The sequence below is a fragment of the Panicum virgatum genome, chromosome 1K (genome assembly GCF_016808335.1).
Source record: "Panicum virgatum strain AP13 chromosome 1K, P.virgatum_v5, whole genome shotgun sequence".
Taxonomy (NCBI): domain Eukaryota; kingdom Viridiplantae; phylum Streptophyta; class Magnoliopsida; order Poales; family Poaceae; genus Panicum; species Panicum virgatum.
The window spans coordinates 22,358,211-22,419,158 of NC_053136.1; the positions used below are offsets into that span (position 1 = coordinate 22,358,211).

The following is a 60,948-nucleotide window of genomic DNA, read 5'->3' on the forward strand; positions in this document are numbered from 1 at the left end:
GAGAGGCGGACTTGTTGCCAGGTGTGTCCCCATCGGCGTTCCAGGCAGAGAGCATTTCCTCGCTCGCGTCGAGGACCTCGCAGACGAACTCCGTGTCACATATTTGCGCCAGATTCCCCAATCTCCACGCTGTCCTACCCTTCTTGGCCCCTGGACGTTGAGGGACTGCGCCCGCTGCCGTCTTCGTGGGGCCTTAACTTGGCCACCCAGCATTCCCAGTTGACTCTCAATCGCTTGAGGATGGCTTGATTGGCTTCTCGGGCTTGTTGCGCCAGTCGCCAACACTGCGTGGTTGTGCAGGGGCGAGGAGGAAGAGCAGCTTGGGGCGAGGAGGCGGCGCCGTGGCGACGACCCAGCGATGGGATGCCGCGAGGCGGAGCACGCGTAGGCAGCAGTTAGGTCGCGAGGCCTCGGCCGGCCATGTTGGACTGGCCGGCGAGGTGGAAGAGCAGCTTGGGGCGAGGAGGCGGCGGCGCCGGATGACCCAGCGGCGGGATGCCACATGCAGGTGCGGCCGAAGAGGGGCGGACGGGTATGATCGCATCGGGTAAGAAAATAAATTGGTTTTTTTTGGCAGAAACATCTCTAAGAGCATCTCCAGCAGTTTGGCAAATCGAGGTGCCATTTTTGATTTTTGGCAAAAACGTTAAAAATATTCCTCCAACAGTTTGACAAAAGACTTGGCAATTTTTGGCAACTTGGGAAAAACCAGCCTCCAGCGCGTAAATATACGTGCGCGGCGCGCGGTTGGCATCGTGGTTTCTAGTCAGGTGGGAGGGTGAAAAAAGAAATAAATAACAGAGAAGGGGTCCTGATTTAAGTTTTCAAGAGGTGGAAGGGCATAAATATAATTTTGTTTCTCTCTCAGGGTTCCTGATGTATGTTAGATCTGGATTTGACAAATGAATTATGCCAAACTGTTGGAGATAATTTTTTTTTACTTGGCATATCTTTTTATAAGTTGACAAAACACAAGATATGCCAAGTAAAATATGGCAAACTCTTGGAGATGCTCTAACACGATGTTTATATAGGTCTTCCCTCCCTCCCCTCTCCATCAATCCCGACAGGCGGGTCCGGCGTGAGGGGTACGGTGGGACCAATATGAGTAAGAAAAGTTTTTAATTGTTTTCGATCTTTATATTATAGAATTGTTAAGTAAAAAAAGGAAGAAAAATATTGTTGCGGATGCTTTATCTAGACGGCATGCTTTGCTGTCCCAACTTAATGCTAAAATTCTTGGTTTGGAGAACATCAAAGATTTGTATGCTACTGATTCTTTCCTTGCTGAACCATTTGATAAATGTTGTGCTGGCAAGGGCGGGGAAAAGTTCCATTTGTATGATGGATTTTTGTTTCGAGCTAACAAACTTTGCATTCCAGATTGCTTTATTCGTCTAATGCTTTTGTAGGAAGGTCATGCCGGAGGACTTATGGGTCACTTTGGTGCCAAGAAAATGGAGTGCTGGTTGATCACTTTTTTTGGCCAAAGATGCAGCGAGATGTGGAGCGACATGTTCTTCGCTATGTAACCTGCCACAAAACTAAGTCACGCTTGAACCCTCATAGTTTATACACCTCTATACACATTCCTAATGTTCCTTGGAAAAACATATCTATGGACTTTGTTCTTGGATTACCTCGAACCAAGAGGGGGAGGGATTCAATTTTTGTTGTGGTTGATCATTTCAGCAAAATGGCACACTTTATTCCCTGTCATAAGAGCGACGATACTTCACACATTCTGAATTATTTTTCAAGGAAATTGTGCGTCTACATGGAGTATCACGTACCACTATGTCGGATCGTGACACCAAGTTCTTGAGTTATTTCTGGAAGACCTTGTGGGGTAAACATGGGATGAAACTTCTATTCTCCACAACGTGTCATCTTTAAACTGATGGGCAAACTGAAGTTGTAAACCACACACTGTCAACATTATTGCGAGCTGTCCTCAAGAAGAATCTAAAATTGTGGGAAGAAAGCTTGCCTCATGTGGAATTTGCATACAACAGGGCCGTACACTCAACCACAAAATTTTGTTCATTTGAGATTGTATATGGTTTCAAACCTACTGCCCCCATCGATCTTTTGACTTTGGTTATGCAGGAACGTGTGAACTTTGATGCAAGCAAGCGAGCTGAATTTGTCAAGAACCTTCATGGTCGCGCTAGAGCAAACATTAAAAAGATGACCAAGCTGTATGAGAAGCGGGCCAACAAGGGTCGCAAGAAGATGCTATTTGAACCAGGAGACTTGGTTTGGGTGCACTTACGCAAGAATCACTTTCCTGAACAACACAAGAGCAAGTTGCAGCCCCGAGCCGATGGTCCTTTCAAAGTACTTCGAAAGATCAATGACAATGCATATGAGATTGATCTTCCAAGTACATATGGTGTTAGTATGAGTTTCAATGTCACTGATCTTTCTCAATTCTTTGGATCAGAAGAGTTGAGGACGACTCCTTTTCAAGAGGGGAAGGATGATGAGGACATATCAATGGTTACTCAAGTTACACATAAGCAAGTGCATGAAGTACCAATTACGCGTAGCCGAGCTAAGAAACTACAACAAGAGGTGAACACTCTACTTTGTGAAATTCATTTTAATATCAATGATAATTATATACTGCCTAAGTTCTGCACGTTGCTGTTACTCAAGTTCACCAAGGACAAAAGGAGAAGACTATAGAGAAGGACCACACTCAAACCCGACCAGTCCTGCAGAACAGTCTGAAAGAAGCAGTCATTACTTTTGTTTTCCAAAAACTATAAAGGTCAATGAGGACATTTTGGAAAGCGTATCAAGTCTACTTTCCAATTAAATTTATGCTAAATACTTTGGATTATCCACTAATGAGATCCGAGTACTTTAGTGAAGACTGGTCAGAAGGTCAACAGTCTGCCGGATGTTCAGCTTCCCTTGCAAAACTGTACCAACACTACTACCAAAATCATTAACCGAGGTGTCGGTGTTTTACTGTCTGGTTCTCCGAGGGGTATCCTGAGGAGAGTGCTTATGAGTAGGGACTCGCCGAGATCAGAACGCGATGGTATAAGGAACACAAGGATTTAGACAGGTTCGGGCCGCCGGAGCGTAATACCCTACGTCCTGTGTGGTGGTTTGTATTTCCTCATGTATTGTTCGATGTTTTGGAGGGGTCCCTGCTCGCCCTTATAAGGTCTAGGGGAACAGGGTTACATGGAAATCCTAGTCGAGTTCTGTTAGGATCCTAGTCCGAGAGGTTCGGCTAGTTCCCGAAACCGTCGACTAGTTCTACTCCTATTCGAGTAGATACAAAAGAGGTAGGGCATTGCTATGTACTGTTCCCTACTCTAGGATATTCCATCTTAGTGAGCAGTCCTGCTGCCCTAGGTCTGACAAGCCCCTGAGCTCTTCGTAGTCGAGTCCTGCAGGCATCGAGCGCTTCTGAAGACGTCCATCGGGTACTTCCAGAGCTCCTGGACTTTTGTCTGCATAATCGAGCAAGTTTTCCATCTTCAGAGCCCATCGATCATTTCGAGTAGTCTTCCGGGTGCTTCTTCAGCTGCATCGAGGCTATAAGGTGCTCAAGCCCCGAATCTCTATATAAGGTGCGCGATGTACTCGCGCTTCATATGGAGTAGCCCCCGAGCCTTAGTTTGATTTGATGAATCAGGCTGAGGATCAACTCAGTCTTCTGCGTTCTTTTGATCTTCCGTCTGAAATTTGGAACTTTTTTTGAAAAAGTTGCCATTTATGACACATATCCCGTAGCCCCCGAGCCTTGAGTTCGAATCCGTGATTTGGGGTTAAGGGTCTAGGAGATAATATTGTGTCCTCTGCAATCTTTCTGAGCTCATCAGTGCTGCAGCGAATCTTCTGAAAAGGTGGCAGTGCGGTGTACTATTTGTCCATGGGTTCACGTGGAGAGTACTGCTATGGAATCTTTTCTGTTTCGCCCGTGAGCCTCCCTGCTTCTTGGGTGACATGGGCTGAGTCGTGGCTCCGCTGCTTCCTCTATTTAAATCGGGTCTGCTAAGTTTGGATCCTCATTCTTGCAGATGTAGCCATGGGTTCCAAGTGGAGTTTTTCGTTGGAGAGTACTCGACCGCCCGATGAGAGTCCTCGATTCGTCCTTGTAGGTGCTAGAAGAGTGTTTGCGAGCAGCATAAACACTTGTTATCTCTCAGGCCGCCACCTTTACTCTTCACATCGCAGCCATCGTGGTTGTCTTGATAGAGAGCTGGTGGAAGCCGTGTCAGAAGCTTTTTCGGGTGGGAACTGTGGTTGTCTCCCCCACGATGGCTTCTGGAGAGATGGCATTATTTTTGTTGCAAAACCTATCAGGGAGAAGAGCAGATGCAAGAAAAGGATTTGCGATGTTCCTAACTACGTATATCTTCTTACAACAAGCCTTTTCCTCCCTGAATGTATCTGGATTACTCCCCTCTAGGAGTAACAAGATTTGCATCTTTGTATCAGCCCTTGGGCTGTCCCTTTTGTAGTTGAGATCGAGTGGTTTCGAGTGGTCGAACTCTTGAGATCTTTATATTCTCCTTTATTGGAATGTAATCCCTGAATGGAAATTTCTGTTTTTGCGCTGGTTCCGCCTTTTCCGTGGAGAAAACCAGGATTTCTTGGTTGGAATAACTCTGAAACCGGTGCGCGACCTTCGGGTTTCTTGTTATTTTACTGTTCTACCACTGGCTCTGCTTATTTAACTGCTCGAGTAAAACTAGGTTTAGCACGTTTCCTTATCCCTCTTCCGCCGCCGCTAACTCATCTACTCTTGCTTTCGAGTGCCGCGAGAAACTAGCCACCGCTAGCCCCCGAGTGTGAAGCAAGAGAGAATCGTTCTCATGGCGCCGAAGAGATCTGCTTCGAAGAGGAAGGTGGACGATGCTGCCGTTGGCGAGGCGGAGGTCCATGGGTGGAAGTCGAGTAAGTGTGTCGACTCCCATCTTCTGGATCTTGTGGGAAAACATCTTCTTCAGCCCCGGAGCATGATTCATTGGCGTGGATCCGAGGGGGAATCTTTTCCTCATGAGGGTGGAAACGAATCTTTTGTTTTCCTTCCTTATGTTGTTTGGGGCCTTGGTTTTCCCGTTTCTGATTTCTTCCGGGGCCTCCTTCACCATTGGGGGGTTCAAGTGCACATTTGACCCCTAACTCCATTCTCCACATTTCTATCTTCGTTCATCTTTGCGAAGCTTTCTTGGGGATTGAGCCCCATTTCGATCTGTTCCAATATTTCTTCCATCTGAAACCCCATCCCAACGAATCTAATGTAGATGTAGTTGGGGGGGGCGGATTGCAGCTGCGTCAGGGGAGGAAGACTAAATATGTCCCCTACGAATTGAGTGACAAGGTCATCGACTGGAAGTCGATGTGGTTTTATATTAGGAACCTTTCTTCTTCCCTTCCCCTTCGCACTCCTGGCCCCCCTGTGAAGAAGTCGAGTTGGAACTCCAAGGGAAGCGGGGGGGGTTAGGTTAACTTTCTCCTTGGGGAGATCGAGAGGCTCAAGGCGGATCACCAGATTTGCGGTGCTTCTGTGATTGCGCATTGGTCGATGCGGAGGATCCAGCCGTTGCAGCAGCGGGTCCATTTGGGCTTTCAGTATACGGGAGGGGCGGATCCTTCCCGTTATAGCCGATCCAAGATTATTGAGGATGATCTGAAGGATCGGGTGTTGGGATTGTTGAAGAACGTGGCTGGGACGGCCAATATTGCTGGGACTTTCAGGGCTGGCAGGCGTCCACGGGAGGTATTGTTTCGAGTAGTCGACTGAAATGTAGTTCGAGTACTTTTTTGTCGTGTAGTCGAGTTGATCAGGTATCTTTCATGCAGATTAATCCCGAAAACTATCAGAGTAGGCCTATTGGGTATTTTAGCGTCATGAATAAATCCGCAAGCGCACGGATACCGTTGTAGCTTTCACCTCAGAGTATTCCAAGGGTTATCGAATCCACAGGGAACGCGTGTGCACTCTAATCAGTCCAAGGACACACCAAGATAGGTAAAAGGATATAGATGATTCCTAAGATAGTGCTACTGCTGAGTTAAAGATCGATCTCTCGGGTACAATACTCGCTTCGGGCACCGGCTTACAACTGGTCTGCCAGTCGACTCCGGCCAATAGCTCTACGCTATATCCGAATGTGGAGGATTGCGAAGGACCAATAGGGCTGTCACCACCTACGGCCTATCTCTAACAAACCGTGGGATATAAGGCAAACGAAGGATAACCCTTAGCCCAGACACCACGCTTACGCTACTGATTACTACAGTAGTCTAACTACGTATGGATCCCCATTGCAAACTACAGCACTCTGTACGAATACGGAGCGACGAACCCGCGAGTAAGAGAGCTGATCTCACTCAACAACAAGCACTACTAGCATCTACTATACCAAGTAAAATACTAGAGATACGAACCACGAATACTTACTAAATACCGAAGAATGTAGCAGCATCCGTAGAGGTACAAGCTGGGAGCAGAATGTCGAAACCCCGGCACTTCTCCCGAACCACTCCCTCACTCTCGTAGAGGTACAAAATGGAGAAGAGCGCCGAAGACTGGCGCCCCTCCTGAGTACCTCTACCCTCTCCCTAAGCTAACACAACTCTAAACACAAGAGGAGGCTTGAAGTTGAGCACTTGATGGATGTTGTAGGGTCGAGATGGCGGACTAAGGGGGGGTGAATAGTTCTTTCTAAAATCAATTACGGCGGCTAACCGAAACTTATGCGGAATTAAAACTATTCGCTTAGCCAAGACTTTACCCCTCTAACTATGAATCTAAGGCACCTCCAAAAAGATCCTACACAAAGCAAATGGAGTGCCAAGCTAGTAAGAGCTCTCCTAACAATTCTAATGCCAAGTCACACAAGCCTAAGCACTAGTACTTCACAAACCGGGGGAGCTCCTACACAATTCTAATGAGCAAAAGCACAAAACCAAACCTAAGCTCACTAGATGCTCAAGGACAAGTATACACAATCCAAATCCAAGAGCTCAACTTGCTTAGCTACACAATCTAAGTACGAGCAACTAATTAAGCTACGCAAGTTAACTAGTTACACTAGGATCTCTACTTCTAGCTACACAAGTAAGAAGATGATTAGCAAGCTACACAAGCTAACTAATCACTAGAGAGCAACTACACAAGCACAAGATATAGATGCATATAAATACAAGGCTTATGATTTGGAGGATGCAAACCACCGAGAAGAGTAGACAAAATTGACACGGTGATTTTTATCCCGAGGTTCACTTGGTTGCCACCAAGCTAATCCCCGTTGAGACAAGCTCCAAGGTTGCCGCCGATCCTCTTGCTAGTGGTGACTCTCAAGTCACACTCTCCCACGTGGAGTGCTCACACCGAGCTCTAGCACATGATCCGGCCGGACCACTTGTTGCTCTTCACATCTCGCTCAACTAGAGTTGCTCTTCGCGGCTCCCGCGGGGTGAGCACAATACCCCTCACAATCTCTTCTCCGGAGCACCGCACAATCTTCTTGCGGGCTTCAACGAAGACTCTTGCCACCAAGCCGTCTAGGAGGTGGCAACCTCCAAGAGTAACAAGCACACCGGCTTGCAACACGATCACCTAGTGCCACTCGATGCAATCTCTCAAAGCATTCGCACTAGAATCGCTCTCTCACTCGATTGGATGATTAGTATCAAGTTAGAGTAAGTAGAGGGCTCTCAAGCACTCTCACACATGGACACCAAGTCCCCAAGGTGCTCAGCCACCTCAAATGGCCGGCCACACCCTCTATTTATAGAGGGAGGCCCCAAACTAGCCGTTACACTCAAATCCCGTGAAAACAGAGTTTTCGCGGATTGTCCGCCTCACAGAGACCGGACCGTCAGCCATTCAAAACCAACGGCGAGAACTGCAATGGTTATGTGTCAGAGTCGACCGTTAAAGCCCCGGGCGGACCGTCCGTGGTTCAAAACTTCGAACCAACGGATTTGCAAACGTCTATGACTAATTCTGGAAGTGACCTGCGGACTGTCCGCTCCCTAGGGGCGGACCGTCCGCCGCTCAAAAAGTGAGCACACACACAAACCGTAGTGTTTCTGTCCCAGAATTTTCAGTAGGAGGCGGACCGTCCGCAGTACAATTTGGACACCCAAGACAGAACTACCAAGTTTCTGTGCCCGTTTCAGCTTTTAAAGGCGGACCGTCCGCCCCCATGGACCGGACGGTCCGCAGTTCAATTTGGACCACCAACAGAGACAAAAACAGTTCTGTTCGAGCTCATCCGAGATAACTGCGGACCGTCCGCCCCCCAGGAGCGGACCGTCCGCAGGTCTATTTCTAGCAGAAATGTACCTCGTTAAAACGACCATAACTCTTAGCTCCGATGTCCAAATTTGGTGATCTTGGACTCTATAGAAATCTTATTCATAGGGCTACACAACCCAACTGAATATTTGATCCAAAACACAATGGTTCAAAGCAGTATTTCACTCCAAGAGCCAACCTAATCTCCGAAGAACACCGAAAAGCCTTTCTTGTTTCCCCAAGTTGATAAACATCAACTCCAACTCTTTCTCCTTTGCAAATGTGCCAACAACACCACGTGAATAACACCATGTGCATGTGTGTTAGCATTTCACAAACATTTTCAAAGGATTTTCAATTGATCTCACCACGCCACTCGATCCTAGCAACATCGCAATGTTAGATCGCTCAAGTGGCACTAGATGACCGATATGCAAACAAGTTTGCTCCTCTTGATAGTACGGCCATCTATCCTAAATCCGGTCATGCACTTCTCTACACAACTTTTGACCGGTGAAATGAAATGCCCTACAAGTCATACATTTGCCTTGCGCATTCCATTTCATCTTCCCAAATATTGATGCCACACAAGCACCAAACTCCATCAAGCCTTTTGATCATCATCATGAGTCAACACTTGGCTTGATCTTTCTTGAATGATATGATCCACTCCATATCATCACATGACCTCTTTGGTCCATCGATCTTGACCTTGCTCGCTCTTCACCGTTGCCTCGGTCCATCGGCGCCAAATCTTGCCCAAGCTTCACCGTCTCGCGGTCCCTCGCTTCAAAGCCTTGACTTTCCCTTCTCCATTGCAACCGGTCCATCAAGACAAGTCTTATCTTGATCTTCTTCCACTTTGGTCACATAAATCCATGTCATATCTCATATGCAATGAGCTCCTCGATCACACTATATGAGCATAGCATCTACCCTTAGCCATTTCTCCTCCATGGCACATGTTGCTCATACTAGTGTCTTTGTGTGGACTAATCTCCTGTGTATCTCAACATAAACACTTATTAGTCCACCTAAGTTATCACTCAATTACCAAAACCAAACAAGGGCCTTTCAATCTCCCCCTTTTTGGTAATTGATGACAACTCTACAAAGATATGGAAATTAAGCATATTCCAAGCTAGTACTTCCCACACGTGTAAATAGCTAACTTGGTTTGGATTTTACGTTTCGTATCCACCATTAAGACCACTTGTAAAAGATTGGATATGCACCATAAAAATCCGACTTGGTAGTGATAACTCCCCCTACATGTGTGCTCAAGAGATTTGGTTTTAAACTCACACACATGCATAAATATGAAATTTGTGGGATTGTTATCACTACTAAGTGATGCTAAGGTATATAGGATAAACCTTTGAAGTGTGATACCAATTTGAGTTGCATCCTTGAAGTTCATTCCTTAGCATCATTGAGTAACTAGACATTCATCAAAAACTCAAGATACCTCATGAGATCAACAATATTAGCAAGGCTCTTGATTTACTTGTAAAAAAATGTCTAGCTACAATCTATGCATGCTAGTTATCAAATCATCAATCAAGTTCTATGACTAGCATACATCACACACAAGCAATGCATATATAAATTTTAAAACTTATGCAAATGCAAGCAAGCACATGAATATGCACATATCAAATGCAAACAACCAAGTTCATGAGTTTGCTCCCCCTACTTGTGTGCTCCTCTTGTCCAAGAATATTGATCCTTCTCAATATTGCTCCTCTTAATCCATGTCTATGCTCGCACTCTCATCTCATCTCCCCCTTTGTCATCCAAGGATAATTCATATCTTTGTTCATTCCTCTCGCCCTTTGTCATCAATGACCATAAAAAGGGCCGAAACCACATGAAATTTGCCATGTTAAGATCAATGGCTACCACTAGAAGTTGTACCTCTTGTACTTGTAGGGTTACCACTTGAATACCCCTTGTAGGCAATCATATGAAGCGCTTGTGGTTTGATACAAAGAGTTGGACTTGGGTAGATGGTTGAGTCTTGAATCTTCATTTTTGATGGACACTTTCAATTTGATTGGAATTGACACCACTTGTAACAACATGTGGAAGCATGAAGACCACCTTAAATGCCACATGTAGGACACTAGTAGGATCCTTGACCTCGATACCTTGTAGTCGGGCTCCTCCCCCTATGTCAAAGTGTTTGTCAATCTACTTGAATCTTGAGCTCTTCTTGATGAGGGTAGCTTTCTTGATTTGAATTGATCACTTAAAGTTGAGGATCACTTGTGGAACCACCATTGTTGTACTAGATCTACTTGAATGAATACCACTTGTATGACCATGTATATCACTTGTAGAGATACAATGATATACCTTTTGTTGAATCTAGTATCACTTGTAAAATCATGATGGACCACTTTGTTGAATTTGACATTGATAATCAATTCTTGAAGTAGATTGTTTCCATGAGCTTCTTTCTCTTTGACTTGATCTAGACTACTTGCTCAAATAATTTAACTCAGTTTGAACCAATGACAAGCATCTTCACACCTCATTCTAAGGGTTATCTTGACAATATTGAGTTAAACACTTGAAAGCTCATTTTCTAGATCAACTGCTTGGGTTTACTAGCTTATGAACATATCATATGTTACCACTAGATCATATCAAGCATAGAAGCAATAGTGGCATCATAAAATATTTCAAATTATTTTATTTTTCATGAATGATCACTATATATGACTATATGCACTAATCATGTCCTTAGCATAGTATGAATGCATATGTCAAGCAATTTCACCTTGCCATGTTGGAGTAGAGGATAGTCATTAGATTCCAATTTAGCTCTCCAAATAGCATCATGAAGTCCAATTATAATAGCTTGGTGAAGACAATGAATACCAATATGAAAACCATTCTTCACCCATATGAATTGAGAATTATTTATAATCAAGTGCACTATTTTGTTGGGGTTTGGCTTGCTTCTTCTTTTTTATCTTTGCTTGCTTGAGAGAATACCACTTGAATATACTTGAACTATCATGAATCTCTCTTATGTTAGGTGTTGCTTGCTTTTCTTGATCAACCCATTTGATAGCTTCAATTAAGCATATCCAATGACTCTAGATTACCACTTCCATGTCGGCCTTCCAAGCACCTTGCTTGTCCATCCCACTCTTGGACGGCCCGGCCCCTCTCCAGGGAGAAGTGATCTCTCCAAGAACCATTCTTGACACTCACTTGAATGACTTTGATTGATTGATCAAACTATGGACTTGTCATGATGAAAAATCTTCACATCTTTCTTTAAGTCATTTTCTTTCTTCTTGAGCTTGGTCTTGATCATTCAATTGAGTGCCAAATGTGTGCCAAGTACACACCACAATCACATGGCCTTGTACCTAATAGTAGTTATGCTTATAGCTCCTATCAAAACCAAACCTAGGTTCCTCAACCACTTGTAAAGATGATTCCAACTTGAGGACCTTTCAATTTAAGTGACTCAAGATCAATCCAATATTTGTCCCTTTTCTGGCAGATTTTGTACCTCTCAAAGAATATATCATATCTCTTAGAGTACAAGTTGAATTGCCATAAAATTTTGTGGAGATGTGTGACACTAAGTCATATAGCAGTCGTAAAAATTTGAGCTTTCAAACATTTCTAGATTGCTAACAGATTTTGACAGAGCTAAGATTGTTTCTGGGCAGATTCAACTTATCTCAGGCGGACCATCCGCGGTATACTAGCGGACCGTCCGCACCTGCTTCACTTGTCATCCAATTACTCCGATGCACAGACGTCGGACTGACTGAAGCCTATCGGACTGTCCGCGGATACTTGGCGGACCGCCCGTGCTTGCTTAGTGCACACATCATCGGTGTAACCGAAGCTTACCGGTGCATCTGGCGGACAGTCTGTGGTACATGGGCGGACTGTCCGCGCTGCAATTTTCTGCTGATCAGAGCCTCTGGTGAAACACTTCATGAATGGCGGACCGTCCGCCTCTTACACGCGGACCGTCCGCGCTACCAAATTTCAGACAGCCCAGAATTTTGCCAACTTTCACAATTTCAACTTTGAATTGGGATTGTTGCTCAAAAAAAATTCAAAAATCTCAAAACTAGCATGAACACCATCCAAAGACTCATATGAGTGAGTAAGAATGAGAAATCAAAAATAAATCAAGTAAAATCAAGGAAACTCATAAATAGCCCATAAAAGCTTTGAAAAATAAAAAATTTGAAGCAAAGAGTGCACATAAGAAGCAAATGTCATATGTACTAGTTTTCAAGCCACATTTGAGAAGTAAATGACATTTAGCTCATTTTTCAATTTGCAAAGAGATTTTTCATCCAAAAGCAAGATTTAACACAAATAAGTTTGCAAGCCATCAAATATTTCCAATGAATTTCTCACAACTAGAATAAGATATTTGTATGTTGTAGCACATGGACTTCATTGTTTTGATTTGGCATTGGGTTGTATAAATATGCAAAAAAAAACTTCAATTCCTTGATTCAATCATAAGATCAAAAATATGAATTTAATTTGAATCAAGCCTCCAATGCCTTTGGTACCGACACACATTCATCCACGTTTTGATGGTACCCAAACTAGGTTGGGTCCTCTCAAGTTAGGAGCAACATACTTTGGCAATGCCTTAGTATGAATAGCGGGATGTTTTGCAATAGTAACAAATGAGGTACCATTAGCATCCTTTCTAAGCATAATATTTGCATCAATTGAAATAGGCTTAGAATTGTTACCTAAGGGACATGAATAAGCCATGTGTCCCCTTTCCCGGCATAAGTAGAATCTTCTCTTTTGTTGAGCCTTTTCTTCCTTACTTATTTGATGCTTCTCATTGCCTTCCTTCTCATTGTTTGTTTGAGCCTTCTTCTCAAGCTTGTTTGGGCAACCCGAAGCTAGGTGACCCAATATTGCACAACTATAGCACTTGATGTGAGTATGTGGATTCTTCTCTTGAATCTTGTTCTTGCTCAACATCTTGGCATCTTGAATATGAGTTGGATGCCTTGCTCTTGCCTTGCCACCCCTTCTTGTTCTCTTTTTCATCATCTTCAAGTCATCAACTTGATCATCATGGTTGATCTTGACTTGAGGTTGGGGTACCTTCTCTTGCTCAACTTGTGACTTTGGTTGAGGTTCTTGTTGCTTCACCAATTGCTTGGTTGGGCACATTGAGGTGAGGTGACCCCAAGTGCGGCACTTGAAGCATTTGATATGTTTAAGCTTCTCTTCTTCCTTCTTCAACTTGAGCTTTTCTTTGTTGGGGCAACCATTTGCAAAGTGTCCCATCTCATGGCATTGAAAGCACATGAAATGAGATAGCTTTATTTCTTCTTGCTTCTTCATCTTCCTATTATATTTATTTTTGCCCCATTTCTTGCCTTTGACTTTGCTCTTGTTGGAACCAATGCCACTCATGTCACCAAAGTTTCTTTGCTTTTTGATTATGCTTTCAAGTGTGACTTTTGATTTTGTCCATCTCTCTATCTTGTTGCTCAAATACTTCACTTGACTTTGGAGCTCTTTGTTTTCTTCTACAAGGTTAGTCTCATATTGCATAGTAGAAGAAGAACAAGCATCTATATTTGAAGTACATGGCATAGACAATAAATCATCACATGAGGTGGATACATATTTCTTGCCTACATCACAAGGGTTAGCAACATTTTGCAAATGATCCTTTGACCCACGTGATGAGCTCTCACTAGTTTTAATTACTTTACTAGAAAGCTTGTTAGTGAGTAAAGCATGGTCTAGTACCAAATTCTCATGAGCAACAATAAGCTACTCATTAGTCAATTTTACCTCCTCATGTGAACAACTTATGACATAAAGTAGATGCTTTTGTTGTTCACATGTGTCTTTGAGAAAAGAGTTTTCTTTTTCAAATTTGATTGTTTTGGCTAACACTTCCTCAAATAATTTGGTCAAGTTAGCATATCTACTCAAGAGCTCATCATATGAATTAAGATCAATCACATTGCAATTTGATACCTTTGTGTCACCTTGTGACATGAAGCAATGTGGAGATGGAGATGAGCTTGACGTAGCAATATCATCCATGCATGAGCCAATTTGATCATCAAGTGTGCTTGGAGTAGAATCATAATTTGCAACACTTGAATCATCATCATCAATCATGTCAAGTGAACTTGTTGTAGATTGATTATCATCATCATCACTTGACCATGAGGTGGAGCAATCTTCCACAACCACCATGTCATGGATGTGCTCATCATCCTCATGCACTTCCTCCTTGGTCTTATAATCATCATGATCATCGGAGGCCGCCCCATATTTCTCATTTAGATAACTCCAAATCTCATGGGCGGTTTCCTTGTCCATGATCTCACCAAGAATGCAATTATGCAAAGATCTAAACAAGATGTTAGTAGCTTGGATGTCTAGATCTAGGCATTTCTCCTGTGTTGGAGTTAGATTTCCTTCATCTAACACTTGAGAAAAACCTACATCCACCATCCACCACATTCGAGGGCAAATAAATTTATAATTGCATATCATCCAATTTTTCCACCGTGCAAAGTGTGTGCCATGAAAAATATGTGGACACTCAACATCTAGCCCATAAGTCGTCATCCTCTCGGGTCGATAAGGACCACAAATGAGAGACCTCGGCTCTGATACCACTTGTAGGGTCGAGATGGCGGACTAAAGGGGGGTGAATAGTCCTTTCTAAAACTAATTGCGCCGGCTAACCGAAACTTATGCGGAATTGAAACTATTCGCTCAGCCAAGACTTCACCCCTCTAACTATGACTCTAAGGCACCTACAAAAAGATCCTACACAAAGAAAATGGAATGCCAAGCTAGTAAGAGCTCTCCTAACAATTCTAATGCCAAGTCACACAAGCCTAAGCACTAGTACTTCACAAACCGGAGGAGCTCCTACACAATTCTAATGAGCAAAAGCACAAAACCAAACCTAAGCTCACTAGATGCTCAAGGACAAGGATACACAATTCAAATCCAAGAGGTCAACTTGCTTAGCTACACAATCTAAGCACGATCAACTAATTAAGCTACACAAGCTAACTAGTTACACTAGGATCTCTACTTCTAGCTACACAAGTAAGAAGATGATTAGCAAGCTACACAAGCTAACTAATCACTAGAGAGCAACTACACAAGCACAAGATATAGATGAATGTAAATACAAGACTTATGATTTGGAGAATGCAAACCACGAGTAGACAAAATTGACATGGTGATTTTTATCCCGAGGTTCACTTGGTTGCCACCAAGCTAATCCCCGTTGAGACAAGCTCCAAGGTTGCCGCCGATCCTCTTGCTAGTTGTGACTCTCAAGTCACACTCTCCCACGTGGAGTGCTCACACCGAGCTCTAGCACATGATCCGGCCGGACCACTTGTTGCTCTTCATGTCCCGCGGGGTGAGCACAATACCCCTCACAATCTCTTCTCCGGAGCACCGCACAATCTTCTTGCGGGCTTCAACAGAGCCTCTTGCCACCAAGCCGTCTAGGAGGTGGCAACCTCCAAGAGTAACAAGCACACCGGCTTGCAACACGTCACCTAGTGCCACTCGATGCAATCTCTCAAAGCATTCGCACTAGAATCGCTCTCTCACTCGATCGGATGATTACTATCAAGTTAGAGTGAGTAGAGGGCTCTCAAGCACTCTCACACATGGACACCAAGTCCCCAAGGTGCTCAGCCACCTCAAATGACTGGCCACACCCTCTATTTATAGAGGGAGGCCCCAAACTAGCCGTTACACTCAAATCCCGTGAAAATAGAGTTTTCGCGGACTGTCCGCCTCACAGAGACCGGACCGTCCGCCATTCAAAACCAACGGCTAGAACTGCAATGATTATGTGTCAGAGTCGACCGTTAGAGCCCCGGGCAGACTGTCCGCACCCCTGGGGCGGCCGTCTGAGGTTCAAAACTTCGAACCAACGGATTTGCAAACGTCTCTGACTAAATCTGGAAGTGACCGGCGGACTGTCCGCTCCCCAGGGGCGGAACAGCCGCTGCTCAAAAAGTGAGCACAAACAGAAACCGCAGTGTTTCTGTCCTAGAATTTTCAGTAGGAGGCGGACCGTACTCCCCCAAGGGCCGGACCGTCCGCAGTACAATTTGGACACCCAAGACAGAACTACCAAGTTTCTGCGCTCGTTTCAGCTTTTACATGCGGACCGTCCGCCCCATGGACCGGACGGTCCGCAGTTCAATTTGGAGCACCAACAGAGACAAAAACGGTTCTATTTGAGCTCATCCGAGATAACTGCGGACCGTCCTCCCCCCAGGAGTGGATCGTCCGCAGGTCTATTTCCAGAAGAAATGTACCGCGTTAAAACGACCATAACTCTTAGCTCTGATGTCCAAATTTGGTGATCTTGGACTCTATGGAAAGCTTATTCAGAGGGCTACACAACCCAACTGAATATTTGATCCAAAACACAATGGATCAAATCAGTATTTCACTCCAAGAGCCAACCTAATCTCCGAAGAACACCGAAAAGCCTTTCTTGTTTCCCCAAGTTGATAAACATCAACTCCAACTCTTTCTCCTTTGCAAATGTGCCAACAACACCACGTGAATAACACCATGTGCATGTGTGTTAGCATTTCACAAACATTTTCAAAGGATTTTCAATTGATCTCACCACGCCACTCAATTCTAGTAACATCGCAATGTTAGATCGGTCAAGTGGCACTAGATGACCGATATGCAAACAAGTTTGCCCCTCTTGATAGTACGGCCATCTACCCTAAATCCGGTCATGCACTTCTCTACACAACCTTTGACCGGTGAAATGAAATACCCTACAAGTCATACCTTTGCCTTGCGCATTCCATTTCATCTTCCCAAATATGGATGCCACACAAGCACCAAACTCCATCAAGCCTTTTGATCATCAGCATGAGTCAACACTTGGCTTGATCTTTCTTGATTGATATGATCCACTCCATATCATCACATGACCTCTTTGGTCCATCGATCTTGACCTTGCTCGCTCTTCACCGTTGCCTCGGTCCATCGGCGCCAAATCTTGCCCAAGCTTCACCGCCTCGTGGTCCCTCGCTTCAAAGCCTTGACTTGCCGTTCTCCATTGCAACTGGTCCATCAAGCCAAGCCTTGTCTTGATCTTTTTCCATTTTGGCCACATAACTCCATGTCATGTCTCATATGCAATGAGCTCCTCGATCACACTATATGAGCATAGCATCAACCCTTAGCCATTTCTCCTCCATGGCACATGTTGCTCATACTAGTATCTTTGTGTGGACTAATCTCCTGTGTATCTCAACATAAACACTTATTAGTCCACCTAAGTTGTCACTCAATTACCAAAACCAAACAAGGGCCTTTTAGATGTGAACTCCAACTTGGTGGTGTCTTGATTCTTACCCCCTCCTCTCATATATATAGGGGTGCCATGGCCTCTTCAGCTGAGGATTGCAGCTCTACCCCTTGGAACTGACCTTGGGAGCCAGTGAGGAGCTGCCACGCATCAAAGCTGAGGCGGTGGGGCCCATGGGCTGGGTCGGCCGACCTAGCTGGTCGGCCGGCCTGCCCGGGGCTCCAACCGCCCCCAAACTTGATATTTGGGCTGTCGTAGTGTCCTTTGTCCTAAACCCATGGGGCATGGCTTGTCCTTCGCTGGTTTGCTTGGGTATTTCGGCTTATTTCGATCCATTTCAGCCTTAATCTCATGCTCTGATTGGTTGCGCCTTTTGCCTTGAACCAAGAAGTGTGCTTCCCTGCTCATGAAGTGTGTTTTCACCCTTATTTCACCTGCATACAAATATTTACAAACACTCGTAGAAATTGTTAGTAATAAACTCCTACCACTATGTTGATGTTTATATTTTATGTATTTACGCAGGAGTTGACGGTCTAAATTTGGTACTTAAGAGCCATCAACAAGGCCTCCGCTGCCTGAAGATGTGCCTTTGGCGCATACTGACTCAAGTGTGCATCTGACTTCTTATGTCTTACATTTTGCTTTGATTTGACTATTTGATCATCGATTGATCACTGTTGTATATTGTTTCCCGGTCCGTCGGTCAGTTGGACGGCGTCGGATGTCCAGGACCGGGTGCGGATGAGCCAGCCGTCGATTCGGGGAAGACCCGAAAGCGGAGGGCTGCTTCCGCTGGTAGCATTGATAGGTGAGTTCGAACTATTGCTTTTCTGAGGTCTTGCATTTGTTTTTTTATGGCTTTTCATCTTCTTATGCCTCCTTCTCCTTCCAAGAGGCAAGCGGTGGGCTCAGTCGTGAGCCCAGCTGTTTCGACTCCTGCTGCGCCAGCCGAATCCGGCGAGAGCGGCTCCGCTAGGGGGTAGAGTGCTTCGGGACTGAGTATGGTCCCGAAGTTCACTAGGTCGAAGAAATTTGTGCTCACATACTCCTCTTAGTAAGTGCGATTGTTGATCGACTGCTTTTTACTTTTCTTTGATTTCGTGGTTGAAGTGTCGAGTACTTCTTTTTGTAGCAATCTGGATGCTCTGGGGTTTGACGAGTCGGAGAAGGGGATTTTTTATTCCCTTAAGAATATTGCCCAGCTGCCTCTGGGTTCACCGGAGGAGGGTGATCGGTTGGCAGATTCCGCCGCTAGCACGGCGGGAGATCTGTCCATCGGGGAGGCGAGCAAGGAGTCTCTTGCCGCTGGCACTGGTGAGTGGCTTGATGTGATCGACTGGCTTTTTTGTCGAGCTTTTGCTAATGTCTTTCATGCTTTTTCAGACAAGCAGAGCGAGGATCGGCCGAAGAGTCCTTCGGTTGCTGCTAATGTTGATCTGGTCTTGCGGGAGGTGCCACAACAGGAAGTCGAGTCGTCGACTTCTGTTGCCCAGGAGATTCTGGGGTGTCATTCTTCTCTTGTTGTAAGTGTCTTTTGTACTCGAGTGCTTTTTTTGTTATCGAGTACCCTGCCTTGACTGTGTTCTGTTGATAGATTTTGGCTAAGCAAGTCGCTGGGCAGGCTGAGCTCCTTCGGCGAGCTGGAGAGGGTCTCCAGTTGTCTGCTAACCAGGCACGGCAACTTGAGAAGATGGCTGCTCTTGAGCAGTCTTCTCAGGAGCAGTCGCAGAAGGTCAGTCTTTTGGAGGCTCGAGTCGAAGCTTTGGAGGAGGATAATTCTGCTCTTAAGGATAAGGCCTCCAAGCTGCAGGAGAAGGTCAAGGCTGCTGCCAAGGAGAAGAAAGGTATTCTTTTACTTCTTTGATGCTTGTCCTTCTAGTGGTTTTGTTCTGTGCTTATGTTTTGCTTGCTTTGGCAGAGCTTAAAAGCTTATTGTTGAAAAGGGATGAACTGGTGACTGATCTTAAAAATATTATGTATCGTCACGCAGATGCTGTGGAGAAGCTGACCAATATCAAGGCTGATGATGACAAGCAAGCTGTCAGTGATATGAGGCAGATCAGGGACATGGCGGCTGATCGTGATCAGAAGGCTCAGCAGCTGGCTGATCTTGAGGCAGCAGCTCAAGTAGTGGTCGGGATGGTCGAAGATGAAGAAGCTGGCCAGAAGAGTCTGCTGGAGCGTGTTCATGAAGCCCCCCAGTGACTCTGCAGCTTCTTCTCCGACACTTCTAGGAATTACTTGGCACATGCCTTAGGATTAGTTAAGTCCTTTCTCCCTTCCATGAACTTGTCCTTTATTGGTGATGGGGTTGCTGTTGGCTGTTCGAAGGAGCGATTCTCTGAATATGTCACGAAGATGAAACCCATCGGCGATAAGGTTATCAGCGGCTTGGAGCCAGCGCCTGAGGCTTAAATATTTGTTGTAATATTCTTTTGGCTAGATGTTTGTCCACTTCAGTACTTTATCATTTGTATGTATAGTACTTTTTTTCTCTTGAGTTGTCGATTGTTCGACTGATTACCTTTTTACGAAGCTTGTCGTTGGCTTTATTGAGTTGCATCTTCGAGTACCGTAGTAGTCGAATATTTCCTTTTAGGGAATGGAGATCTTGTCCCATAGTTACTCGAATACCGTAGTAGTTGAGGTTTTTCTTGCCTAGTGGACGGATGAATCCTCTTTGTCGAGTGCCGTAGAAATGGGCAGGTCTTCTCGTGCAATGATTCCTTTGATTGAGAGCTCGTCTCTTTTTGGTCGAGTACTGTCGTAGTCGATGAGTTGTCGTCTTGAGGACGAAGGGTTCCTTCTAGGAATTAGAAGTTTTGAATCTTCCGAAAGTCGTGTGCGTAGCAGTCGATGAATTATCATCTCTTGGATGACTAAGTCCTTGGAGATGGGGAACTTGTCCCGTTCGAGGATAGAGTACCGAAGTACTCGATCAATTGCCGTCTCATGGACGAGAAAAAATTCCTTTTTGGGAGATAGGGAACTTGTCCCATCCAGAGATCGAGTACCGGAGTAGTCGATAATCTGTCGTCTGATGGACGAAGAGATTCCTCTTGGGAGATAAGGATCTTGTCCCGTCCGAAGGTCGAGTACCGTAGTAGTCGATAATTTGTGGCCTCGTGGATGAGAAAATCCTCTTGGGATATGGGGAGCATGTCCCTCCGAAGGTCGAGTACTGAAGTCGTCGATAATTTGTCGCCTCATGGACGAGAAAATCCTCTTGGGAAATAGGGAGCTTGCCCCATCGAGTACCGTAGTAGTCGATCAGTTGTCGCCTCATGGACGAAAAGTTCCTCTTGGGAAATGGGGAACTTGTCCCTCAAGGCCGCAAGGCTCGTGTCCCTTAGCCCCAGCTACCTGATTCGCCGTGCCTTTGACCTTAACTTAACAAGGAAAGGTTGGTATTCGGAATAACTGATGGAGTATTGACTCCTAAAGAAGGTAGAGAACTTATATCTTGGGCCGTGAAGCTCATGTCCCCTAGCCCCAGCTACCCGATTCGCCATGCTTTTGACCTTAACTTAACAAGGAAAGGTTGGTATTCGGAATAACTGATGGAGTATCGACTCCTGAAGAAGTAACCCCTTGGGAGGGGGGAGCTCATGGCTCCGGTGACGAAATCTTCTCTTTCATCCAATTTTGAAACACTCGATTTCTTTATACTGGAATCTTACTCGAGTGGATCCATCTTGGCCTTTATTGGGTGTAAGAGCGAGGATCGACTTGAATATTTGTCTTCTGCCAATACGAGTGGTGAACTGAGTCAGAGCTCGGGCGAACCCATTCTAGTCTTTATTGGGTGTAAGACCGGAGGTAAGCCCAATAGATGACTCGAGTCAAAGCTCAGGCGAACCCATCCTAGCCTTTATTGGGTTTAAGACCGGGAATAAGCCCAATAGATGACTTGATTGCCAGTGCGAGTAATTTTTGGGTTGAGTCAGAGCTCGGGCGAACCCATCCTAGTCTTTATTGGGTGTAAGACCGGGGGTAAGCCCAATAGATAACTCGAGTCAGAGCTCGGGCGAACCCATCCTAATATTTATTGGGTGTAAGATCGGGAGTAGGTCCAATAGATGACTTGATTGCTAGTGCGAGTAATTTTTGGATTGAGTCAGAGCTCGGGCGAATCCATCCTAGTCTTTATTGGGTGTAAGACTGTGGGTAAGCCCAATAGATGACTTGAGTCAGAGTTCGGGCGAACCCATCCTAGTCTTTATTGGGTGTAAGACCGGGGGTAAGCCCAATAGATGACTCGTTTGAGTAACTGGCATTCTTGATTCCTTGTTGGAAAGGACTTTGCTCGTGTTGGCTCTCTTTTTTGTTGTCTTTGTTGGCAGAAGTTGGAGGTGCTTCGAGTGCTTTGCGAAGACTGCTGCATTAGAAGCTCGAGTGCTTTCCTTTGGGATGCAGGAAGCATTTTGAATGGATTTTCTGTTGAGCAGAATCAATCGTTGACTGCTTTAGTTGAGAAGGAGGTGCTGCTTTGTTGCGACGTCGTTTTCGCGGGTTGTACCCGTAGATATCAGGTATCCGGTAATTAGAAGTTGGACTGTAGGCTTCGACTTTCTTATGATCTTCCCTTTTGTTGATGACAGTTGTTTTTGCATTGCGGCCAATGTTGATAACATTGTGTAAGTCACTGTTGGAGTAGTGTCGCCAAGTTGTTGATGATTCTCTGTATTGAGAATCATCTTCAGGTTGTGTTGACGGCTCTTAAGTACCAAATCTAGGCCGTCAACTCCTGCATAAATACATAAAATATAAACATTAACATAGTAGTAGGGGTTTATTACTGACCATTTCCACGAGTGTTGGTAATTATTTGTATGCAGGTGAAATAAGAGTGAAAACACACTTTATGAGCAGGGAAACACACTCCACAGATCAAGGCAAAATGTGCAACTAATCAGAGAACACGAGTCAGGCTCAATTGGATCAAAACAAGCCCATGCACCCGAGCAAACCATCTTAGGACAGGCCAAGACCCATGGAGTTAGGACAAGGAGGCCCAGTACAGCCTGCTGGACGAAGCTGGGGGCGGTTGGAGCCTCGAGCAGGCCGACCGACCTACAGGTCGGCCGACCTGGCCCGTGGGCCCCACCGCCTCATCCAAGCCATGTGTCACCTCCTCATAGGTCCCCTAGGTCGGTTCTTGGAGGATTAGCTGCTGAAGGACATCGTGCTGCCCATGGCTCCCTCCTATATATATGAGGGGAGGGGTTGCAAAATGAGGACGCACCACCAAGTTGGAGCTCACATCCAACCAAGTGCTCTCTCAAGCCTTCTCTTGGTTTAGAGTTGTATTAGAGTAGGGAGAGGGTAGAGGTACTCAGGAGGGGCGCCGGTCTTCGGTGCTCTTCTCCATTGTTGTACCTCTACGAGAGTGAGGGAGTAGTTCGGGAGAAGTGCCGGGGTGTCGGCATTCTGCTCCCAGCTTGTACCTCTACGGATGCTGCTACATTCTTCGGTATTTAGTAAGTATTCGTGGTTCCTATCTCTAGTATTTTACCTGGTATAGTAGATGCTAGTAGTGCTTGTAGTTGAGTGAGATTAGTTCTCTTACTCGCGGATTCGTCGCTCTGTATTCATACAGAGTGTTGTAGTTTGCTACGGGACGTCATACATAGTTAGACTACAGTAGTAATCAGTAGTGTAGGCGTGGTGTCTAGGCTAAGGGTTATCCTTCGTTTGCCTTATATCCCACAGTTTGTTAGAGGTAGGCCGTATGTGGTGACAGCCCTATTGATCCTTTGTAATCCTCCACATTTGGATATAGCGTAGAGCTATTGGCCGGAGTCGACTGGCAAACCAGTTGTAAGCCGGTGCCTGAAGCGAGTATTGTGCCCGAGAGATTGACCTTTAACTCAGTAGTAGTGCTGTCTTAGGAATCCTCTCTTCCCTTCTACCTATCTTGGTGTGTCCTTGGACCGATTAGAATAGAGGAGAGCGCACACACGTTCCCTGTGGATTCGATAACCCTTGGAATATTCTGAGGTGAAAGCTACAATGATATCCGTGCACTTGCGGATTTATTCGTGACGCTAAAATACCCAACAGGTTGTTGTCTAGATGGACGGTGACTATGATTACCGGTGGAGGATTTTCATGGCTACTGCTGCTTCTGTTATCTCCGGTTCAGAGAGAAATTCATCGTAATCCAAGTCTACCTGTGCTGTGGAATCAACTTTTCGGTTCGTAGCGTCCGAAAGGAAAGCCATGAAAATTTCGCGATTGTGGCCGCGAATTTTTGAATTTATGTTGTCTTCCTTGAGCGGAAGGCCTTGGTAGAACGGTAGCTCTTCGTCTTCTGTGAGTTGCTGCCCCTCTTCTTGAATTGAGGACTGCAATTCTCCTTTTATAGTGACTGTGAAAGTCGACTTCTTGTCGGGTTTGGTCCTCTTGTCCGAATCGGGTTGTGGTGCGAGTCGGTTTCTTTTAATGTCTTGAACCGAAACCGGGTAGGTTTCCTTGTCTTGCTTGACTCGGGGAGGGAGTCCGAGAGTATGTCGCAGAAGGTCTTTGTCATGTGGGATGTGGTTTGCTGGGGGCCATCCGCCTTCGACTTGAACTGATAGTTCATTTATGAATTTGTTGTATTTGTCCAAATTGTCCCGTTTTTCTGAAGAACTCGTCTGCGGCATGCGGTGATCTTCTTACGGGGTGGGGGTATTTGGAGTTTGAACAACATTACACCAGCAACTCATGTAGTCTTCGATTGACACAGAGTCTTCTGCAGGGTGGTGTTGTGATAAATGTTGATCCAGTTGAGTCAATGACTTGTTTTGTGAATCATCCCATAGTTTCTTCATTTTGGAATGCTCCCAGAGAGCTTCAAGCTTGCCGGGATTGGTTAATCCAATTCTTTGAGATATTTGATGAAAGCTTGGTCTTGTTCCAACTCTATAGAGTTGAGATCCCACTAGTTGGAGGATTCTTCATGAGAAGTGCTGATGTTGAACGTGTCTTCAGCTAACTGAAGGCAGTGTTCGATCTTTTCATCAATATCGTCGATGTTTGAAGAAGTGTTTTTCGACTGCTTCTTTTTGCGAGTAATTTTCTTGAAGCTAGTCTTTGATTTTTTTCTTCCGAAGACTTGGTTCAGCGATGCGGATGCAATTGGGAAGTATGGTCTTTCCGTTCGTGGATGTTTCTTGCTTGGAATCTTCCAGCAGTTTTTCCAAGTCCTCCTCCAATTCGGAGAGTGTTTTGGCTTTGATTGCGTCGAATTTGGGTTGAATCCGGGCTTCGTTGTTGAGGTTCGGAAATCCGATTTCTTCGAGTTAATCGATGAATTCGTCGAATTCACGGTGTTTTGCGGCTTCTGAAACTTCTGGGGGGTCTTGATTGGTTGGATAGCTTTCAAAGCCGCCTGATCCGTCGGCGACGAAGATCCAGGAGCCGATAGAAGGGAGGTGCCTTTTTCGAGCACCGAAGTGTCGTCGAGAGAAGCCATCGAGTTCTTCTGACGATTGTTGGCAAGGGGCCCCACGGTGGGCGCCAGCTGTCAGTGTTTTACCATCGGGTTCTTCGAGGGGTATCCCGAGGAGAGAGGTTATGAGTAGAGATGGTGCAAGAACGCGATGGTGCAAGAAACACAAGGATTTAGACAGGTTTGTATTCCCTCAGGTATTGTTCGATGTTTTGGAGGGGTCCCTGCTCGCTCTTATAAGGTCTGGGGGAACAGGGTTACATGGAAATCCAAGTCGAGTTCTGTTAGGATCCTAGTCCAAGAGGTTTGGCTAGTTCCGGAAACCGTCGACTAGTTCTACTCCTATTCGGGTAGATACAAAAGAGGTAGGGCATTGCTATGTACTGTTCCCTACTATAGGATATTCTGTCCTGGTGAGCAATCCTGCTGCCCCAGGTCTGACACGAGGCGGGCAAAAATGCTTAATCGAGGTGTTTTTGACAACCGCCTCGGACATAGCGTCACGGTAAATAAACCATTTTTTGAGGCGGTTGTTTGCCCGCCTCGATTAATCAAATAGAAAAACAAAAAAAAAGCCCGTGGACAGGCCCGCCGAGCCCATCCATGGGCCCGCCAAGCCCATCCACGGGGGAGGCCTGCCGCCGCCGCGCCACTGCCGGGGAAAGACGGATATGCTCCTGCTTTACCAGATCCGCTGCGCATCCGTGCCTCACGCGCCGGATCCACCCCTGCTTGTTGTCCACCTGCCCAGATCCGCTTGGGGCCGCCGCACGATGCCGCCGCCCCTCGGAGTCGCCCCCGCCGCTGCATGGGGCCACCGCCCCTCGGATCCTCCAATGCTGCCGCCGCACAGGGCTGCCGCCCCTCGGGTCCTCCTACGCCGTCGCTGCCCCTCGGGACCGTCCACGCCGCCGCCGCCCCTCGGAGCAGGAGAGGGAGGAGGATCTGGTGACGGTACCACGCGGTGGTGAGGTGGAGGCGTCGAGCCCGCACGTGCCAGCCTCGGGAGCCAGCGGCGGCACCGGCGGCGCAGGCCTCGAGCCCAGCCGTGGGCTGCTGGCGCGGCCTCTAGGTTGGCCGTGGACCATGGGAGGGGAGTGGCGGAGGGTGGTGCTTGAGAGGGGAGGGGGTGGGGACGCGGAGACTGCCGCCGGTGGCTTGGGCTGCGGGCTGAAGGGGGTGGGGGATGAGGGAGGATGAGAATATAGAGTTAGGGTTTTGGAGAAGGAAGTGGTTATATAAGTGTTCCCAATTGGGCTTTTCGGGCTAGCGGGCTAGGCCTCATTTACCGAGACGGTTGAATTACACTGCCCGCCTCGGTTATCTATTAAATGAGGCGGTTATGTTAGGATGACCACCTTGGTTAATAGGCATTAACCATGGCGGTTATTTTAAAATTGTCCGCCTCGGTTAATCGATTTTGCGAGGCGGTTTATTGAAACCGCTTCGGTTAATAAAAAAGACAGCCACCGAGGCAAATTGTGCCCGCCTCCGAGGCTATTTTCAAGTGCCTCACAAAATAGAATTTTATAGTAGTGCCAATCTGCAACGTTTCATGGTGCAGGCTATACATGGTTGGAAAGATAAATAAGTTTACTTTCCAACGCAACAAACCTCATGTCATTTGGACATGCCAATAAAGTTTTATGACAGATTGAGTGGAGACTGCACAGAAGACCAACAGCCACGCGAGGCTCCTCGGGATTTCAGTTCGTGGTGACTTTTCATTTACCATAACTCCAGAAACTCTAAGGCCCATTCACACCGAGCAAGGAGGGTTGTTCCTTGTATAAATATCCTATGTAACAGAGATTAGGAGACTTTTGATCATTTGAACCGATATGGTATTTCAGCCACGCTGCTGAGTGTCTTACACACCTTTGTTCTTGCGAGTTCTTCTTGGACTTGTGAGGAAGATCTCTATGAGGTCCCCTTCTTCGTGCTCAACGGTTGCCAGTTCGGCTGCGCCGTTTTGTGTGGATTAGTTCCGGCTGTGGTTTTGCGATCGTTCGGAGATCGAGTCGAAGTCCTCAAGGTTTCGGTGCCTCTCTCCCCGTCGCTTGATCGCATCCAACCTTGGCAGATATAAAGCTATTTATCTGTTGTTCGCAGCAAATTTACCCTTGTTCTTGAACCTACTGTCGTGAAGATCGAGCCATCCTTGTGTCGGTTCACGTCGGCACCTATCAAATCTTCTTCACTACCTTTAGCTTATACTACCAGTTTTCTAACAAATCATTGCAAGGACACGCTATTTAGAACAAGGTTTAGGTGTTTTTCTGAGAATGCCAAAGGACTTAATAAAATTAGTACCGATCCAGCTTATTATCAAATCATTTCACAGTTTTCTCCCTTTTGTACAAGCTCCATGTCCGTATGTGACCAAGTGCCTGCGAAAGAGACCAACTTAGTGGAATACTGGAATGAGGAATTCCGTAAAGCCGTATCCTTCCTTCCAGAATCCAGGCACCAAATTTGAACTTTTTCAACAATCTGCTATGGAAAAATGGTGCCTGGGATTCTGGAAGGATTCATTTGAACTATGACATCGTTTGCATCAAAAAAAAAACAATGACATCGTTAGTTTTTTTAAGGAAAAAAAACAGTAACAAACTTACCTTCACTTTTCTATTCTTAGATGTAGCTTTATTATTCGTTCAACATTTTACCTGCTGCAAATTCTTTAGGAGCTGAAACGAAAAGTTTAAAGGCAACTTTGTAACAATTTGATGGGTGGTATTACAGTGAAGTGTCCTGGACTTGATAGTAAACTTGTCCAAATGCAACCTTAAAACTTTTAAGGCGTGCTTGTCAACAAGTAGGCGTAATTATTCATTTGTAAAATAAAATATGTAATGTTTAATTTCTTCTCAAGCCAATAAAAACAGCTTGTTTAGTTCTTTCCCCTTTTTCAAACGTTGAAGGGAAATTTCATCACAGGCCACCAGTTTACAGGTATCATTTCCATATACAAAAGACAATTATCATCCACTAAAGATGTTTGCAGGTGTTTATAACTGCACAAAAGACAACTATCATCCACAAAAGGTTGGCCAGAGCCTTCATCTTGGATCTGGATCATGTATGTCCTAGTCCAGCCTTGCACTTCTTGATTGAAGTGTTGTACCCTTCTTTTTCGTTGGTGGTTTTGTAGCCTTCATCTTAGCTGATGGCCTTGACACTCTTCCAGACTTGGTTGCTGTAGTAAGTGGAGCTGGCCTTGCTGATGGAATGTTGGAGAGGATGTAAGCACTGTCAAGTAATGGGACAGGTACAATGTCTGGCCTTCTGCATTATGTGGCCTGAAAAAACATAAATCATTAGGCTGTAAGACAAACAACAATCATCTGAAAAATACTGCAATTGCATACCTCTTATTGCATTTGAGACACCATAGGAATTGTAAGCCGTGACAATCACCGTGTTCGGCTGGTGGGTAGGCCTCCACCCCTACAGTAATTCCCTCTCACACCACTCCAACTCCAGCCTCCAGCCACCAGCCAGGTAACAGTGTTTTTCTCTCACACCACTCCAGCTCCAGCCTGCCTACTTGTTGGGTCAGGTTGATGAACCTCCTATAAGTTGTTCAGACTTGGTTAAAATGAAGAAAATTGATTTAACAGATTGACTTGCAAAATAGTTAGAAAACTATTACCTGGGTTACCCGCTAAAAAAAAGAAAACTACCTGGGTAATGACTGGTTCTTCAATAGTTTCAGCCTATGTAGGATCAGCACATGGAGTTGGGTTCTTTTTGTTCTTGTGGTTATGTTATGCCCAGTATCTCGACAATGGCTGCAGTGGATTATGACACCATATTTTGACAGTTTATTTCCATTGCTGCCCCCTATCCCATAATTAAGCATCCATGTGATCTCCTTAATCCTCATGAAAGACCAAAACTCGACTTTGCAATAATCAAACCAGGAGACCTTCTCATTAAAGTAAGCACGATTCTAACCAATGCCACAGAAGAATCCTCCATGATGTACCTCTACCGTGAAAGCAGTAGAATCCGCCCCTGAACCAACAAGAAAACCCAATATTTAAATTTGAATTCAAGTTAACCCTAACCTTAGTGCAAAAGTACAAATTTTCCCTAAATCAAATGCTGCATACACCAATCTAAATCACAAAACACCAACCAATCAATGGATTTGGAAAAGCTGCACTCACCATACACTTGGGGCGGTTCACCTTCCGCCCGCAATCTCCCAGCCATGGCGCTCCACATTCGGGATGGCGATGCAGCGATAGATTCGCCGGAGGAGAGTCAACTTCAGTCAACCGCGCTGCTCCTCGATCCCATCCCCTGCCAACCGATTGTCGCCGCCTTCGTCCTGCCTCGCCTAGCCCATCTCACCCTAACTGATATGCTCGAGTTTGAGGACGGGAGATAAAGAAATGGAGTTTACTCCTTACATAACAGGATTTTTACTCCTTCCGAAAGAGCATATGCGTAGAAGATTAGTCTTTCGAGCGCTAAATTGTGAAGCCATATGCCTGCTAATGGCGCCATAACTCCCACCACTCCACGCTGGACAAGCCACCTAAGCAAATCTAGCCTCCGTGGCGGCGAGGGGACCTCCAGTTGGACCCTTAACTAGATCGTGATCCTACAGTGGAATTCACTCTATTAAAAATTCCGAGCTGCAGCGTGGTTGAGTTGGGTGAAAGAGCATGTGCCAAATGCCGTGTGAGGCTAGACATTTAATCCATTTTTCTACCAGGTTTGGTTTGCTATATGTGCGCGACATCTAATCGCCTTTTTTAGGCGGTAAATAGCAAATTCTTGCGTACTAGTTAAGGGGCTGTTTAGTTGCAAACGCGAAAATTTTTGGATGTCACGTCAATAGTTTGACCAGATGTCGGGAGAGTTTTTTGGGCACTAATTAAAAAACTAATTTCAGAACTCACTTGGAAACCATGAGACGAATCTTTTGAGGCTTTTGACCGCGTCATTAGCACATGTGGTTACTGTAGCACTTATGGCTAATCATACACTAATTAGGCTTAAAAGATTCGTCTCGTCATGTACATCCAAACTGTGTAATTAGTTTTGTTATTTAATTACATTTAATACTTCATACATGTATTTAAAAGGGAGGTGAAAATTTTTAGGTGAAAATTTTTGGAACTAAACGGCCCCTAAAATCATGTGTGGCCTTACAGAAATATGACGTCAGCCTTTTTATTTTTGGCGCTGCGTTGAGTATCTCCGTTACACCCATCCAAGTAGACCTGGGCAAACGTTGGGTCGGGTCGGGTTCGGATCGGGTCAAGGTCGGGTCACGGGTCGCATAGGACGGCCCGCGCCCGACCCGTACTTATCACCGGGTCGGGTCGGGTTGGCCCGTGCACCCTGCGCGGGCGTGTCGGGTCGGGTTTTTTTCGGGTTGGGTCGGGTTTTTTGGCCTTTGGGTCGGGTTTTCCAGGTTGGGTCGGGTTTTGGGTCAAAAATCACGGCCCGTGCCCGGCCCGTTGATTGTTGCGGGTTAAAAAATACGGCCCGCGCCCACCCGCCACGTAGCTCGGGTCGGGTCGGGTCGGGTTTTTTTCGGGCGGGTTGGGTCGGGTTGTTCGAGTCGGGTGACCCATGCTCGGGTCTACATCCAAGTGATCGTCACTTGACATCCCATCGTCCCTTGATGACCCATCGATGATCGATGTGGTGGTGTTGGTGAGGCTTCCAGATGCAATTAATTTGGTGAAATACCACCAAACCCTCTGTTTCCCGTTCTTGGTCAAAACAAGCGCCCGGGTCCGGTCCAGTTGGTTCACTGCTGATAAAATAAAAACTTACTACTAGTAAAAAAACGCCACCACGTTTGATTTTTTAGAAAGAAAATGTATTGATCTTAGCGCATTACATCGACTCTTTCAGAAACAGAACCCCAAAGAAAAAAATTATAAAGAAGTCCAAAGCTCATGTTCATCTTCCTCGAAGCCTTCAGAGATCCGTTTGTCACTGCCGCCGAAGCCGCTTCCCAATCGTCATTGGGCACCAGAGCCAATCTCCACAAGATGGAGGCCGCAGAGGAGGGCTTACTTCTAGTCGAATCAGCCGAGTACACTGCCTCCCAGGCGCATCGGCCAACTCCCGTACCCACGACGCATCATTCGATTCCACCGCCGGCAACCCGAGCAAAGCTCAGATTTTCACCAAAGATTATCTTCCTCGAGATTAACAGGGTCAACAACATCATCATTTGAAGAAGACGACGATGCACCGGCCCTCGACTTCTGGACAGGTCTCCCCAGCCTCTCCGTTGACGTCGGAGTAGATCGCCATCGGAGAACGGAAGAGGCTGGGAGAAATTATTCCGCTACGCCGCCGTCGCTTCCACATCGCCGGTGTCGCCAGGAAAAGCAAGCCGCAGAGGAGCCACACTCCTCCGGCAAAACCTAACTCCACCGCCGAATATCAACGGTGAGCAAACCCTAGACCTAGGTGGACTCGACTAAAACCCTACAAAAACAGACGATCTGTTGAAAAGACGGACCCTGCTTGACCCTGCTCCTCGTCACCAACGGCAACGAGGGCGGAGGTGAGGTAACGGGGGCCGCAAACGGCGGCGGCGGCCCTCGGCTCCTTTCTTTCGCGAGAGACCCGTCAGACTCGTTGTTCCTGGGCCGCCGCCACGTTTGATGGGCGACGGAAGAGAAGTCAAAATGCATTCCACTCCACCGCAGCCTTCGCCGTTGGACCAAACCCAGAGCCACGAGGTTCAAAAAAAAATCAAAACCCACTTGGCCATGAGTCCGTCCCAATTCCTTGCCGCCGCGGTGGAACTCTGACCAGTGACCACCACCGTTTGTCCGTATCCCACTCCCCAGTAGTCCGCACTGGCGTCAGCCGGGGGGGCGTCTATTCGTCGCGCGAGCAATTGGGCAACGTGCTATCGCAGAAGAACCCGTTGTTCATCTTCCGCCCGGAGCTGCTGCTCGCCATCCTCCGCGCCCAGCACTGCTGCCCGCGCTGCCACCCTCCTCCGCGCCCGGTGCTGCTGCCCGCATCATCGCCCTCCTCTGCGCCGCGCCCGGCACGGCTGCCATCCTCCCCACGACCGCGCACGGCGCTGCTGCCCGCGCCGCCACCCTCCTCCGTCCACACTGCTCGTCCTCCCTCGGGCCGCTCGATCCGTCGCCGGAGAAGGCGGAGGAGCGCGCTGCTGGATAGAGGAGAGGGAGAGAGAGAATGGACAGAGGGAGTAGGGGAGAGAGAAACCGGAGACGGGGAAAAAGACCGGAGACAGGAGCGAGGGTCCTTCAGCGATGGATCAGATTCCAATAGCTTGCGCGAGGAATAGACGGCCCCGTCAGCCGGCGCGAACGCGGACCGGGCGGGGCCGCAATCCGCAAGCCTGCAATTGCTTAGCCCGGGAGCAATCCGGGAGCGGCCGGCACCCGGCACCCCCGCCGTGGCTGCGCGGCTGCGCCGCACCCCACCAGCCGCGTCGGCTGACGAGACATCCCCGCAAAAACCCCAATCCGATCCGTGCGGCATCAGCACCCGCCCGCACCCCACAAGGCCCCAGCCCCGCGCTAGGGGTGGGCAAAATATAACCGAAACCGATTAACCGAACCGAACCGAACCGAACCGCTTTAACCGCAAAAGTCGGTTAATTTGGTTAACGGTTAATTTTGCGGTTAAATTTTTTGAGATATTCTTTAACCGCATATTATTTCGGTTTTGATGTGCCACTAACCGATTTAACCGAATTAACCGATTTAGCAAGTTGAGTGTAATATGTATTTATCTTATGTCTTAAATATATGTATAATCATGTGAGATATCAAGAATTCTTGGTTTTCATAATTAAGATATCTAAGTGAGGCTACATTAATTGTTTTTCTAGCTTTCTAAGCTTATTTTAGTGGTCAATAGCTTGTAGTTGATGTCATAATTTCATTCTAATTTGCTTGTTATTTATGTATTGTATACATTACGGTTAACCGCAAAACCGAACCGATTTAATCGCAACCGAATTTACGCGGTTAAAAGATTTCTAGTTACAATTTCGATTAAGAGTTACCGAATTAACACTGACCGAATGCAAAGCCCTACCCCGCGCCACGCGCCCGAGCGGCTGCCCATGTGACGAGCTCTCCGGCCGCCACGTTCCCCCGCGGCCGCGCCACGCAGCGCCAGCCAGCGCTCGTAGAGTACTATTTCTTTTCCAAATCCCCCAGCCGCCGCCCACCACCACCACCGGGCCAACCAGTGGAGCAGGTGGTGCTGATGATGGCAGCTCCCGCATCCGCAGCTCGGGGCGCGGCCGCCTCGTGAGAGAGAAAGCCAGAAAGGGGCACGCCCACACCGGCTGGCTATTTTACTGCGCCCCCGCCGCGGTCGGCTCGCCTTCCCGCTCGCCGCCTGCTTCTTTTCGTCACCCCGTGTGGCCTGTTGGCCTCCCTCGCTCCCGCCGTCTCGGCTCCCCGGCACGGGCATTCGCGGCGTTCGCACGGGGTTCCGGCCGTCCTGAGGAACAGCGAGAGCAGGAGCAGGAGCGGTAGTGCGGCCGCCCGCGCCGCAGGCCTCTGGACCGGACGCCAGCGGGGGAGGCTGCCGCCGGCCCGTGCAGTGCAGGACCCCTCGCGGCGATGGATATCACGGAGGTCACGGTGGTGCACCACGCCGCGCTCGTGCTGGCGGCGCTCTGGGCCGCCGCGTCCGCCGGCTGGGCGCACCCGGCGCTCTTCCTCGTTGCGCTCCTCTACATCTTCGCGGTGAGTGCGCATGCTCCGCCCACCGCCCACCCGCCCGCCCGAGTCTCCCTCTCGCTCGCCTTGGATCGATTGCTTCGCCGCGTTGATTGCTTCCTGCCGAGAACCCGGCGAATTAGTCAACTCTGCCGCCAGTTTGCTGACTACTACATTTGGGAGCTTGATTTCCGGGCTGCTTCTCTTAAATTATATTTTTGCGGGTTTCTATTCCTCCTTGTTCTCAACTCATCCGCATTGTTATGCGCATGCATGGTTTGAGCTAGATAGATTCACGAACAGGATAGATTCATGAACATACTCTGTGTTTGGTGGCTGATCAAGATCAATTCAATATGCCTTACTTTGCCCGGTCGCTGTCATGTGGAGACGTCATGTCTGACCAAAACGGGCCATGTGACAGCGTTGATCAAAGCCTGTCATTATCATATTTAACGCGCTAGAGATATTCATGTTCCGCTGGTGGAAGGATGTACGCTTCCTCCAGTCCATCTCTTTTACATCCAAAACGTGTTGACAGAAATTGAAAAGTTATAGCAAAGTGGACTAGGTTTGGTAAGGGAGGGGGAACATGGCAGTTCTTCTATTTTATACATGGGCAGCTAGATTGGCATCAAAGTTTGTATCAGTGTATGTTCGTAGTTCAGTATCTTACGTAATTAGAAAATTGTGGTGGTCAAAACAAGCGTATGGGAAATACAAAGTAAGGAGAGTGGATGTGTTCCGAACAAATGTCCTTAGTGGCACATCCTCAGCTATGACTTACTCCCTCTATTCCAAATTATAGATCATTTTGGCAAATCTAGATACATCGTTTTTGCTACATATCTAGACATGTCGTGTAAGCTTAAGTCAAGATTGGAGTCTGTCCTCCAGAACAATCAGTCAATTGGAAAATTTATTTTTCTTTTCAAGCAATACATTGTAGACTTATTCCCCTATGGTCACTGAGGGTCCATTCTGGATTATTCCGACCTTGTTAGTAGAATATTACACTGACTTGTATTCACACTAGATATAGCCTTCTGGAGCAGGTGTGTCAACATGGAGTAGTTGAAGGTTGTAGCAGTTAAAATCAGTTACTGGTCAACTGTTCCTTCTATTTGTCTTCTAAATACGATATCATGGTCACTTTTTTAGTAGTGTTACTTGAATCAGCCAAAATGGCTACTCAATGGATTTGTTAGTGTTTTTAGTGCATTGGACCTATGACTCAGTTAGACTTGTACAATTTCTTTCAAGATTCAAATACACTAACCAGCCACTCGATTGTGACCATCAGCCAGAGTTCAGTGTGCGTGGTGCTTTATAGGTTACTATAGTTTAATTTAAATAAAAATAGACAGTTGAACTAATCTCTTTGCAACATGAGTCAAGAGATTTTCTTTGATATGGTCTGTCGACCTAGTATCAATTTCCTCATGTGGTACATTGGATTTAATTTTCTCAACCCTACCCATGTAAGTAGTGTTGAGCACACTGGAAATCCTGCTTATTAACTTCCTGTGTAGCTGTAATTTAAATTGATATTTTCTTAGATTGTGTCTATCTATTCTAGAATATAAATTGAATAATCGACAGTAAAAGTAAGTTTGAATAACCACAATGTGGTATGGACATGTTAGTACTGTCGACCAAAAATGCCTAGAGACATGACAATTCAATGTAATTTATGTAAATACCCTATTCAGCATCCAATGTCCAGTCAGTCTTTTAATTACCTTATTCATAGAATCAATATGATTTTAGGTGAATGAAAGGTACACAATGAGACTGAGGAGAAGGCTACAGTATGAGGAAAGGAAATGTTCCAATCAGAGAAAGGTAACTTAGGTCCTGTTTAGTTTCCAAAAAGTTTTCTACAGTACCCGTCACATTGAATTTTTGGATACATGCATGGAGCATTAAATGTAGTTGAAATAAATAACTAATTACGCAGTATAACTGATTATGACGAGATGAATCTTTTAAGCCTAATTAGTTCATGATTGGACATTAATTATCAAATAACAACAAAATGTGCTACAGTACTAAAATCCAAACTTTTCGCAAACTAAACACAGCCTTATGTTTCATTTGTTTATTTCCTAGTTCAGCTTTCATGTTGATCCAAAAGTCTGCTTTCACGTCTTATTGCTCATTATATGTTTGGTCCAGCTTCTCTCTGATGCAGAAACTGTCAGGTGGTTAAATTATGCTGTAGAAAAGATCTGGCCAGTTTGCATGGAGAGGGTTGTATCACAGCAGTTCCTTTTGCCCATATTCCCGTGGTTCCTAGAGAAGTTCAAACCATGGACGGCAGTAAGTACGAAGTTTGAACTGCTAGTATCTGACTTCCTTTTATAATATTTCTATCCATGCATGAACTTGTTTTCTTTGTAGTTCTAAATTTCAGAAGTAAAACAAGTAATTGCTCCCACTTAATATTCTTTTCGATAATAGTTATGTACCTTATTCTAATATCCATTTATGTTGTTTTTGCAGAGGAAAGCAGTTATCCAAAGCCTTTACTTGGGTAGGAACCCACCGATGTTTACAGACATTAGGGTTGTTAGACAATCAACTGATGATGATCACTTGGTGCGTAATGATGATTCTTTTTTAAGATGGGAGATGCCCTTTCTGTGTAATTTCTCATTGTATGAACCATGAGAAGGCTATCATTTACACATTTCTGCCAGGTTCTGGAGATAGGGATGAATTTTCTTTCAGCCGAGGATATGGATGCACGAATGGCTGTACAGCTAAGGAAGAGAGTCGGATTTGGCATAAAAGCAAACATGCATATAACTGGGATGCATGTTGAAGGGAAGGCAAGCATCCTACATAACGTCTCTCAGTTTTCTAATCTTAGTATAAGTGCTTTGTCAACTAATTCTTTGAACACTATCCATCGAGTTCCTAGTGTTTGGCAGACTAATAAATGTGCATTATGGCTGAGCAATGATAAGGATCAGAGCAGCAGATAATTTTACAAAGAAAAGGATGCATGGACAAGAAAAATTAATCTCATATGAACATATGAAGAAAGGAGAATATTCGTTGTCTGTTCCTTTGATATTTTCAGATTGCATACGAAACATGTTTCAGATTGTGTTGTCTTTACTGAACTTGTCTGCGGATTGTGTGCAGGTTCTGGTAGGGGTGAGGTTTCTGCGACAGTGGCCATTCATTGGGCGTGTGAGAGTGTGCTTTGTTGAGCCTCCATACTTCCAAATGACAGTGAAACCTTTATTTGGTCATGGGCTTGATGTAACTGAGCTACCAGGAATTTCTGGATGGCTTGTAAGTTTGCCTGTTTTAGTTTATTTTTTATATTTACTTTTTTATGTTTCCATTTAAATCTAATTACATTACATTTCTTTTGGCACTTAGTTTGTTTCCTCTTTCAAATCTTGCAGGACAGGATGTTGGATGTTGCATTTGGGCAGACCCTTGTTGAGGTTAGGTTTCTGAAGCCATGCGTCCCCACCAAAAAATGATCTTTGTTGTGAAGTTCCTTCGTTTGTTGCATTAAGGGTGACATGGTTTTCCTATCGACCACATTTTTGTCTACATTGGTTATTCAATTTTTAAATGATGAAGATTTAGAGAACCTTCTTTGTACTTACATCTGTAGCATGCTAGCCTTATCTCAACGTAACACGGTGGATCAGCTTGTTACATGGTGTAGGCGTGTAGCTGTTCGCCAAGGAATTTAGTGGATAGCGTTTTTGTAATATCTTATACTAGGATAGTTGTTAATTTTAAGATTTTTATTTTTATTTTGCAGCCAAACATGCTTGTTATTGATCTGGAGAAGTTTGCCTCAGAATCAACAGGTAATTGCTATGAACTTGTTGATATTCTACATTTTTTTCAACTTTATCAATGCTGGTTTCCCATTTCATGCTCTTTAAACTTGTGGCACATTAGTTACTTATGAGGCTAGTTTGCCAGTTCGTTCAACTGATTTAAGTGGCACTGCCACCACTACAGTCATGTTAGTGTAATTCTATGCTTTGTTTGATTTAAGTTGTTAGTGTAGTTCTATGCTTTGTTTGATACTGTTTTTCCCTTTCCTTTTTCCACTCTGCTTTACTATTATGTGAAATTTCTGAAATTATTCTAAATTATTTTCCATATGTATCAGAGAACTGGTTTAGTGTTGATGAGAAGCCACCTATCGCACATGCTCGGGTTGAGATCTTGGAAGGTGCTGACATGAAGCCATCTGATCCAAACGGTATGTGGAGTATTATAAAATGTTAAAGAGAGTGAGTCGCTGTTGACTCTCTGCCGAGGACTTACAGGTTTGAAGTTTGATTAATTCAGCAAAATGCTCAATAGTTGTAGTTGTAACCATGTGCAGGACTAGCTGATCCATATGTGAAAGGCCATCTTGGACCCTACCGTTTTCAGACAAAGATCCATAAGAAAACCCTTAACCCAAAATGGCTCGAGGAGTTTAAAATACCTATTACTTCATGGGAAGCACTCAATCATCTTTCACTTCAAGTCCGAGATAAGGATCCCATCTTCGACGACACTCTGGGGTTGGTCTCTCTTACCCATTTCTTCTTTTTTACTGCTACAAATGGCTTTGCTTTATGCCTAATTGTATTTTGTACTTAAGGTAACAAATCCTTTTATTTCACATCAGCAAACACTTTTAATTGATTTAACTACTACAACTATAGTAAAACTTATATCTTTCCTGTAACCCGTGTAGTGATTGTTCCGTAAGCATCAACAAATTAAGAGGCGGACAAAGGCATGATATGTGGGTTTCGCTGAAGAATATAAAGACAGGGAGGATTCACATTGCTGTAACTGTAATTGAAGAAGAAAATGAAAAGGTAAGATCAGGTTTGACATGAATTTTTATATTACTTAATGGTACTCTATTACTCAGGACTACAATTTTTGCCCTATCCACGACTCATGTTTACAAAATTTCTACACTAGTGCTTGCAGGTTCCTAATGATGAAGAGAAGCAGGGTGGAACGCCCAAAGTGGGCAAAGCTAGCACACCAAGGTCAAGCTTTTCGTCCAGGACCAACAACGAAAGTGAGTCCTCCGACGAATTCCGGAAGATCTCTGATGAATTTGAGCCTGTTGACATCGAAGGGTCAGAAAAGCCTGATGTTTGGGTACATCGCCCGGGCAGCGACGTCACTAGTGCATGGACGCCCCGGAAAGGTCGTCCTCGTTGCCAGGATTCCAAAATCCAGCGGGAGAATGATGCTTGCAGTGATAGCCCAAGGTCATCAGTGTCAGAGTCCAACAGAAGCGACTCCAGTGCTGAAGAACCCACGAGTGGTAGATCGCACCGTCACCTCCACAAGGTCAAAAAGGGTTTGGGCAAGCTAGCTGGAGCAGTGTTACGCCGGAACCCAAAGAATGGGACTGAAGACGAAGCTTCCCCATGCGTGACACCTCACCCTAACATTCAGCCTGTTGGAGAAAGCAGGGTTTCGGTAACATATGTGGTCGATCAAGATCCTGGGAGCAACAGAGAGGGGACTAGAACAGATGAGCAGCAGCACTCAAGCCCTGAGAGGGAGGAGCTGGACAGTTCGAGCAGGAGGCAACTGAGGAAGAAGGCAGCTCACATGGTCAAACATGCTGGCAAAACAGCTCATAACCTGAAGAGCATGTTCAGCAAGAAGGACCTCGACAAGAGCAAGGAAGAATGCCAAAACGACGAGGGTGGTGATATCGCTGCGATGAATATAGAAGGGGTGGCAGTTGATCCTCCTGTACCGAGCAACGATGTCGTCGAGCCGCCAGAATCTGTAGCTGATGATGGCAAGGACTAGGTGCAGTGAGACGGTAGTCTGCGTTCTGCTGTTTATGCAAAGTGACCTTGGTCCAAGCCTGCGTAGGATGGTAGTTAGTTGTCAGAGAGACCCCTAACAATCGACAGTCAGAATGTCAGTTCTTGCTAAATGCTAGGCTGATCGACGGTTCCTGAGTGTCCTTAACCCATATGGTTTCTGCTGTGTATTCAGGGCTCGAGGAACGTCTGTGAATATTATGTATATTCTTGAAAGTGTCCTTACGACTCGATTAGAAACAATGAGTTCAAGATACAATATGCCAGCCTGACAACAGTTTGTTGAACAAGTTGAAACACGAATTCAAGTACGCCAAATGTGGTGAGTTCATTTTTTAGTGGATGTAGTTATCGGGCGTAACTTCTTTTCGTACACACGTACATTGGAGTGACTAGGCTGGTTCGCTTTGGAAGAAAATCACCGCAGATGACTTCCTTCTAGCAATCGCCAACCTGCGCGGGAACATATCAGGTGCAAACTAACTCTTTCGTGCAAATCATACAAATTTCAATCTAAGCCACCGGATCCACATCCAAGGAGGTGCGCAGGGAGTGGGAGGGGGATTTGCAAAAGTTCAATATAGGCCACCGGATCCACATCCAAGAGGGTGCGCAGGAAGTGAGAGGAGGATTTGCAAAAGTGTGATTAGGGCGGGCAGTTAAGTGTAAAATTATCCAATCTCCTATACCCCTTGGATATTGATCCGGTGGCCCAGATTGAAGTTTGCACAGTTTGCATGAAAAAATTGGTTTGCACCTGATATGTCGATAGAGTCATTTCATTGGTCCATTATCGACTTTGGTTCATTATACTTCTCACGGATGTGGAATCGGAAGTGAACAGAGCTCGCCTTTGAATTGAAGTCTCCTCTGACATAGGATGGCGTTCGTCTTATCTTCTTGTAAATACTAATCAAGCTAGATGAAGACTCAGCAACATGAGAAGGGGAAAGATGCCGACATGTGCGACTTAAATTGAGAAGTACATGTAGCAATGTACAGGTATATTTGCTAGTTACAAAATATATCAAGATAGCACTGCAAGTCTGCAAGAATGCTTTAGGCCCATCATCATCATCATCAAGAGCTAATTTTAGACAACGTGCGGAATTTCCTAACGGTGGCATGGCAAGACGGCAAAAGGCGACATATTTGTATCGCGCGCGGCTGCAAGGAGAGCCATCGCATGCTTAGGGGCTGCTTGGAGCTCACTCGTTGCAGGAGGAGCTCTCTCGCCCCCACCCACCCCTCTCCAGCCGCCCCCGCCTCCTCCACTGCTGACCGGTTGTCCCCCGTTGTGCGGCCAACGGCACGCCTCGCCGCCCCGTCCACAACCCCCAGTTGAAAAAAATACAATAGAATAAAAAAACGAAACAGACAAGTTCATCAACATAAAACTAGGTTGGTCACCTCTTCCGACACTGATAAAATCAAATAAATAATCTAACAACAATCTTCTCTAACTGTTCAGTTCTTAAAACAGCCAAAAAAAAAGGGGAAACGGCCGGTGTGGCCACCGATGAATGGTAAATGAACAGCAACGCTGCACATATTTTGTTCACATTCTCAGGCATCCTCTTTTACACTTTCTGTACGCATACTGCAGTTGCATGCCTAGAAGATCGTTGCATACAGAAGAGCCAACACCAGTGAAGCACACAACAAATGAACACCGATCTCTGCTCTTACTCTCAAGTGGAAGCAGAAAGCTCATCCTTCTATGTCAGGTTGAATAACTTTCTAACTGATCTCAGTGGTAACCACCCCATCCTCTTCCTCTTCCTCCCCTGCCCCGCCCTCTTCCACTGCCCCGACCACCATGAGACAATCCTTCAAAAGCTCTGTTCACAAGCTGATTCTGCATTCCTCCTCGCCCCTTCTTGCTTGCAGGGCCATTCCCATTTGTAGCAGGTTGGGACCTCTTCACTCTGCACGATTCAGAGCACAAATGAATAGGAAGAAAATATAGGATCTAATAGGAAAAATTGAAATATTGGATGGCAGGCATCTAACCCTGCTACCGTAGATGCTGGTTTCTTGGGCTGCTCCATCCAAGACAGAGTGATTTTCTTATCACCCATAAATGAAGGAGATTTCATATGCAATGGCTGAAAGAAACATCATCGATAGCTCATAGTTAGAAAACATAAGCCTTTGAATATATGATGGAGCAAAATAAATACTTCTGACATATACAAGACATATATCAAGCTATCGTCCATGTAAATCAGAAGAATGTAGTTCAGTCTTTTAGGCATCAAGTATAACATTCCTTAATACAAAGATTCAAATAGCTAGACTGATGACTTCAAATACTGCTACAAATCAAATCTTTTGCACCTGAATCCGATAGGCTTCAATGTCACACTATTAGGCTTTTTTTTTCATTACAGGAACTGGATCTGTATGTCCATTGGATATAAAGAAAAACTACAGTAAAATAATATTTGATTGATGTGGTTTCTTTCATTGTCGAAGGATGTAAGCATATTTAATTGTGTACTGAATGGCTTAATATAGTGGCTTCTGTTTCTTTCCGGAACAATCGGCTTCTTTTCTCGTATGAATGAAATTTCCTTTCGATGAGCAGCAAACTAAAATGATTTCTTTTTTATTATTTTTTATCTCCGTAGTCCATACTTCACTGCTGCCATATTGTATTTGCCACTTCCTACTAATCATAGAAACAAGCTTGAGTGCTGACCCACAGCTACTCCAAAAATAGTTTAACAGAATTAAGAGACTCAAACAGGAATTTAACCCTATCAAAGTTTATACTTATGTAAAATAAGGAAATCACCTGTGTCATTATCAATATATTGTTATATGACCGCATTGTCCTTGTTGCAGTCTGTTGATCGCTTTTCTGCAAAATAGCATTCACATCACAACCAGTTGGCAGGAATTAGCACATGGTTCTTAAAGACTGATTGCCGATCCATGATATTCTTGAGTCTACTAAATCACAAACTCACAATTTTAGTTTTTTCCTCTCCGGTTTTTGCTGATGATATTGCCTTGTTGAAGTCTGCCATTCCCTGAGTTAGTCTCTTTGTGGCTGCTCGTACTGTCTCTTCTGTTCCAGTTAACCTGCACATTTCGAACAATAAGAAACTCGCAAACAGTAGGGAGGAAAGATACTCCATAGAATGAAAAGTTCAGGTTAAATGGACACTTTTTCAGTAGAAAAATGCATGAAATCTTCAATCAGTGTTTCTCACAAAATTGCTTAGCTTTTTTGTAAAAATATTGCTTGGTTTCATATTAGCATATGCAAAGTCTGGTACAATCAGCAGCTTTTGTGTGCTCCATACAATGCTCATAGTAAGAAATTTGACCAACAATGAGAATAGTCATTTAATTGGTCTCACATCTATCTACTAATCCTCAATTTCCATTTTTATGAGATCTGAAGTGGCCAAATGCTTGTCTACTTTCTTCTATTCATGTCCACAAGGGACATGCAACTCCAACTTGACTGATACCACCCTTAGGATCGTAGCCAAGGTTCAAAAAAATGTTATTAAACTTCGTTTAATCGAGATTAAACGCTAAACGGAGGCCTACTCTACATTTAACCTTCCTAGGCGCTAATCAATAGGCTAGCGCCTGCCTAGCACCTAGCGTTTTCTTGAACATTGATCATATCCATAGGCCTGTGATTTACTCCCTCCATGTGTCTCAGTGGAAGGTATCGCAACTAAATGCAGGCCCCAGAATCCAAAGCACAGTTTTTGTTTTTGTGGACAAAAGCAGGTCGTGTTGTTACCATCAATGTCATGTGCAAAATGTTTTGTTGCATGTTAGGATCTCCTGCAAGAACTGCAAACCCTCAGATGCATTTCTGTAAGAAGGTTTAACACTTAACCACAGTGAGGATCCCATCTGGTGGGACAGGGAAATTCCATTTCGGAAGGATGTGTTTAATAACAGACAACTAAGCACTACTGTTAATGAGACATGAAGCTGAAAAGGGTTGAATATGTTACAAGAAAAAGGGAGGCGGGCAGCATGAACAGAAAGTTGGTGTAAAATTGTGAAGCAAGTGGCTAAAACTAAAAACTAGACTTGCATGCTCAGCTAGTGCTTTTAATGGAATCAACACTAAACAAAATAAAACATGCAAGTTAACTAAATCCTGCTACAATGGAAGCATGTGTAAGGTGAAAAACTGTAAGCTACCTCTCTGTGAAATCTTTGTAATGCTCTGAAAAATCCTCTCCAAGCCTGTCTGATGGTTGCCCAGTAACAATCTTGTAACCGCAGAGACTGTTTGTTGTGTTTGGAGTCTGAAATGCAGACTTGATCAGCATTTGGAGAGGGCATCCATGAAGAAATGATACGATTCATAATTGATGAGCAAACCTAACCTTGTGAGCCAAATGGTGAAAAGTGTAAAGCAAGCACTCAACATAATTGTGGTTGATATCTTCCACCTTCTTCCCAGGCATGTACTTCTGTAACAACATAAACAGTAAACAGAATGATCAAAAGTGGGCAAAAATAATAACAAATGCTGAAAAGAAACCATTAATTCATTATATCACATCTTCCAATGCAAAATGAAAATGGGGGGCGGGGGGATGGGTCTCAGAAACATATTAGAACTAAAAAAACGTACTAACCTTGAGCAATTGAACGATAGATGGAAGCAGCTGACGTGAATCTTGTGCTGCAGCATATGGTGAACTTGCAGCAATAGTCTTCAGCAAATCCAGTTTCTTTTCTTCAGGAATCTGAAATAATGACAAAATTAAAACCTTGTTTGACAGAATCGCACTGTCCCGCTAATTTGTCGGAATCAAATCACTCAATTCCTTCCTTACTCTCTTAACTATCTTGAACACACACAAGAAGAATGAGAGATCACTCAAAAAAACTATATTAATCTTGTAGCCTCACACTACAAGCTTACACACAATGAAACACACTAGATTGTCACAACCTAGAACAACTTGCTTGATCTTCACAACCAAGCACTACCACACTCTAGCTTGATCTTCACAATCAAGCTCTATATGCTCTATATCTCATGTTCTATATCACATACTCAACACAGAGGGGTACATGTCCTTTTGTAGGACTTACTGTTGGTGTATATTGAGCCCATATGTATAGAGGCTCATCTAGAGGCCCATATATAGGAATTATATATGCCCACCCTTCTAGGGTTGGAGGAATACATCCATTATTCCCTCCTACATGGTATCATTAGCCTAGGGTTTCTCTCTCTCCTCTCTCTTCTCCCCTGCTGCAGCAGCCGCCGCCGGCACCATGGCTGGCCGCCGGCCGCCGGCGCCGCCCCCCTCCTCCTTCCCTCCTCCTCCTCCCCTGCGCCGGGTGCTGCCTCTGCGTGGGCCGCCGCCACAGCTTGGCCCCTGATCAGGCCCGCCGCCACCCTGCAGCCCACCGCCGCCGCCGCCGCCGCTGCGGCTGGCGCCGGGGCTGCGGGTGCAGGGGGTGCGGTCGGCGCGGGACCCCTGCAGCCCGCCGTCGCCGCCTAGGCCCGACCCGCGGGGCCTCTGCAGCCCGCTGCCGCCCCTGTCCTGGTCGCCTCCCTGCCGAGCCCCGCAGCCGCCGCCGCCGCCCCTGCGGGTGCAGGGGCGCGGCAGCCGTCGCGGACGCCGATCCAGCCGTCCTGCAACCTCTGTTGCAGCCGCCGGCCATCGATCCCGCTGCCGCCACTGCCGCTGGCGTGGGGGCTGCGGGGCCCAGCAGCGCGCCGCCGCCGTCGATCCGGCCGTCTTGCAGGCCGCGGGCGCCGATCCGGCCGCGCGCTGCTGCTGCTGCTGCAGGATACCGCCGCCGCCGCTGCGGCCCGCCGCGCCTCTGTCGCCGCGGGAAAGCAGCCCGCCGCCGACGCCGCGCCTGATGCCGCGTGGACCGGGCTCGGGATGTCGCCCGCGGATGCGCCGCTCTCCGCCGCCGCCCTCCGCGGGCACCAGGGCGACGCCGCTCTCGCCGCGGCCCTCCTCGCCGCCAAGTCGGAGGCTTCGGCGGCCCAGGAGCGGCTCCGCATGGCTGCCCTCGCCTGGGAGCGCGAGCGCGCCGCGGCCGACGCCTCCGCTCTCCGGGTCGCTGAGGCGGCGCACTTCCTCTGCGTGTCCTCCAGCCAGCCCGTCGACCCCGAGCCCGGCGCCTCTTCCTCCCGCCGTGCCCCGCCCACTGGATCTAGAGCCCGGTACGACCCGACCGACCCCATGGTCGCCCAGCTCCACCTCCAGGCCGCCGGCGTCCAGAACATCAGGGCCCTGGTCACCGTCCTCCTCGACCCGACGTCCTCCTCCTACGGACGCTGGCAGGACCAGGTCCTGCTCGCCCTCCGCCGCTACGCCCTCGACGACCACGTCCTCCTCGACACGCCGATCGAGGCGCAGGACGTGGCGTGGCTACGCCTCGACAACGTCGCCATGTCCTGGATCTTCGGGGCCATCTCCCTAGATCTTCAGGACCTCGTCAGGACCCACGACGGCACCGCACGGCAGGCCTGGGTGGCGCTCGAGGGCCAGTTCCTTGGCAACGCCGAGTACCGCGCCCTCCAGCTCGACGCCACCTTCCGCACCTTCGTGCAGGGGGACCTCTCCGTTGGCGAGTACTACCGGCGGATGAAGAGCATGGCCGATGCTCTTCACGACCTCGGGGATCCGGTGTCCGATCGAATCTTGGTGCTCAATGTCCTGCGGGGCCTGAGCAGCACCTATGACCACCTGAAGAGCTGGATCGCCCAGCAGAGGCCCTTCCCATCCTTCCTGCAAGTCCGGGACGACCTCGCCCTCGAGGAGATCACCAGGGGTCTCGCGCCCGGATCGCCCTCGTCCACCTCCACCGCGCTCGTCGCTGCTCCACCGGCTTCCTCTGCCGCCCCTGCCACCTCTCTCCTTGGTGCTGCTCCCGCCGGGCAGACCGGAGGTGGAGGGGTCGTGGACGTCGTCGACAGGGGGGACGTGGTGGTGGTGGCGGCACTGGTGGCCCTGCTTCTGGGGTACCGGTACTGGTGGGGCCCGTCGGGGCGCGCCGACTCCGCCGGCTCCAGCTCCGACTCCCGCTTCTGCCCCTGCCCCTGCCCCTGGAGGTACGCCCTGGCCATCCTTCAGCAACCCATGGTCAGGGCGCATCTCGATGTGGCCGTTCCAGGGTCCGGGAGGAGGGCCTCGTCCTCAGCTCCAGCCGGCAGCCATGTTCGCCGGCGCTGCTCCACCCTTCGCACCGTCCTGGACCCCGCCCGCTCAGCCCAGCCAGCAGCCGACCTGGCCGGGGGGGGTTGGACCAGGCCGCTCTGGCGCAGTCCTTCAGCACCATGGGACTGACGCCGCCGGTCAGCACCGAGTAGATCGCTGACTCGGGTGCCTCGTTCCACACTACTCCTTATGCCGGTATCCTCTCTTCTGTCCGACCCCCACACCCCTCTTGTCCTTCTTCTATCATGGTTGGTGATGGGTCTTGCCTTCCTGTCACCGCCGTGGGTTCTGCTTCTCGTCTTTCTAATGTTCTTATTGCTCCTCAAATGGTTCACAACCTTCTTTCCATTCGTCAGTTTACTGCTGACAACTCTTGTTCTATCGAATTTGACTCTTCTGGTCTTACTGTGAAGGATTCGGCTTTCCGGTGTCCGCTCCTCCGATGTGACAGCCCGGGGCCCTTTACACTCTTCGCCTTCCTGCTTCCGCTGCTCCGCCTTCGGCTTCTTCTTCGTCTACTGCTTTTGCCGTGACGCCTTCTTCCACCACCTGGCACCGCCGGCTTGGACACCCCGGCCGCGACGTTTTGGCTCAGCTTAGTCGTAGTACAGATGTTCTATGTACTAGGGCTCTTGCTGAGCACCTCTGTCATGCGTGCCAACTAGGTCGTCATGTTAGACTTCAGTTTTCTTCTTCTTCGCATGCTGCGCATGCATTTGATCATATTCACTGTGACCTGTAGACATCTCCTGTACTCAGCATGTCTGGCTATAAATATTATCTGGTCGTGGTGGATGATTTCTCGCATTACTCTTGGACTTTCCCTTTGCGCGCCAAGTCTGAGACTTTTCCCACTCTTCTCCACTTCTTTACCTGGGTGTCCACTCAGTTTGGCCTCACCGTTAAGACCGTCCAGTGCGACAACGGGCGGGAGTTCGATAACTCCACCTTCCGTTCCTTCTTCCTCTCTCTGGGTGTTCAGCTGCGTATGTCTTGTTCGTATACCTCTCCTTAGAACGGCAAGGCTGAGCGGATGATTCGCACGACGAACGATGTCGTGCGCACCCTTCTGATCCAGGCCTCTCTGCCCCCGCGCTTCTGGGCTGAGAGCCTCCACACTGCCACCTACTTGCTCAACCGTCTTCCGTCCACTACTTCTCATGCTCTCACTCCACACCACGCTCTCTTTAGTACCCCTCCTCGCTATGACCACCTTCGGGTCTTCGGGTGTGCGTGTTACCCTAACACCTCCGCCACCGCTTCTCACAAGATGGCGCCCCGCTCGACTCGTTGTGTGTTCCTCGGTTACTCCCCTGACCACAAGGGGTCCCGATGCTTTGACTTTCCCCTACTCCACCTCCTCCACTCCTTCTAACCCCGAGCTGGAGTCTCTATTTCCGACTGACCCGGTGGTTCAGCCACCGTTACCTGTTTGTCCTTTCCCTGCAGGTTTTCCCGGCGTACCAGCACTGCATCCGGTGATCCCAGCTGCACCGAGCGCGGCCCCAGTGCCCGCGGTCCCCCGGACTTCCGGTCATGCCGCGCGCGGACCCGGTCTCCCGCTGCGCCACGCGCGGACCCGGTGCCTCCCCCTGCACCTGCACGGTACGCTCAGCCGGTGCAGGTGTACAGGCGCCGCAGCGGTACGCTCAGCCGGTGCAGGTGTACCGGCGTCATTCGGCGCCGACACCGGCGCCGCCTCCTGCTTCGGAGGCTCCTGCGACGCCTACACCGGAGCCGTCGCCGACGCCGCCTCCTCCGGCTCCCTCTCGAGCCGAGCCAGCGGTGTACCACCCACCAGTCATCCATCGGGATCCTCGGCATATCCATCCCATGGTGACTCGGCGGATGGCGTCTCAGGCCACGACTCTCTCCGCCACCGAGGGAGAGCCGCGGGTCTCTCCGGTACCCTCCTCTGTCCGCGACGCCCTGGCGGATCCTCACTGGCGTCGCGTGATGGCAGAGTACGCGGCTCTCCTCGCCAACCAGATGTGGGACCTCGTGCCGTGTCCGTCTGGTTGCAATGTGGTGACTGGCAAGTGGATCTGGACGCATAAGCGTCGGGCTGACGGCACACTGGAGCGCTACAAGGCTCGCTGGGTTCTCCGGGGGTTCACCCAGCGGCCTGGTGTGGACTATGATGAGACCTTCAGTCCAGTGGTGAAGCCCGCTACGGTGCGCACGGTCCTCTCGCGCTCTTGGCCTGTGCATCAGCTGGACGTGAAGAATGCATTTCTTCACGGCACTCTGTCAGAGACTATCTACTGCTCTCAGCCAGCGGGATTTGTGGACTCGAGTCATCCGGATATGGTCTGCCGGCTCAACAAGTCTCTCTATGGTCTGAAGCAGGCTCCTCGGGCTTGGTACTCTCGGTTCGCCACGTTCTTGCTAATATTGGGGTTCACCGAGGCCAAGTCTGACACGTCTCTCTTCGTCATGAAGGATCTTGGTCAGCTCCACCACTTCTTGGGCGTCACTGTTGAGCCTCGCCCGTCTGGTCTTCTCCTTCACCAGCGGCAGTACGCACTTGATATCCTGGAGCGGGCTGGGATGACTGATTGCAAACCCTGCTCCACTCCTGTCGACACTCAGGCGAAGCTGTTTGCTGATCTGGGTGATCCGGTGGCTGATCCTACTGCCTACCGGAGTCTTGCTGGAGCCTTGCAGTACCTCACTTTCACCAGACCGGACCTCACCTATGCTGTCTAGCAAGTCTGTCTCCATTATGCATGATCCCCGAGAGTCACACCTTGCTGCGCTGAAGCGTCTCCTCCGCTACGTCCGTGGCACAGTGGACCTCGGCCTGGAGCTTCACCACTCGTCCTCTGCTGAGCTAGTGGTCTACACCGACGCTGACTGGGCTGGCTCCCCGGATACTCGTCGCTCCACTTCCGGCTACGCCGTCTTCCTGGGCGGCAACCTGGTCTCCTGGTCGTCCAAGCGGCAGACGGTTGTCTCCCGCTCTAGTACTGAGGCGGAGTACCGGGCTGTTGCTAACGGCGTGGCGGAGGCGTCCTGGCTATAACAGCTCTTGGCGGAGCTCCACAGCCCGCTCGCCAAGAGCACGCTCATCTACTGCGACAACATCAGCGCCGTGTATCTCTCCACCAACCCCGTCCAGCATCAGCGGAGGAAACATGTGGAGATTGACCTGCACTTCGTGCGCGACAGAGTCGCCGTCGGCGATGTTCGGGTACTCCATGTCCCGACTACCTTCAGTTTGCTGACATCTTCACCAAGGGGCTGCCCTCCTCGACCTTCTCGGAGTTTCGCTCCAGCCTCAACGTAGCCGGTGGCTAGTTGTGGCTGCGGGGAGGTATTAGCCCTTTGTACTCTCTTCTTGTCCAATTTTGAACACCGCTGCGCCAGTTGTTCAGACTGCGGGGGGTGTTGGCTTTCTTGTTGTCCAGTCTTGAACACCGCTGTGCTGGTAGTTCAGACTGCGGGGGGTGTTGGTGTATATTGAGCACATGTGTATAGAGGCCCATCTAGAGGCCCATGTATATGAATTATATATACCCACCCTTCTAGGGTTGGAGGAATGCATCCATTATTCCCTCCTACACTTACAAACCGTCATACAAACCTACAGCTCATTGCTAGCTAAGTACTAGCTGGTTCACTGTTTTTTTCCAGCTTATGATCAAAACCAACTTTGCCTTTCCTTTGCTTCCATGCATTCACTGCATGTTCTTGATCCTTGCAGTAGTAAACCTCAAGTTGATTACCTCTAGATACAGCTATGCTCTAGCTAACACTAGAAACTACTAGCTGTCAATTTCATTTTGACTTTGACAACTTATGCCCATAGATGCATGTAGATGCATCTACACATTTCTTATGACAAGATTATTTCCAACATTCACCCCCCCTAATCTTGTCATATCAATTCTTCGATGCGGATCACCCACATCTCATCCTAGCAGCCTCACACCACTATCACTCCATCATGGCTTCATGCCACAATCTTCTTAGTAGTTTCACACTATCATCTCCTCCTAGCGATATCACACCGCTGTCATCTATTAAGCAGCATCACACCACCTTCACTTGCTAGCAGCATCACACCGCCATCGTCTTCTGGTAGCATCACACCACCCTCACTTACTAGTAGCATCAGAGAAGAGTAGGTTCGTCGCTGGCATAGCCTTCAGCAATCAAAGCCTTCTCCTTTCCTTTCTTAGGACATTCCCAAGCATAATGTCCAAAATCTTGACAGTTGTAGCATTTCACCTTGCTTTTGTCTTTGCGCCCTTCGCCACCTCTAGTCCTCCACGGCCACGCCCTCGTCCTCGCGACGAGTTCTGTGCTCTTGCCATGAGAAGTTGCTCTTCTGTTTGGACCTCCCGTCCCTTGAGTAGCTCTTCATGTGCTTTCAATGACCCAATGGCCTCTTCCATGGTCATCTTGTTGATGTCGTTGAACAACACCATTGACGAAGCAATATTGATGAATTTGGTCGAGACTGCTCGCAGCAGCTTCTTCACAACATACTTTTCATCCATCGCATCTCCGAGCTCACGAATGCGCCCAACTATCATCATGAACTTCTCCGCAAACTCATCCACAGACTCTGCTTCACTCATCTTAAGGTTATCAAAATCTGACTTCCAAGGATTGAATCCTTGCCTCCCAGACACGCTCCACACCCACATGCATGGATCACAGCGCCGCCCACACATCAGCGGCGGTCTCCTTCTCTGCGACTCGTAGTAGCGTCTCGTCGTCGATCGACTGGGAGATGATCGCCAAGGCCAGCTCGTCCTTGCTCTGTTCAACACCCCCGGATGCCTTCTCAGGATCAACAGCACCCCACGCGCCATTGGTGCGCAAGATGTACTTCATCCTTATCGCCCACGCCGCGTAGTTCGTCCTTGTTAGCATCGGGAATGGGAGCCTCCCCAGCGTTGCCATTGCCGCCATCGAGTTGCCCAAGCCACTGCTCACGATGGCTTTGCCTAACGACGAATCTTCGCGCGGCATCATCTTCATCAACCTGGCTCTGGTACCAAATGTGGACAGAATCGCACTGTCACGCTAATTTGTCGGAATCAAATCACTCAATTCCTTCCTTACTCTCTTAACTATCTTGAACACACACAAGAAGAATGAGAGATCACTCAAAAAAACTATATTAATCTTGTAGCCTCACACTACAAGCTTACACACAATGAAACACACTAGATTGTCACAACCTAGAACAACTTGCTTGATCTTCACAATCAAGCACTACCACACTCTAGCTTGATCTTCACAATCAAGCTCTATATGCTCTATATCTCATGTTCTATATCACATACTCAACACATGAGGGGTACATGTCCTTTTATAGGACTTACAAACCGTCATACAAACCTACAGCTCATTGCTAGCTAAGTACTAGCTGGTTCACTGTTTTTTCCAGCTCATGATCAAAACCAACTTTGCCTTTCCTTTGCTTCCATGCATTCACTGCATGTTCTTGATCCTTGCAGTAGTAAACCTCAAGTTGATTACCTCTAGATACAGCTATGCTCTATCTAACACTAGAAACTACTAGCTGACAATTTCATTTTGACTTTGACAACTTATGCCCATAGATGCATGTAGATGCATCTACACATTTCTTATGACAAGATTATTTCCAGCAAACCTAATGCTCAAATGCTTCAAATTTATCCATGTTAGCTTTTGTTAGAGGGTAAGCAATTTAATGTTGAATGTGCATAAAAAAAAAGATAAGCACCAGTATTTTCACTTCATAAAAAAAATGATCGAACTGGTAGATCCAGGAAACTGACTGGACAATGTGGAATTAGACAACAAAATATAGTAAATAGGAATTGTGATGGGTCAAACAGAAACTAGAGATTTCATAATGATTATGTAGCTAGACCAAACATGAAGAAAAAAAAAAGACATTAAAGCATTCTTTGTTCAGCATGAAAATGTGAAGTCAAGGAAGATATGCAAAATGCCCCCACCCTGTTGCCACGGCGTTTCAAGGAAATTCATGTACTTCTACTTATGAATTAGAGAGGGCAAAGTACAAGTGGAGAAGCTTACCTCCTCAAAAGCTGGAACAATTTGCTTAACGAAGTAATTGAGGAACTTGCTGCTTGATGCACCTCTCTGCAGATCATGTAATCCAATTTAGGATACAATATTCACCAACAAAAACACTTAATCATTGTTTTACTAAATTTTGTGATACCATGAAGATTGGAAGAGCCATATACATGCATGAAATCCACCTCTCAATGTGGTCAATGTCAGAAACCTGGAAGGACGAATAAGAATGCTCAACAACACACAATTTATCTCAAATAAAGAACCGGAAATAAAGCTTAATTTTTTAAACTATGGAACCATGTTATAAATGCTGCATCATAGGATGCACACAGCCAGTATTACAAAGTTGCAGCAGATAGCTGACAAGCAAAAGGCTAAAACACGACAAGTTCTGAGAGCTATACCAGACATCTATACCAGACATAAAAATTGAAATATCAGTCAGCTGGTAAATCTCCAAATTGGTTAACAAAGAACTCTAGGATTATTATCTCCAAACAGCAGCAATTGTTTTTTTTTTCCTTTTATTCAATTTGGTGACCACTGACTGCTTGATATAAGTGATTTCCCCCATATTCTCCCAATAATTCCAATTGTGGTCTCCATCCTCCCTCAAGCAGAATCTCGAGGTATCTACTTGGCTATTTTTTTGCAAAATCACCATGGCTGGATGCTAAGTTACTATTGTACAATCAGTACCTTCAGCGCAATGATTAAGTCTTAAAATTTCCTCAAGCATAACTCAAGTTCACATGGTTGAACTTCAATATTAAGAAGCTCAAGTGACATTGAATATCAACATACAGTAATTTTAGTTCCGATACTGTTTAGATAGCATACTTACATTGAATTGTGAATCAAGATCAGCTTGTGCTTGAATAATTTCGATTAGTTCTTGAAAGGACTCTCTAGGAGCAGAATCCCCAAATATGCTCAAGCTTCGCAGGAAACCCATGAATAATTCAAATTCTGACCCAGTTACATCTTGTACACTCTGGATAATAGCATTGTAACACATAAGAATACAAATAGAAACTTTAAAGATGCAAATCAATCAGATGGTCAAAAACTGAAAGCAACTGAACATACTTTCTTAATTAAATCAGTTATAAATCTCTCCATTTCTGCCTGGGGTTTCAGTAGCTCTGCTTTAAGAGGAAAGACCTGAAAAAAAAACTACATCAATTCTTGCTCTAGCACACAACAATTGATCAACTACAAAACATATAATTAAGAATATAGCTATGTACCTTGTCTCTTAGAAAACAAATAATCTTCTCACGGATCTCTGATCCTGACTCCACATGCTTAAATAAAGGCTGCAAGGAATCTGACCAATAGATGGTGCAAAATAAAGAGAAGGACCCAATGAACATCTAAAACAACGAACTGAAAAGGGAAAATTCAGATATTAAGCATAGCATGCATTTCATTGATGATTTTCCCAAACAAATGAAGAAACATCCATAAAAATTTAAAATACATTTGCAGTTCAATTATTAATTAGCAGAGTGTGTGATGGATTGGCAAGACAAAGGCAGATATTATATTAGTATATTACAACTAAAAGATATTGATAAGTTCCTTATATGCCACCTATATGAAAAGACATTGCTATATCCCAACAGAAGAAATGTGCACAAGTGATTTAGCAAGACAGAGCATGGTTGTGCAGTTGTGCTCATTATTGAACGTAGTGCGCATGCATAGAAGGTCCAAACTCTATAGATTCAAACAGTGGTCACATAACAAGAGAACATCTGAAATTAAAAATGCAGAAAATGGCTGTGTTCCAGTTTTGTTCTATGTGTTACCCCATGTCTCTAGAGAATGCCATTAAATGAACAAACATTATGCAAAAGAAATTTCTGACAGGTTGACAGTGAATATAGAACTAGTACCTTAATAAAAATAAACAGCATTAGTTGATTGAATTAGTTTCTTAAATGCAAGACAGAGAACCTAATTAATTGCCACTTTTGATGAATCTGGAACAGAAATATCTTTTATTTACTATCAAAAAAGAGATAACAGTGTTGTAACTGTACATAATTCTTAGCACAATCATAAGATTACCTTGATGCCCCAATCACAGATGAAAGTTCACATAGATTCACAACACCCGCTAGTAATTTAAATTCTATAATTCTCAATAACCAATAAAGAGCATCGGAAGCTTACTTTTAACATCTTGTCGTATAAGGGACATGAGGGCTTTATGAACCGCATCACGCTCCACATTTTCCTCTAAAAATATAGGCAAAAATCAGATGTGCTACATAATTACCACTGCAGTCAAGTAAATATAGAAAGAACATACCGCTAGTAAGGAGTTGTCCTAGAATATCAGCAATTTTTGACACAAATTCAGTATCTTTGCCTAGAAGTGGAAACCCCCGAATAGCTTGTATTCTGATCTGTAGGAATATGCAGCATTCAAGAAACATGTTAAAGCATGCAAATGCTTCTCTTTTAACAAACACTAGAAACACTAATATCAAAATAAGAGTATAACTATTTTTGTACAATTATTTCAGATTGTTAATGCAATATTCCAAAATAACTAGTTAAACTCTTGAGTGTTCATGTTTAGTAATCAAGGACAAACATTAAACAAATAACTGATATATAGCAAGGACAACAGATTGCAAATGTTTATACAGCATTGAAGCATTAGGCCTCGTGTGATTGCATTGAAACAGGTGAACTAAATTGGATGCTTGGTAAACTTGTCTGATCACTCATTGATGGTTGGTTCGTTCCATGTGATGTCACCACTAAATTGCAGGAAAAAGTCCAATTTACTCCCTTCAAGTACAGACAAAGTCTGAATAACCCCCTAAATATAACTTGTTTCAATTTACCCCCTAAACTATGTCATTTAGTTCATTTCACCCCATGATACAATGTCTTTTTTTATTTCTCGATACACAAGTTGAATTTTAATTACAAATTTTGCAGGATAGTAGGGGACATCACAATGCATATTAAAAAAGTGTTATAATTTTCTCATCGTTATTTTTCATATAATTTTGAAGTCCAATGATTAATTTATCATTAAATATCCTAACATATCAAAATAATGATAAAAAATTATGATATATTTTTTCTAACATGTGTTATGATGTGTACTATCATCTTGTAAAATTTCAACTTAAACAATAGTTTTTAGGCTTTATCCAAACTTTGGCTATAGTTGTGGGGAGTAATTTAGAATTGTTCCCTAAATTGCATTGTCCAAGTTTTGGTATTCACATATAACTCAAAAGGTACTCTCTAATAACTCATAAGGCTCTTTTTTTTGTTTCACGTATTGTTTAATCTAAATTTTACTATCTTGTAGTAATATACGAAAGACAATACATTATAAATGACACTTCATCATTTTATCTACATACAAAAATACAATGATAGGGTACTCAGCTTTGCTGGTTAAGAATCAGTTTGGGGAAGGGTGAGACAATTTCGAATGACAGATTTTACTCTCTGTATACAGAAAAAAAGTCCAATGTATGTTAAATATTAAAATAAGTGAAGTATGCAGAAAATTTTAGACCTTTTAGAAATCCAGTTGTCAAAATGAAGTTGCCTAAACACCTGGAACCAGATTTTCTAGTTCGCTCAGAACAGCAGAGTAACTTAAACATAAACTGCTAGTGGGTTCGCTCTCAAGTCTCAACTGGCAATTACACGGATTAACTAGTATCCATACTGTTTTTTGTTACAGGGTGTACACCCTTTGCATACAGGCCGTGAAGTAACTAGAGAGATGAGAGCGCGTACCGCAAGCTCCTCCATCTCGACGAGGTCGAACATGGCCGACATGGCGCGCGTGGCCAGTGCGGGGAAGCTCCGGAAGAACCTGGGGATGAGCAGCGCCGCGAGCTGCTTCGCCTTGACGCTCTGCCCCTTCACCGCCGCGATGATCGCCTCGTAATCCGCGGCGTGCTGCAATTTCGAAAACCCCGGGGCACAAAAACCCCCCATCCACGTCAATTCAAAACCCTAGGCCGAGCGGGAACCCCTGAAGTGAGGAAACCCTAGGCAAATAAGAGCGGGAGAGGCACCTCAGACTTGTCCTTGGCGGAGGAGAGGCGCTCTCCGAGCTCGTAGAGCCGCTCCACCTCGGCGGCGTCGGCGTCGGCGGCGGCCATGGGAGGAGGGAGGGATTTTGAGGTTAGGGTTTGGGGTGCGGAAGGGGGAGGGAACAGTGGTCAGTGGGACGAGGCGGAGGGGTGAAATGGTGGTTCTGAGTTTTTGACTACACGAGAAAGGCGGTACAAGCCCGGGGCCGAGGCGCGATCCCACGGAAGCATTTGCTGGCGCCGGTCTCCGACAAACTAGGTAAAAATTTTAGACTACACGAATAGATAAAAAATTAAATAAAATATAAAAATCAACAGTCTCTCCAATTAAGCTAAATAATTAGATAAAATATAAAAAGTCAACTGTCTTTTCAAATATTGACTCTCCATACTCGAATCGCATCCACATCACAATTTTGTTACTCACTTCATTTCTACCTTACTCACACACATAGGGTCTGGACCCATAGCACCGGTCAATCAGAGGTCGCCAACAGCTGGGGATGGGTACGGTGGTGGTTCCCGGCAAGGCTGGCACCCCATGACGAGGAATGACGCGCGAATCTAGCTAGATGGTCGCCGGTGGTGGGTGAGCTCCGGAGAAGGGCGACGGCAGTGCACTGTAGAGAGGAGCGGCGGCGAGGTGGAGGCCGGTGGAGCTCGGCGAGCTTGTGCAATGCTCGGGCCATGGGGAATCGACCGGTGGGGCTCCTATACGGGCGAATCTACTGGCGGCGCGGGATCTCCATGCGACGTCAATGGCGACCCGGACATCACCAACGGCTCCACCGGTTACGGCAGGAGGACGACGGTGGGAGGGCTGTAAGTCGCGACGGCGGGAGGGTTGCAAGTCGCGATGACGGGAGGGCGAGGGTGGGTGGACGACGGCCACATCCATGGCACCGCTGCCCGGCAACGACGGGAAGGCGATGGCGAGTGGGCGAGCACGAGGGTGGAGTGTGGCGTGCAGAAAGGCGACGACGAAAAATGCCGAGCGAGGGAAGTGTTTTAGCTAGCCAGATACATAGGGTATTGGATCGCAAATTCAGAGGATTTTTCCAAATTATACCTATTTTTTCAAATTATACCTATCCAGTGAGTTTTACAGAGCCTCCTGGAGATGCACTAAGCCAGATATTTCAAATCGACATTTGTTATAGTATAGAAACAATCAAAATTAATGGAATAAAAATATAAATATACAAGATTCCAATTTATTTTTCTCTTAATTTTTTAATCAACTCTGCTATAAGACTAAATCATATTGACGAGTCAGCTACCACGGGTGCCCCAAAGAAAAGACTTTACGAGTCAAAGCCAGGATTGATTGGCTAGAGCTAAAGAAACGGACCGCAGAGCAGGCAATGCTAGCGATGGGGCCCACGCTGCAAGAAGCGACCCCAATGCCAGGCCTAGGATGCCCGTGAGGCACATGGCGACTTTTCCGACCCATGGCAAGCTGAGCGGGATGGATCCCACGTCGCCCAGCGGCAATATCTGATCCCCCGACCCCCGGGCGTAGCAAGGACGAGCCGGTGGGAGTATTAAATGCGCTAGACCAATGTGATGTGCACACGTGCTCACAAGCCCCATCTGACAAACGAGACAAGGGCGCGGCCTACGGACTAGGGGTTCGACATGCATGCCCCTAGTAAATCATGATGCATTGGACCAACGCGCCACATCATCTGCATCCACCCCGCCAGAGCAACCTGTCACCCTCCACCATTGAGACTAGAGTGGAAGGAGCGTGGCAGGCTAGCGAGGCCCGCTACGCACTACCATGATCGGGGGATGGAGAGTCCGACCTCATGACCCCCTCAAGGAGCATTGATCTCACCAACCAAACAAGAAAGTCAGCCCCGGTCCCAGGCGCCCAAGGTGGTCGTACTACAGCCATGTCCACACTATATCTTGCCAAGGAGATGGTAAGCATGATCGAAGCCACGCCAAGCAGTGCTGCTAACCAGCCAGACGAGACTGGGCATCGCGACAATATAGAATGCAACTAAATAGTGGCCTCGACTAAATGTTGAGGCTATGTGTTGACGCTCGATAATGACCATTTTCAAGTGTCAATTTGATCAGAAAAATCATGAGAGTTTATATTTCTTATACGCATCTTTATCCAAATAAAGGCCAAAACCCAATATATCCTTAGAAAATATGCAAAATTGGTATTTGAGGTAAAATGCAGGTTGCAAGCACCTCTTGACCCATGGTAAAAATCGTCGACCAATCAGAGCACGAGAATCAGGCTCACAATAGATCAAAATGGTACACATGCAGTAGATACCCAATTTAGGACAAGGCCTAGCACGTGGTTTGGACATGAGGGACGTCAGGATAGTCCATAGGAGGAAATTGGGGACGGTTGGTGCCAGTGGGTCGTCGGCCGACCAGCCCGGTTGGCTGACCAGCCCACTGCTCCGTCGACCTTCTCCCTTGATGTGTCACTCTCTAATTGGCTCCCAATGGTGGTTTGGCAAAGCATAGCTGCAGCTCGGCACCATGCAATCCATGGCTCCCTCCTATAAATATGAGAGGGGGGTGAGAATAGAGACACCACAGGTTCACAAGCTCAAGCTCTTCTCTTGTTTAGCTCTATAGGTTAGTGGGGTTTAGGCTAAAAGTAGTAGTCGTCGGGTCCCCGAAATTTCTCAGGAGTTTCGGTATGAGTTTGTCTGTAGCTCTATTTTGTAATTCTCGATCGTTTCTATCAGACTTATCTTATAGTTATTTATGTTTGCATGACTTATATCTGGCAGTGTCAGACATATACTTCATGATCAGTTTGCATTGTTATGTTATTGTTGGCGTTTCTTATGCCCAATAGGATGTTAATTCCGCAAGCGCACAGAATCACCGCTGTAGCACTTCATCTTGAACTATTCCAGGGTATTGTAATTTTTATCAGGGAAGCACTATGGTAAAGAGTATCGTAGATCGATTGATAACTATACTGGTTTAATCAATCGACTAACTTGACGGGGGTAAGCCAGATAGGTAGAAAAGATAAGTGGCCAGGCAATGACCGAATGACGCACGAAGGCTCAACTCCTTAGAGAGATAGCAGCTGAGAGGACAACGAGCAAGATAAGAAACCTGATACACTTCTGAACTATCGAGCTAGCCTCTCTACATCAGACTAAACTTCTAGCTAGTCTTCGAGAAACCAAAGCTTACTTCGGCGGCCTCAAGGAAGAACTCAAAGTGAGATGAGAAAAAAGTCTAACGACACTCGGCAACTACTATTATGAAAGCACCCGAACATGGTGGACTACAAAGGACGGACAGGGCTGTCACCACCTGCCGCCTACCACAGCGGTATTGTGGGGTGGAACACACTTTCTAGCTAACACTGAGCTCATACACCACGTCCGTACTCGGTGTTAGGATTTCTCGAGACCTTCAAGAGAAATCCCTCTCAACCTAGAGAACTAACTTGAGTTCTCTAGTCCGGGCAAAAAAAACCCATAAGATAAGTTCCCGAACACGAGAGAGAAAACTTAGCCTAATACTAAAGGAAAACTTACTTCCACGCACAAGCTGAACTCTCAGACTTGGGAAAGTTAATAAACGCGGAAAGTAAAGCTGACTCAGATAAGTAGAGAATATAACTTACAAGAGCTATACCAGACTTCCTACGACCCCGGAATCCCAAGGCAAGCTTGACTCGACTCTAACTCCCAAACTACTAATAGAAAGTAAAGAGAGAGCTCCTTTGGTGTGTGTCACAAGTGATGGATGGGGTGCTATTTATAGTGCACCAAGGTCGGTTCTCAACTGGTGAAGCATGTGGCGTCAGTGGTAAGCATATATGGCGATTGAGCTTAACCTTCACGCCAAGACCCAGCTTCAGAGGCATCCAAGTGGGGCCGGCCGGCCTCCCCCCTAGGCCGGCCGGCCGGCCTGGGGATGTGGCCATTTGGCCACAGCATTCTCCTGAGTGCTCCTGATTTGCTCCTGGAGTCGTTGTCAGTTGCTTAGGACCAACGCGCGCACGTGCGAG

The 60,948-nt window shown here is 46.6% G+C and overlaps 2 protein-coding genes and 2 long non-coding RNA genes across 9 annotated transcripts in view; 1 reads left to right on the forward strand and 3 right to left on the reverse strand.

Moving 5' to 3' along the window:
• Positions 1-518, reverse strand: part of LOC120699664 — a 1,482-nt gene extending 964 nt beyond the window's left edge. The window contains exon 1 of the long non-coding RNA XR_005685533.1: positions 1-518. This exon is cut by the window's left edge and continues 126 nt beyond it. This is a non-coding gene — a long non-coding RNA (uncharacterized LOC120699664).
• Positions 519-27,961: 27,443 nt separating this feature from the next.
• On the reverse strand, positions 27,962-29,682 carry LOC120699669. The gene is made up of 3 exons (XR_005685534.1): positions 29,256-29,682; positions 28,452-29,100; positions 27,962-28,382 (listed from the first exon to the last, which is right to left on the reverse strand). It is a non-coding gene; the product is annotated as an uncharacterized LOC120699669 (long non-coding RNA).
• Positions 29,683-33,276: 3,594 nt separating this feature from the next.
• LOC120699676 (C2 domain-containing protein At1g53590-like) lies at positions 33,277-39,940 on the forward strand. Of its 4 annotated transcripts, none has more exons than XM_039983711.1 (12): positions 33,277-33,809; positions 35,553-35,627; positions 35,961-36,104; positions 36,288-36,383; positions 36,485-36,616; positions 36,936-37,088; positions 37,205-37,246; positions 37,576-37,624; positions 37,936-38,028; positions 38,155-38,338; positions 38,515-38,641; positions 38,760-39,940. In XM_039983711.1, the coding sequence occupies exons 1-12, from the start codon at positions 33,684-33,686 to the stop codon at positions 39,603-39,605; spliced, it is 2,067 nt and encodes a 688-aa protein (XP_039839645.1). In that variant the 5' UTR covers positions 33,277-33,683; the 3' UTR covers positions 39,606-39,940. The 4 variants fall into 4 exon arrangements, with proteins under 4 accessions (XP_039839645.1, XP_039839638.1, XP_039839654.1 ...); XM_039983704.1 differs by having other exon boundaries at positions 33,278-33,809; positions 38,751-39,940; XM_039983720.1 differs by having other exon boundaries at positions 33,279-33,809; positions 35,987-36,104; positions 38,751-39,940.
• A 1,045-nt stretch (positions 39,941-40,985) lies between these two features.
• Positions 40,986-57,120, reverse strand: LOC120699698 (apoptosis inhibitor 5-like protein API5). Of its 3 annotated transcripts, XM_039983738.1 has the most exons (16): positions 56,919-57,120; positions 56,635-56,799; positions 55,172-55,268; positions 55,033-55,098; positions 54,102-54,181; positions 53,941-54,015; positions 53,696-53,845; positions 52,994-53,059; positions 52,846-52,911; positions 44,248-44,358; positions 43,993-44,079; positions 43,805-43,911; positions 42,598-42,712; positions 42,423-42,488; positions 41,636-41,730; positions 41,005-41,550 (listed from the first exon to the last, which is right to left on the reverse strand). In XM_039983738.1, exons 1-16 carry the CDS (start codon positions 57,003-57,005, stop codon positions 41,373-41,375), a joined length of 1,611 nt encoding a protein of 536 aa, XP_039839672.1. In that variant the 5' UTR covers positions 57,006-57,120; the 3' UTR covers positions 41,005-41,372. The 3 variants fall into 3 exon arrangements, with proteins under 3 accessions (XP_039839676.1, XP_039839685.1, XP_039839672.1); XM_039983742.1 differs by lacking the exon at positions 52,994-53,059 and having other exon boundaries at positions 40,986-41,550; XM_039983751.1 differs by lacking the exons at positions 52,994-53,059; positions 53,696-53,845; positions 53,941-54,015 and having other exon boundaries at positions 40,986-41,550.
• Positions 57,121-60,948: the final 3,828 nt, after the last annotated feature.

Coding starts and splice junctions, on each gene's coding strand:
- LOC120699676 (XM_039983704.1), top strand. CDS start 33,684: ATGGATATCACGGAGGTCACGGTGGTGCACCACGCCGCGCTCGTGCTG. Junction 33,810..35,552: donor CGCTCCTCTACATCTTCGCG/GTGAGTGCGCAT, acceptor ATATGATTTTAG/GTGAATGAAAGGTACACAAT. Junction 37,247..37,575: donor TTGGGCAGACCCTTGTTGAG/GTTAGGTTTCTG, acceptor TTTATTTTGCAG/CCAAACATGCTTGTTATTGA.
- LOC120699698 (XM_039983738.1), bottom strand. CDS start 57,005: ATGGCCGCCGCCGACGCCGACGCCGCCGAGGTGGAGCGGCTCTACGAG. Junction 44,080..44,247: donor CTATCGTTCAATTGCTCAAG/GTTAGTACGTTT, acceptor ATGTTGTTACAG/AAGTACATGCCTGGGAAGAA. Junction 42,489..42,597: donor GAGAGGAAAAAACTAAAATT/GTGAGTTTGTGA, acceptor GCTATTTTGCAG/AAAAGCGATCAACAGACTGC.